This window comes from Mytilus galloprovincialis, chromosome 6 (assembly GCF_965363235.1).
Source record: "Mytilus galloprovincialis chromosome 6, xbMytGall1.hap1.1, whole genome shotgun sequence".
In the NCBI taxonomy this organism is placed as follows: domain Eukaryota; kingdom Metazoa; phylum Mollusca; class Bivalvia; order Mytilida; family Mytilidae; genus Mytilus; species Mytilus galloprovincialis.
In genome coordinates this window covers 86,236,306-86,308,394 of record NC_134843.1, presented here as the reverse complement: position 1 = coordinate 86,308,394, position 72,089 = coordinate 86,236,306, and the positions used below count along the sequence as shown (strand labels likewise).

The window sequence follows — 72,089 nt, the reverse complement described above, 5'->3', positions numbered from 1 at the left end:
TGAATCACAGATTCTTGACTGGGGACAGGCACATATATACATACAGCATTTGGTGTATACCTTTTTTTGAATAGATCATATTCTTAATTAAAATCATACATTTAAACGGACAAAGAAAAGGTAAATATCCAATGGTATCCAAAAATGTAGACCTATATTGAAAGAAAAAAGAAATACAAACAAATTAATAAATAAAGTACTGAATCCTGTAAAAAACAATATTTACAAATTGAGAAATAGTTTATGGAAATTTTAAAATTATTGTAAAAACTATGTTGTAAACTGGTTATTTGTCATCAAACTGTTTGATTATAAATGCTTACAAATTACTTGTCAGAAAAATATCAAAATAGACAAGCTTACAGATTAATTTTGAAGAACCCGTATAAAGAAATAACAATAAATAGAATGGCTTTCAGGCAATACCGGATAGTTAATTACAACTACAGGTGCCCGAAGATAAAAAAAATAATGCTTTTCTAAGCGAAATATATTATCTGAAACAAAAGTACAGATAAAATACTTCATGTTTGTCTATTTTCAAAGACTGACAGTTATGTACGTAAGAGTAATTGTTAAAACTGTTGATATTGGCAGATGTTGTCGTGAAATTAGCATCTGCCAGGAATGTTTTAACTTCTTTCTAGATGACCTTACAAGAACAAATAAGTGTATAAAGGCATTGTGTTTCTATTTCTAATGGTGTTGATACATTTTTCAACCTTGAAAAAAAGCGTTGTTGAAAACAATCTCATATAATTTAGAAAAAAAATAATTTTAAGGACAAAGAAAGCAGTTTCAAAATAAAGGTGAAAGCGTTACATATTTACAAAGCATTGTGTCTAAATACAAGAAGATATTTATAGCTTAATAGTGACATGTGTTGACATTCTCTGCTTAAGTAGACGAAGTAGCATGTATTATTCATAAGTTTTATTAACCACGAAATATTAAAGCATTGCTATCCATATATTAATAAAACAAAAGTGTTTGTTTTGAATTTGTTGTCATACGATTATTGTGTTTTATCTCTTGAATTTTTAACTTGAATTTTACGTGTTTTTATTGATGTTACGAATAAGATTAATGGCGATAATAGTTTGCAATTGTTCAATGTCAAAAATCAGAGCTGGGGAGAAAACTAAAGGTAACAGGTGAAAGAAGAGAGAATTTCTCGAACCCCATAAGAACTGACATGGGAAGTGTCAAAATATATGAAAGGATTAATCGTCATATAAATCCATACTCAATCAAAATATTACAATGACTTTTTTTAAAGTCATAGACGAATAAACGCTTTCTTTTTGAAAGACCAACAGATAACTATCCCTCATTCTATACTTTTAAAAAATAAATACGTGATGCAAAATCCCACCAATGTAAACAGTTACTTGTTTACAATAAACTGGTGACATATCTTGTTAGCAAAAATGTATATTTGTATAGTCAAAATATATTTATATTAAACATACGAACACAAAATAAAACTATGTAACAATAGAAAAGGAACATGCGTTGCAGACATATTTACCAAAGCAATGATTTGGATATACAGATTACCAATTACACTTGACTTATGTCTGCATTGATTGAAAAGGGAACTTGAATCGCTTTGTTGCTTTTTTTACATTTGACGTTACTTTTGCATTGGGAACCATGTTCCTATTTGAAATGACTAGAACCAAGTTCGATTACTTTATATCAAAGTTCGATTTTCTTTGGTATTATTCCTTTGAATAAATCCTCACAATTGATACAAAATAAGTATCTATAACCTAACTAAATCAGAAGTAGACTAATATGTATACTTTTTAGAATAATGCAATGATGGTGAGGAGTCAAAGAGTGGCAAGTTCTTTTTTAAAAGGGTCAAATGAGTGTTATTAGTGAGTTAATTTGTCAATCAGTGTTAACTTTTAATCATATAATGTATTCAATAACCCTAGCATCATTCGATCAGACATTGAGTGATATGGTCAGCTTAAAAGCTTATTAGTGTCAGATAAATATAGGGAAAGGCTCGACAAAATGTACTTTTGCCATATTATTTCTATCAATTGTCCATAGATGGAAATCATTCATAAGAACCAAATACCACGAAAGAAAATTAGCTTTCGATTCAATGCCATTTCTTCAGTCAAAGTTGTTAAAGTTATTATAGACAGAATCATTCAGATAAGAAAACGAGTTCTGCGGTCGAATGAGTAAGATATGGTATATTAAATAAAAACAGATATACACAAATGTACTTTGTCCTAAATATATACTTATAAAGTGATTACATTTTTTTTTCAAATTGTTAGTGAACCACAAAAAAAAAACAAAAAAAAAAAAACACCAGTATAACGTTTTCGTTTGACAATAAAGTTCACAATAATTATTGATACAAACTCTTTGACCTTGAATGACATTTTCATGTAGCTTATTCCACAAATTATAGTTTTTACTGTTGCATTCAGTTTAATTTTAAAAACAAGAAATGAGTAAAAATTGTCTTTAACTTTATTTTCTGATAAATCCATTGTTAAAATCTAGTAGAGTTCAGTCCCTTGTTTTGAAATTAATCAAGAACTGTTATGTATATTTCTACAATTTCACTATGATATATGCTAAATTGCATTAAAATAACTTATCAATTACTAGTTTTCTACTATGTGAATTAACATAACTTGAGTAATCTGCAAACAAATTTATCCAGCCATTCACCTGCCTGTAAAAGTATGATAAAATTACTTCAATTCTTAATAAGACTAAATATTTTTCAGCTTAGAAGTTCATATGATAGTTACATCGTTGTAGCTATTTCAATTGGATTGCCCTCACAAGTGCCAAATGTATTTAAGTTCGCCAGATTATCGGTTTTATTTTGGTAAATTCATAGCAAAATAGATCACTCATTTAAACATATTTAAACGTTAAACAAATATATGTTTCTAAAGTTTGAAAAAATCTTTTTCATTTGAACTTTGGTGGATTTTTGTCTCAATAGCAATCGTATTAAATCATCTGATCTTTTATTAATGTAAACATCCAATCTAATAATATACTAGAAATTAAAAAAAGCAATGTGTGTGTTGTTTGGAAAGATTTGTTTATATTGTCAAACTTTGAATACAAGACAATTATTTTAAAGTGTTTGTTTGAATGACTTAGAGTAAATCGATACTGTTGGTATGTTAGTCTCCGAGAGTATCATCAACTCAATATTCAGAGCTCTGACATAGTTTACAATTACCTCATCATCAATCACAGAACTAAACCCATTACGTCAGGAGCACGTTTCGTCTACAAGTAAATAGAAAAGGCCAAAGCAAATCAGAAGTATACTTATCTATAATTCATAATTCATAAATTAACAAATAAGGTAGAAAGTAAGACACAAGCCTGTTAGTCTAAGTTGACATTACATGAGTTAAGATACTATGTTAGGGTTTTTTCGTGTAGAAAACCTCATAACGTTACATCTTATTTACACATCCTTGGTATTCAATTGTTAAGGTTTCGGAGACACGAAATTTGTTTCATGTGATAGTAGTATTGACCGTTAATCGGTTTAAGTAATAAATATGATCAAATATTTTTGGTTTATTCTTACATTTCGCAATTGATACAGTTGATTCATTATGATTTTGTGTAAAGTTATATCATTTATTAAGCAACAACAATAATGCCTTGTTCATCAACAATCGTGATTGTGCAATGTTTGTATGATTTCTATTCTGTTTTTATTCTGAAGACGCTTATTTTAGACATAAAATATAAACCAGGTCCTGTCGCATTGATAGCTTACCTTTGATGTAGATTTCCAAGTTAAAAAGTATACTTTAACGAGGAACATTTATATTCTTATGACAATAAGTTGACAAGTCAAGATAATTAAAATGGATAACAAATGACACTGTCTGTAGCAGAACAAAGGTCGAAATATAATTGAGTTTTTGCAAGACCTTAAAACCCTCTCAGAATCAAATATTTCCTCATCTCATTGATATCACTGGAAATGAAATGAAATCATCTGGAAAATTAACGGACTATAAATTACGCTTCTTATGAAAGATAAGACATGTGGGTCGAATGGCGTGGTAGAATAATAATAATTAGACGTGATGTCTTCTGTCTGAATATTTTTCTGGTTTAAAGTGCACAAACGTTCATGTTATGACAGACTACGATAAATTACCCAATAGCCATTTGTTCATTACCAGCTGACCATAAAATTATTACACTGACTGTTTTGTTATGCAAATTGTAAGACATGAAATAAGTATCGAATCTATATGACCACGATTACAGTTTATTAGTGGCAAGTAAAAATGCAAAATATTCTATAGTAATTTGTGGTAGTCTTAACGTGAAATTTTAATGAGAGGCATTGTGAAATATCCTATAGTTATTTTCGATTGTGTTAACGTGAGAAGTTGACGAATGACATTCAAAATATCCTATAGTGATTTTCGGTAGCCTTAATGTGAGAAATTGACGAGTAACATTGTTAATATCCTATTGTTATTTTCGGAAGCCTTTAAGTGAAAAGTTGACGAATGACATTGCAAAATATCCTATAGTTTGCGGTAGCCTAAAAAGGACATAAGCTATTAATTCCTGTTCACCGATTTAACTCAAATTTTCACAAACAAAGAACCGAGGAAAATACATCAACTATAAGAGGGAACCAAAGGAACAGCAGAAGTACAGAGGTCATACAAAGGAAAACCCGCCAACACTCATAGAAACGAAATATTTGATAACAAATTACATATCCCTGACGTGGTACAGGACATTATTAGAAAAGTGAAAATAAATTTCACGCTGCATAAGTGAGCTGTGTTATAAACAGGGGTACATGTAGCATGAGTATTCTAGCAGCAATAAATCGTTTCTTTAAGTGAACATAAAAGTGTCCAATCATATTAACCATTGAATCAACTGAGTTATGTACACATAACTCACACAAGGCCTGCATTAAGTATCGACTGTATCTGGTCAAAAACTGATGTGAATATTGATTGCATCAATGGGAACGTAATATAGTTTAGTTTAACTAATGAGTACACTATCACCACACCGAACATATCTCAATGTGAACACGGCCTTAGTTTGAATAAAGGGAATGTAGGGTTTTTTTCTTTTATCAGTTAAACACTGTTATCTCTTTAATTGATGAATACGTGTATATAAACTCAAAAAATCATGGCAATGTATATTCGTCGTAGATCATGTGAAGATATGTGACATTATTTTATTCATACATATGTCAATATGTTATTACAAAAAACAAAACAAAATACACCTTATGAAATGTCGTTACCTGCACGTATATTGGAAATTAGTTTTTAATCGGAACAGTTCTAAAATCCTATATCGTTATATCCAATTTTTGTTTTTAATTTAGACGAAGAAATCGTTGTGATCGTCATTTCAATTTAGGTTAGTTATTTGCAGTTTTCATCACCAATAGGAAACTTTAAGGCGTAATTCTATTTTCAATCTTTGACGCGTCTCTGAAAATCCTACTTTATAAATAATGTCTTCTTATGAAGCAGACATATAGAAATGCCATTCTCTAAATTTCATTTCTGCTGTGGAAAGTATTTAGACGTTCCCATACGAGACCAGTGAAAACCACAATGTAATTTGTTTCAAACTTGACTGCTGGAGAGACATTTTCTTCTCCAACTAATGGGGATTAATTTACTTGACTGGATCAATTATTTTACCGTTTATAAAATTCTCAGGGGAAGGAGTGCTTAATCGCTGGATGAAACATAATGTTAACGTCACAGGAAGCATAATTAAAATAGTCACTTTTAAAGAAAAGTAACTACAAATGAATGTTCATTTTTTATAATGAAAAAAAAAAATCAACAGTATATATAATTTCATGATGACTGCGATAAAATACAAAACAATGTAGACACTGCAGCAAGGCGGAAAGCTATAGCTATTTGGGTCATGACTTGCCTCTATTTATCTCATAATATTTACACTGGTCGAACGCTACTTTAGTACAATACTTATAAATGCAAAATATTCTATAGTAATTTATGGTAGCCTTAACGTGAAATTTTAATGAGAGGCATTGTGAAATATTCTATAGTTCTATAACTGGCATTCTAAATTACAATCCTGGTACCTTTGATAACTATTTACACCACTGGGTCGATGTCACTGCTGATGGACGTTTCGTTCCCGAGGGTATAACCAGCCCAGTAGTCAACATTTCGGTGTTGACATGAATCTCAATAATGTGGTAATTTTTATAAATTTTCCCTTTTTCGAAAAACTAAGGATTTTCTTAACCCAGGCATAGATTACCTTCTATTAGTCGTATTTGGCACAACTTTTTGGAATTTTGGATCTTCATTGCTCTTCAACTTTTTACTTGTTTGGCTTTATAAATATTTTGAAATGAGCGTCACTTATGAGTTTTATGTAGACGAAACAAAAGTCTGACGTACTAAATTATAATCCTGGTACCTTTGATAACTAATTATACAATTTCACAGAATAATCCACGGCATTGTTGCTGTACCATCAAATATAAAGTTATCCCGTATTTAGTCATTCTAACATTCCCACTTACCTTACTGTTGTCGTAGCTCATCTGATCTTTAAGGTGTAGGTGTAGCATCGCAATTGAAAATACTGTCCATACCCTACGGTTTGTACATAATTGGGTAATAATGATATATACTAGCTAGGTCTATATATTTTTTTACAAAATATTTTAAACATATCAATGTGCTTAATATAATATTATAATATAAAAGCTATTTTGTCGCAATTTTGACGTTCAATAGTGTCTATGCCCGGTACGATTTAGATGAAATGAATTTTTAATCTGGAATTTTGTTGCATAATTTCTGGATCTCCGATCAGTATTAAATATTCCCGTTTCCGATGATTCTTAACGGAATGTGTACAAAATATAAAATACAATATAGAAAAATTCAACATTTTCTAATATCAAACTCATCACATTATCAAACTTGGCGGAAGCAATCTCATTCATTAAACAACCTTTAAATCGTCGAAAGTGCAGGCAAAAAAGAAGTTTATACTTATTATTTACAACCCAAAATGTCAAACTTTTTATTTGCAACCCAAAATGTCAATCTAATCACGGCAATTTTACACGTCTATTCAACATTTTTGTAAGTGCAACTGGAATTACATTGGAGAATATCAAGACTATGAATAGTTTTACTTGAGAGCTATTACTTAAAATGTATTCCAATAAGTAGTAGTGATCAAAACAGTTTATTTAAGATCATTGCTTTTCCAGACAACATATAATTTACATTTAACATGTCGTATTATTAGCTAAAAAACTAAAACGTTTTATTAAGAAGTCAAGTGAAACATTTTCGTCGTCAATAAAAACGCACTCGATACACTTTTTAAAAAGTAGGCCAAACCATGACCAATCTTTCTGATTAATTTAGTGTCCTCCAGATTGATTTTCATATGTTTTTTTTTTCTCTATCGAAAAAGTTTATTTTGTGTTATTTTTCTTAATGTTTCTAATGTTATTTAACTATAAACCAACACATCATTTTTGCTCACGTTCTAATATCAAACGAGTGAAACTAGCCTACTTATTGAAGTTATAATAGCAAGGATCAAATAAAATTAGGTTTTGTGTGATAATCAACCTTAAACAATACTATGTAACAATACACTAGTAATTTTGGGGCCCTTTATAGCTTGTTGTTCGGTGTGAGCCAAGGCTCTGTGTTGAAGGCCGTACATTGACCTATGATGGTTTACTTATTTTTAAATTGTTATTTGGATGGAGAGTTGTCTCATTGGCACTCACACCACATCTTCCCATATCTATGACACAAAACTTATATTTCAATAGCATCTGTAGCATTAACTGTTTGTGATGTAAAAGTATGAATGGAAAAAAATTAAAATAAAACTATAGTCGTGCACTAATTTTTAGATTATGAGATTGTTTGACGACCATGAAATTACTTGAATAAACATTATTCGTTAGGATACTGAGCGAAATTCCTTATTTTAAAAACAAAATTCATATTCTGCTTATGACTGTACCGATAGTCAGTATGACTGACAAATAATCATTATTATAGATTCTATGAATAAAATTTCTTCACTTGTTTGTTTTAGCTTTGTATCGTACAATTACATAGTCTGCATGTTTCTTATCGTTAATACATCTTCGATTACTGAACTTAATTTCCAGGTTCTTCAAACATCATCATTGTTATCGTCAAAATTAATTATACATTTAAATACCGTCTTCTGTATCCTCGTTGTTTTCAAGTTTCGAAAATCTCCGAAACAAAAGACACTAACAAAATATTGATTCGATTTACAAGTTTTGAAAATACTTGTCAACAGGCTAAATGTATGAACAATAGATGCTTGTTGTAATAACGAACATACATATTCTCTCTAAAAATGCCTTAAAATCTAGTCAACTATTTAATTTTTTAAACTAAGAATGTATCTGATTAATTGCCATTATAATGGCTTTGAATGTTAATAAAAAAAAATCAACAAAATTTCATTAGAAATTTCTCCCGATAGACTCACAATATACTTAAACATGTCTAGTTTTAAGCCCTCAACCTAAAAGGTTTTTAAAAAGTCAAGTGACATTTTAGTTAATAAAAACAGCAATAAAAACCCGTTTCTCGTAGCTTATATTTGAATATTTCATTCATAATCTCCTCATTTCTCTTGACGCATACGTTTGAGAGCCTATCGCGCGATGAACATCAGGTCAAGTATTAAATAGGAAAATATTATGTTTATTGAAATTATCATTGCAAGGATCAACACGATTCAATTGTGTGTTCTGTCTTTTATTTCAATGTTTTACATTTTGAAGTCAGCCTTCCAAACAATAACACAAAGAATATCTTCCAATTGACTATGTATCGCAGTAATTCTATTCATTGTCGACACCAATCTACTTTAAAGTGAAAATGTACAATTTTGCCCAGAAGTTCATTTGATCGATCGTTGTTTATATAGTTACAAATATACGTAATCTAAAGCTGTTGTCTTTCATTCGTAAGATTTGATTTTGAAATAAATCTTCAATCCAGCTACCTATTCTTAAATACATTTTTGTTTCTCTAAAGGAAATGATTGAAGTAAAATGTATATCCAGGTAACCTATATGAATGAATAGAGCATATTATTAGGTGAACTGCCATTGTTTGTCAGGTCAAATGTTGTTAAGCAGAGACAAGAAATAATGTATTTGACATTAACTCAAGGACACCTAGTATAATATACATTCCCAATCTCAAAATCACTGGTATACAAGCACTATGTTTTGGACGTATCGATAATAAAGGCGAGTAAACACAAAAGCGTCTTCAATGTTTCGTATGCTTTACTAGAGTCTAAGATATACAAAAAGACGTCGGCAAGTGACGACGTTGCGGGCCCATTGTTACGTAAATGGCGGTAAAACGTTAAGCAAATAAAAGAGTATAAAATCCTAAACTGAAACTATAACTAATTCACAACATTCTGGGGGCCGCAAAATGCAATTACTGTTCATGTATTGTTCATAAAAAGGGTATTGAAAAAACACTTTTAACAATTAAAGTTCATATTTCTAATGACACCAGTTGCACAATTGGTCTCGTGGTAATCAGTCCATTTAGTGTCCGAAGTTTGACTGCTCTCACTACTCCATCATTCCCGGTGATCAAATCTTCTATAACTGATAGTATCCACATCATTCTCGGTGAATTGTCCATGATTTGTACGACGGAACCGATTTTCACATGTGCGCTTTGGTCGCCGGCGACGCGATGACATTCTCTTAATCCGGTGAGGTATTCCATTCTCCATCGTTTTGCAAAGTGTTCAATTAAAGTTACTTTATGGTTGTAACGTTTGTTTGCTTCTGTAAAATCAAAATTTGAATAATGGACCTCTGAATCAGAATTGTTCTCTTGCGATAATCTTCTTCCCTGCAGTAGATGTGACGGCGTTAGCGGCTCTGGATCTCGGATGTCGGACGACACATATGTAATCGGACAATCGTTGATTACACGTTCAATTTCTATCAAAGTTGTTCGTAATACGTCAGAATTTACTTGTGATTTCCCGAGCACTTTTGTTAATGTCGTTTTCGTAATTCCAACTAGTCTCTCCCACCATCCACCGTATCACGGTGCTGCTTTCGGAATTAATTTCCAATTAATCTGAATGTTCATTTCCTTCGGAATATATTGTGAAGCGGAAACAAAGGTTGGTGCATTGTCGGAATACACAGTACTGGGTCCTGCGCAGCATCAACACTTGATCAGTTTTCACGATATATTGCAGGGGGCGTAATTTATGAGTGCTACAGTACTGCAGATACACGTCACATCCTTTTTTAATATTTGTAAGACCTCGTTGTCTGTTACTTGATGAAAGTCACAAATAGAATCAGACATAAGTTTCAGTACCAGTTTAAGGGGATGACTTCTATATTTCCGCATTGGCGTTCACAATTTTCAATCCGAAAATCTATGATGAGTTGATTTATTTACATAATATACCGTTGTGTATATCTACCTGTATTTTCACATTTTTCTCTGACTGTTTATGAAGTCATTACACTAAATTCAATGTGTGTTTGATGTAAACTGATTGTTTTTTTTTTTCAGTATAAGATGCATGTTTTGTTTCATTAGTCGTTTTTGTGGCTTTGCACTAGCTGTCAGTAACTGCAAGAACTCTCAGATATTTACAAAATCTTTTTCTGTTGAGTGGATGCATAAGTACATGTCTATGTCCACTCTGTGTTTTGTTAGATATATTTCTAGGTGTATCCATCTCATGATTTAAACCTTTTTGGACTGATTTTGAAAGTCTGCTCTGCCACATGTGGTATGTGCCTGTCAAAAGTCACGAGTCCACAAGTCATTGGTTGTCGTATGATGCTGTGTTGCATAATTGTTTTTCGTTCATTATTATGTACTCATACTATAGTTTTCTCGTTTGAATTGTCTTTATTGTCATTTCGGCTACTCTTGTAGCGGACTGTGCACTATGTGCTTTGCGAATTCTTAAAAGCCGTTTAGAGACCTTTTGCTTTATTTGGTCTCTGGTTGAGAGTTGAGTCTTTGGCAAGCAGATCACATATTGTTTTGAATAATTAACTAACAACTTAACATAATAACACTATGTGAGTAAAACTTTATGGTTGCCGATTTTAATTTGTAATTTATACTACGATGGTAGGATTTCAAGGTTACATAAAAATATATAAATAAAAGTAAATTTTCGTATTTTGAGATTGATTAACGAAATCAGTGGGTACCATATAAATATTTGAGAAAATATTACTCGTACATAGTATCAAACAAATTCCATTTTATGCTAATAACTGTAACGATTGTCACCATGACTGAAAAACAACAATTATTATGACATTCTATGAATAACATTTATTTATTTGTTTTGTAGCTTTGCTACATTAAATTAGATAGTATGCATTCTTCCAATCTTTAGTACAACTTTGATAGTTGAACTTGATTTCCAGGTTCAACACATACTATAATTGTATACATCATTGTTAACGTTATTGTAATACAGACTTCCGCATGCTCTGTGTCTTTAAGTACCAATATTGTTCGAAAGAAAACGACAGTGCAAAATATCGATTTGATTGTCTATGTTTGTGAATGCATGTCTACAGGCACATATATACAAAAGAAAGATTTATTGAAAATATTTAAATCATCTTTAATTTAATTTTGTTATAAAAGGAAGATAGTTTTCTTCTGCAAATTGTGACTTAGATCAGAGTTGCCTCAATGGCATAATACCGCATCTTCTTATATCTATATTTGTGGTATGATTGTCAATGTGACAAATCTTCACACATGTTGTCCCAACAATTAAGTCACCTTTGAAGTCAAAAGCATCCAAATTAAAAGAGTTGTGTTGGCACTGTTCCTATGCCAGATGTGTTTAAGCAAATTTTTCGAACGAGAAAAAAAACGTGCTCACTTGATAGTTCATGAACTCGTTATTTGAATGTGTTATTTAACAGTTTTGTAATGCAGTTTTGTACTTTAATGGTTGGTTGTTTTGTGTTATTTCTCATCGCATTAATTTGTGTTTGTTATATATTCCACCTTTGATAAATGTTTAGTTCTACGATAAACTTTTACTTCTGTTTTCGCACTATTAACAGCAAATTTATTTTGTAAGAAATATTTCCGTACTCCTCAATGTTGCAACAACATTATTATATTTAAAGTAACCTGTGTACTTTATTTTATTTAATGTCATGTTGTCGCAGGTTGATGTTGTATTTTTGACATTTTTTAACCATTGTAATTTGTTTGGGCAATATATAAAATTATTTCAGTGTATGTTAACTGGTTTGTGTTTATATTTATATTGAGTCAATCTATGTTGTAATGGTATACTGCTATTTTAATATTAGAGTGAAGGTTGACGCCTGATAAAATGTGTAAACGGCTGCATTTGTTAACGCATGTCTAAGTCAGGTTAATGGTTTTGAGAGGTTGTCGTTTGTTGATGTGGTTCATAAACACTTCTCGTTTCTCGTTTTTTTATATTCTTGGTGTGTATTTATTTGAATTGTGTTATAAGATGCACGATTTGTTTCATTAGTCGTTATTGGCTTTGAATAAGCTGTCAGTAACTGCAATTACTCTCACAGATCTGTACTGAGTGTCTGTTGTGATGAAGTACACGTCTATGTCCAGTCTGTGCTATGTTAGATATATTTCTAAATGTATCCATCTGATAAGTGAAACCTGTAAATTCAAGAATTATTGCGTCAATTTATTTTTGCGTTTTGACACTTTAGACTATAATGCGATTTTATTTTTTGCGATATTGAGAAAATTCTGTTTGATTCATATAAACGTTTTTCAAAATGCGAACTTAAATTATTGCGATTATTAATCTGTCACATATTTTGCAACAATCACAATATCACAATAATTTCTGAATTTACAGTAGCCTGTTCTTATGTTGTACAGTTACACCACTCTCACAGTTTATGGCAAGTTTAAGCGTATTTAACCCTACCACATCTGCATGCGCTGTGCCAGGACCGGAGCATGAAAATCAATGGTAGTCGTTTGTTGTTGTTGTGTTACCTAATTGTTCATTCATTATTCTGTACATATATTAAGCCGCTAGTTTTCTCGTTCGAATTGTTTTATAATGTCATTTCAGGCCTTTTAATAGCGGAATATGCATTATGTCCTTTGCTCATTAATGAAAGCGGTAAGTGATCTATAGCTTTATTTGGTCTCTGTCATGACTGACAAACAACAAAAAATATGACATTCTATGAGTAACATTTATTTATTTGTTTTGTAGCTTTGCTACATTAAATTAGATAGTATGCATTCATCCAATCTTTAGTACAACTTCGATAACTGAACTTGATTTCCAGGTTCAACACATACTATAATTGTATACATCATTGTTAACGTTATTGTAATACAGACTTCCGCATGCTCTGTGTCTTTAAGTACCAATATTGTTCGAAAGAAAACGACAGTGCAAAATATCGATTTGATTGTTAATGCTTGTGAATGCATGTCTACTGACAAATATATAAACAATTTGATATATGTTTCCTGATGAATATATTTAAATCAACTTTAATTCCCTCTTCTCTCTTAAAATAAAAGAAATATGTGGTACGAGTGACAAAAAGACAACTCTCCATAAGAGACCAACCTGTTTTCTCGTCAATTTAGTCACCTTTTGAAGTTAAAAGTATCCTATTAGTAAAGAGGTGTTTTTGCATTGTACATATACCAGGCATATATAAGTATGTGTTGCGAGTGAGAAAAAAAAAAACAATTGCTCACTTGATTTATACAGGAACTTGTTTCTTTTAATTAGTGATGTAAGAGATTTGTAATGCAGTTTTGTTATTCTATGTTTGGTTGTTTGGCGTCGACTCACTATTTTTTTTTCTATGTACCCTCTTTGATAAGTGTTTAGTATTTCGACAATTTTCCCTTTTGTTTTCGAACTATGAACAACAAATTTGTTTTGTAAAAGCAATATGTCCATAATCCTAATTACAAAATTATTATATTCAAAGTTACCCATGACGTACGTTTATTTAACCAACGTCTTTTAGTCCCAGGTTGATGCGTTCTTTTTGAAATTGTTTTACGTATTATATGTATTTATATTGTCACGGATCAAATTTATTTGTACAGTGTTTGTTAACTTGTTTTTGTTATTTTTCCTTTTTGATTGAGTTAAGCCGATTCAATGCTAATGTATTGTGTGTGGTTTCTTTTTTGTAATGAGAGACTGTTGTTTATTGTAAGGGTAAAATTTTGCGCCAGTTAAACATTTAAACTCGCTGCATTCGGTTGCACATGTCCTGCGTCAGGAATATGGTGTTTAGTGGTTGTCGTTTGTTGATGTGGTTCCTTAGTGTTTCTTGTTTCTTTTTATATAGAGTATACCGTTTGTTTTCCCGTTTAATGGTTTGACACTAGTCGTTTTTGTAGTTCTTAAAAACTTACTGTTTGGAGTGGGTCAATGCTCTGCGTCGAAGACGGTACTTTGACCTTGACTTATAATGATGTACTTTTATTTATTGTGACTTGGATAAAGAGTTGTCTCATTGGCACTCATACGACATCTTCTTATATCTTTTTAGGACCTGGATAAATGTAGAACACTTTGTTTTAAATTTGTTATGAATATTAAAAAAGATTAGATAAGAAATGAAAATAGGACGGCATATTTGTCCTGATGATCAAAACAGAAGTACCTGTTTTGTAGTACCAGCATTTCAGAGACCAGTGTGCTCCAATATGCAATAAAACATTTTGTTTTGATATGAAATGACTGTTATTTTGTTTAAAATTATGACAAGATAATGCTTGACATTCCATAATTTAACATTGAAAAAGATGGGGATATGAGTTATTCGTTTGATTCCTATTTGTCACATGCTCATTACACATTTCAGTTATTTACACTGTTTTTAACAAATTAATATTAAATCTTTAACTGTCTAGTAACCTCTCCAGCCATCTATTCGTACATGGAGAGTTAGCTCATTGGCACTCACACCACATCTTCCTATATCTATGGTACTGATTTTTAGTAGCCAGCTATATACAATAATAAGTCGATAGACGTTGTTCCCACATGTTCATTTCAACATATGTGCTATAGTAATTGAAAGAGAGGCGAACCATACCAGAGGGACAATCAAACTCATAAGTCGAAAATACACTGACAACGCCATGTACCTAAAAGAAAAGACTAAAAGACAACAGTACACACAATACAACATAGACAACTACAGACTGAGCAACACGAACTCAGCCAAACATTGGGTTGAATTGTTAGCAGATCCTGCTCCATAAACATCCGTTGTGTTGCTCATTTTAGTACAAAACCGATAAAATATGTAGCTGCCGACATATGTTCCTTGACGAATTGTTTCTAAATATGAATCAACATTGAAATCATTCAATGGAAATTGGTTATGTCAATACTTCTAATGAAAAAGATGGAATAACCTCGAATGCTTATACATGTATATATTGATATGATCACTTCCCTTTAATACTTCTTTAGGGATTCAACTTCACGAAAAATCACTGTATTAAAATTATGTCATTATGTTTTAATGGATTTAATAGAAAGGGACGTTTTATCCTAATTATATGCTTAAAAACAGTTTGAGACAAAGAAAACGAAACATGAAACGAATTATGCAATTTAAACATATAAAGTATCTATTCCTTTATATAGACAATTTCTGAATGTATTGTGTGGATGAAACTAGAAATGGGATGCATTGATTGAAATAAAAATTCTATTTATTCGATGTGTATTGACACTTTCAAGACAATCAAACAAGTCGTTTAGATTTAAAGAGTAATAAGAGATACAAAGCTGATATTCAAAGCTGCACACTGTAAGCCAAATAACACCTTATAATTTAAGTGCGATGAATTGCTTTTGAATTATCGATAATCACTACCGTAAATGAGTTGTTAATTCAATTACGTTCCATATTTATTTCATCAATAACCAAACAAACTTTATTGCATAGTTTGTATGTGCGATTCTAGGTTGATAGGAATTTAATAAAAGGTTGTTAGTTGTATATTGTTTATTTACCGATTTGACTCAATATTGCATATATGATTTTTAACTTAATAACACATAAAAAATTGTATCAAAATTTCAAACAATATCAACTTTTATCAATTCATGGTAAGTGAAAATGGTAACGTAGCTGTAGAATTGAGAAAGTTTGAAATAGTCATTCAACCGTAAAAGCTATACTAGTCAAGAAAAGAAACAATACAAAGTTAAATTTGTCAATAATTCTATATTTTTCTATTGAAAGTTTCTGTATGAGTTTGTTTCTGTATTCAACGCCAAAAAGCATCTGTTATGTATTTTTTGCCAAAAGCATCCGAAACGAATATGACGAAAATCCTGAATGTTACTTTTTGTCCAGTTATCGAGTTCGCCGTGGACCAATGATGCATTTAAATTGTTTTTTGTCAATAATTGGGCTACTACATTAGGTAAACAATTTGCCATTTACGAAAATGGTGAAAAACATAGAGAACTTGATGCCTCAGGTACATAGAATTAGCATAAACAAGCTGTTAGTATGGCCAGAGCTGGGATGACGTACGCTGACGTCGCAAATCATTTTCAGGGGGCAGGAAACACAAAATCAAAATGCTGACGGTGACAGACTACAAATAGTCCGACATGTTCTATCGGTACCTTTTAGTGTGCAGTTGCGATTACGACAAACAATAATAAAATGCCAAAACGGACGCACACAGTTAAAATAGGTGATGTTAACTTTAACGATTTGAGATATAGGGATGACATTCGATAACACGGTATCAATCACGTTTTCCAAACAGGATAACGCTAGATGTCACGTGTCATGGACTTGTATGGACTATCTTGAGCAAAACCATTTTCGAGTTCTCCCTTGGTCGGCATTATCACAGAATATCTCTCCTGTAGAACATTTATAGGATCAAATTGGTGTTCGATAAAGCAAAATCCACCGAAAACGCTACAAATCTTGCAAATGGGCTCTCAAACAAGAGTTGAATAATATCTTTCAATCCAACATCATGACTTTGGTTGGATCTGTGCCTCTTAAGTGTGAAGCTGTGGTAGCTGCAATAGTCGGCCATATTCGCAATTACATTCCACAAACTAAAAATCCGGATATTGACTTTGATCCGTCCGTATTCGGTCCAGGAACTGTCTGAAACGTTATTCTTTGCTACTTTCTCATGGAGAACGTTAGATTAACATATTTCATCTATTTGTAATAGTTTTCTACTAAACGGTAAAATATTAATTTTGATCAAAGTGGTGTATCATTTCTTTTGTTGACTAGTATAGAAATAAAGGCAGCAGTAGTATATCGCTGTTCAAAACTCATAAAACGATAGAAAAAAAATCCGGTTTATAAACTAAAACTGAGGGAAACTCATTAAATATAAGAGGAGAACAACGACACAACATCAAAATGTAACACACACCGAAAAAAACTAAGCGTTAGACAAAATCCGATGAGAATAACAAATATAACATCAAAACTAAATACAAGGATTTGGGATAGAAAAGTACCGTGACACGCCTCATAATAATGTGAATTCACAGTCAAATATAAGAAGAAACAAACGACACAAAATAAACACAACGTTAAAATGTAACTCACACAGAAAAGAACATTAATTTAACAATGGCCATATTCCTGACATGGAACAGGACATTTTTTTAAAGAAAAAAATGGTGGATTGTACCTAGTTTTGTGGCATGCCAAACCTCCCGTTTTAATGGCAATGTTAAATATAACGTTTAAATGACAACACAAGATTACAGGACTACAATACAAATAAATTGGTGAACATATTGGACAAAGAAACATACGAATAATAGTTAACAAAAAGGCATCAAGTTTAAAATTAAATACGCCAGAAGTGCGTTTCGTCCAAACAAGACTCACCAGTGACGCGCAGAAACAAAAGTTCGAAAGCCAAAACAAGTACAAATTTGAACAGCACTGAGGACCAAAAGTTGAAAAAAGGATTTCTGCTTGGGATAAGAACATCATTATTATTTAGAATAATTTATACTTTTGCAAACAGTAAATTTTATGAAATAACTATATAAAAGATATATACGATAAAACTGAAGTATTAACTAATTACATAAACCAACATAATCCATCACAAAAAATAAACACACCCGAGTTAATCAAGGCCTCAAAGCAAAAAGTGACGTCACATTTGAAATTGTAAAAAGGACAAAAATGACGTCACATTTGAATTTCTAAAACAGCACACAAAAAATGACGTCACATTTGAATTTCTAAAACAGCACACAAAACATGACGTCACATTTGAATGACTAAAGCTTTTTGTCAAAAATAAGAGAGAATTAGAATTGATTTAAGATTACATTTGTACTAAATGCTGATTTTACATTTAATAACGATGAAAATTGCAATACTTATTTAAATATCAAACTGAGGTAGCAAATTAGACAATTAACTATATTTCATGTCCGGTTTATTCTGAATCAAACTGCAAACGTACTTCATCGTACAAATTACGTTGAACCAAATTAAATCTAATACATGAAGGCGGTGATTAATTTTCTTTATCATAACACATGCATATAACAGAAAAGACATACAACAGTTAGATTATGAAGGACTAGATGATAATGTCAACCTGGTAGTGACATTGTTCGACATTGGCGTGGCACCATGCATGTTTAGAGGTCAAGCCGAAGGATTAACATATCAGAAAATGATCTAAATTATTTCGGTGTCATTATCAGAATTAAGAATTTCTTCTCACTTAAAAACAACATATGACAACATAAGAATACTTGGAACACTTTTATTTACTGTTTTCATTCATCGAAATTAAAATGATTGATTTTGATTAACAGAAATGTACATGCCAGACAAATATACTACTAAGTATATATATCACTGACATTTGTTTGTTTGCGCATAGTTTTAGATTTCTTGCAAATTTTGCAGATTTTTACACTTGCTTTTTTCAGGATGAACCATTGCAATACATTATGTAACCTCATAAATTTTCATGTGAAGGTTTTCCCAGTTTCTTATTCCATGTCAAATTGTCATTATCTATTTCCATTATGTGTTCTATTTTTACCCACGTATCAGGCTTTATTTTGCCTACTAACCTATTCAGACTATTTTCAATAGATAATACCGTTTTTACAAGACAATTTCCACAGTGAGTTGTATACAAGATGTATAAGTTGCTTAACATGGTTTGTAATGGTAATTTTTTAATGTGAATTATAGTTATCAAAATATATTCCCTGAAGAATGTTCCTTGAATATAAATAAATATAAAGACACTTTCAGTAAAAGTAGGTTATTTCAATAAGGCCAATTGAAAGTAAGGAATAACCCTGAAAGCTTATAAAGTTTGATATGTTCATTTCCTTAAAAGATAACTAGAGGGAATTAAAGATCACGTAATAACCATTGTATTGAACTGAATGTGTTTGTCCTTTTTTATGGATTAAACAGGAAAAGACCAAAGGCTTTATACTTAGTCTAGTTTATTTCCCCATTGTATGTTTTAAAGCTGTATATAACGAGGGGAAACGTGAAAAATATGACACACTATTACAAAATATTATATAATCATATAAGATAATTTCTGAATATGCATTATCTAAATAGAATAAGAACATGGGATCCATCTAATAAAATACGAATGCTATAAATGCAATGTACGTACTCCAAAAAACCTTAACAGTTTTTCACAATTTTTTTCAAGAGATTTTGCAAAGGAACACATTTTGTCAATTGTAATACAAATTCTGCATTACCAAATAAACTCATCATAGATACAAGGACTAAATTTTATATATACGCCAGACGCGCGAATCCAAAAAAGTTAAATAAAGCCAAATAAAGTACGAAGTTGAAGAGCATTGAGATCCAAAATTCCTAAAAGTGTTGCCAAATACAGCTAAGGTAATCTTTGCCAGAGGCAGGAAAGCCTTAGTTTTTCAAAAAATTCAAAATTTTGTAAACAGTTAATTTATAAATATAACCATATCAATGATAAATCATGTCTTATACTAGTTTTAAATGGAATTACTAAGTGAGATCAATAACAGAGTCTCATGCAATCTTAATTTCAGTTAGAAATCTTCGGTCTTCGAGAGATAAGTTATTATTCATATCTATAATATAAACATCGGTCTTTGAAAGATAACACGTACATACCAACAAATTTTGTATGCATCGGTCTTCTGAGAGATGACAATTTAAGCGCATGACTAAAAAATATGCATCGGTCTTCCATGAGCAGACAAGCGCATGACTAAATTATATGCATCGGACTTATGAGAGTAGACAAACGCATGACTAAATTACATACATCGGTCTTCTGAGAGTAGACAAGCGCATGACTAAGTTATATACGCGGTCTTCTAAGAGTAGACAACTAATGACTACATTTTATGCATCGGTCTTCTGAGAGATGACAAGCGCATGACTAAAACATATGCATTGGGCTTTGAATGACATTTTAAAATTCTATAACTGATACATATACACTGTTCTCTGAAAATAAACTCTTCATATATAACAGGATTGAAATTTTATATTTACGCCAAACGCACATGTCGTCTATTAAGGACTCTTCAGTGACGCTCGAATCCAAAAAAGTTAAAAAAAAAAAGTGAGATAAAGTACGAAAATGAAGAGCATTGAGGACCAAAATTCCTAAAGGTTTTGCCAAATACAGCTTAAGTAATCTATTCCTGAGGTAGAAAAGCATACCGTAAAGCTCACACGAAATACCAGTAGATACTTTATGAATATTATTTAAGGATTTTGAAGGAAATATATGTGTTAAAATTTGAAAAGTTTCAAGTAGATTTCAAGTTGCAGAAAACTAGTCTGTTTCTTTGATATGTGGTTTCCCACAGTATTTAATTAAATGTTCTACAACATCATTTTCTATGTGAGTATGCTTTTCTAATACATCGAAGGGAACAGCAGGGTTCTAGTTGAGTTTTGATATGATTTATTCGTTGTTGTTTGCTAAACGTGCAACGGTAAATATTGCATGCATGTTTATGCCGAGAACAAGTTAACAATAAGCAAAGTTGGTAGGTCCTGCATTAGAGACCATATGGGATTACGGTCGGGGAATTATACTCTACTAAAGTCAAATAAGGGTATATTGGATATAGCTATAAAATATGATTTGCAACAAGCCACCCAAGGGTCCCTCACATAGTTGCTTCAATGGTTTTTAACGTTCACAGAGTGTGGAACTCTCTCTTCACAAGGCATCAGATTTAATGTCCCCATTTTGAACTGACGTTATTGTGTACTCGTACATCTGACAAAGACAAACGAGTGCCCTACTTTAGCAAGGATTTCACTGCCGGTCGGAAGACCTTTAGTGACCATATGTCTATTCTCAAGACACCCAATGTTAGATTTATGGATTATTTTATTCCTTTCAATAATATCATTGCTGATGTACATATCCGACATTAATCAACAAATCTGAAAGTAACTATATTCAACGCCAAATAAAATTGAGAATGGAAATGGGAAATTTGTCAAAGAAACAACAACCCGACCATAGACATGATAGAGAAGACATCAGCAGAAGGTCACCAACAGGTCTTCAATGCAGCGAGAAATTCCCGCACCCGGAGAGGTCCTTCAGCCAAATGTCGGTTATGTTTTGGTTTAGACTAAATGTAAACTTAACTTATTAGTTATCTTGACTGTGAATTTGTTCTTCGAAAGAAACCTTTGTAAGGCATATAAAATCTTAAGAAGCGAAACAACAATGACAATTGAAGACTTTGAACATCTTTTCTATCAGATCTCCAATGAAATGCTTTCATCCAACAAAGAATACTTTCGATGACCCCACAATAATGTTTAAACTATTTGTATTATAGCCAATTATTATTATTCCAATATAATGATGTCAAACACGTGAAACGCAATTTAATTTTTAACTATCATTAATAATATCATATAATATAAAACTCACGTCGCTGCCGGAACTGATACTTCGAGTAGCAAATATATAAATGTGCTTTGAAGAAAATACAAGCTTTCAATAGCTTAAAGAAAAACATTTCAATAATGACAAGAAAAACATTTGTTACGGGTAAACACTTACCAAATGGAAGGTGCTATGAAAATTCAACTTTTTTATTCATAAATTCATTCAACACCAAAAATTCCATTTTATCATTCCAATGTCTTGCTCAACAAACGAAATTTGGTCTTTGTGAAAAAGGGAAAAATTCTAAAATATTCCACACATGTTATGCGATAAAGAGCATTTTGAGAAAAAAAAAACTGCTACATACAGTTTGCTTTGTAACCAATCACAATATTTCTCATAACATACGAATAGCCCAACAGTGTTTAATGTGGCCTTAAAACCCAAAAATTCAATCTTAGTTGGTGAATATTTGATTGTTCTTATCCTTAATATGCATGATATATTTGGCAAATATTGTAAGAAAAAAAACCGGATCAATCAAGAAGGCAGCAACCGAGCAATACAAAAGACTTACATGTAGATGAAACATATATCTCTCACGAAAACGTCATGAATGTAGACACATCAGTTGAAAACATCCATCAAGTCTAATAAATCGATAGAAAACCCGTAGAAAATAAATGGTGCAAGGTAAACAATTTTCCTAAAAAATATATGATCAATAATCTGTTTATTCATCAATGAATGGGAGCACATTATATAAGTTTACCTCAACATATAAATTCATGACTTAAATTATTGTGGCGACCTCGATTTTATTATCAAATACATTTCGAAAGCAATATACAACTATAAAGAATGTCAGTTCATTGTATTTAACCTGCATGTAAAGAATTTATGACTTCTTTTACCGCGGCGCACTCGATTTTACGATCAGATACATTTCTACTATACAGCGACGATACCATTATTTAGCAAATCTTTCCCATTGACTTCAGGTCAAAGCTATTTCTTGAATCACATTTAAACGAGTTTTACCATTACAAATCAAATGCTTTCATATAGCATTCACCAAATGCAAGTAAAGCCCCATATTTTGCAATTATTAAAACATTTGTTCACAAGACATTTTTTTTTTACATTGTTTACAAAAACTGTAGATTTGTCTTAAACTTTAACACCGACTTATCGCATTTCAGCAGTGTGTTAAAAAATCAATGCATTCAACATTCATTTTTAATTTTTAAATACTTATATTATGATAAAACACAGTTTAAATACTGTAAAACCTTATACAAACAGAACAAATTTATAGTTAAAAAAGTCGGAATGCCATGTATAACGAGTGAGCATGGATGCAGTGTGACTTTTTCAGTATAATATGTTTACTTGTTATTATATTCACTGCACAAAATGTCTCTTATTTTTACGTTTATTATTTTAAGGTAAAATCGTTAGATATGAAATCGGATTTGATACATACTTGTTAGTGACGATATTTTCTCTTCCGGATCACAAGGAAAAAACATTTCTTGCCTTTTTCCCGGTAAATATATATTTGAATTGACATTTGACGGTACTGATTTTCACTAATTGCCTCAGTGAATATCAGGTATTTCAAACGTCAATAAAATCACTGTCATATTTAGCATCATCAACAGATTGTCTAATATTCATTCAGAAATAAGTTTTGTAAATGATCTGACGTCAAACTGTTTATACTATCCCTCTTTTAAAAAATAATTTCAAAACTGATAAATTGTTTGAATAATGTTAGATATTATATAGAAAAAGAAGAACGGATATTTTTAATACTATGTAATTGGAATCAATCTCCTCTTTAATGAAAGCCTTCGTTGAAATACATAACATGACGATGTTAAGAATTTCAACCGTCCAATCCGATAGTAATAACACTGTAGGAAAATTACCAGCTTTCATGTACAAACTTTCGTCAATAGCTACCGGATCTTCAAGCTATAATGAGAGGTGTTAGAAAACCATCATATACAGGCGTTTTATAGGTATGAAATTTAACCGTCTTTTAAAAATGCTATAAGTTTTTGTTGATTAACGCATGTGGCTTAAAGAATCGATTTTCCAAGACATTATCAGTTTTATATATCAACTTCTGTTTACACAGTTATTATCAGTGTTCGATGTATGCCAACGACGGGAACGCAATCACAAACGAAACAATGTTCATTCATGACTATGAAACCATATTAATGATTTATAGTGAATACAGAGCTAAGAAATGGATTATCACATACATTCCACCCATTTTACTATTTATTGGAACTTTTGGAAATATTTTTTCTTTCGTGATTCTTCGGAAATCTATGATGAGAGTTTCTACATATTTTTATCTAGCGGTGTTAGCTTTGGCAGATTTAGTAGTCTTATACCTTGGTCTTTTACGGCTTTGGACAGGGGAAATAACCGGAGTAGACATAAGGAATAAAAATAACTGGATTTGTAAAATTACAATTTTCCTAACTTATACAATCAGCGATTTTTCCGTGTGGCTCATTGTCGCTGTAACTGTTGAACGATATATAGCGGTATGTCATCCGCTGAAAGCTTCAATTTTATGCAGCGTCCAGCGAGCGAGAATGGTGACCGTGTCAGTTTTTCTGATTCTTATTGCAACCAATTCACACTTCCTTTGGACCGTTCACGTGTCGGATAAATCATATCTAAATGAATCAGCTCGGTGTGAAGCTGTACCGAAACATGCATTTTTATTGAACCAAGTCTGGCCTTGGGTAGATACTGTTCTTTATTCCTTTGCACCCTATATCTTACTGTTTAATTTGAATTTTTGGATTATAAAACAGGTGCTCTCTGCTAAAAAGTGTCGAACTCAGTTACAACACTGCACATCAGGCAGAAACAATCATTTACAGAAACGTTTACCGAGTGAAGGCTGCATCAAATTAACAATTATGTTATTAGCAGTCTCTTTTTCATTTATTGTAACTACCTTTCCTGTGAATATTTATCTCATTTTAGAATCATTGTGGAAAAAAGAATCTGGACTTCGGCTTCTCGCCAGACAAGCATTGATATCAACGATTGCCGAACTTTTAATGTATGTTAATCACTGTATAAACTTTTATCTGTATTGTGCAACAGGGAAAAAGTTTCGAAATCATATTGAAAAACTCCTTTGTAAGTTCAAAAAGTACCGGCGATCCCATTCCGGATATAGTATGAGTAATCACCATGTGACACGAGTTAGTTTTAGTACAGGTAGGAGTTCTATACGACATTGTGGCAACGAAATAAGACTTCTTACCAAAAAACAAATGACCAGACTTTAGCTCATTTTTTTCAAAATAAATACCATAGCTTTTCATAGATCATTATACATTCAGCATTGCCCAGTATTGCCTTGTTCGTAGAATTTAATTTTTATAAATATACAATGTACAGTGAAAATGTTTGTTGATTTAATCAATTTGTCGCCAAGAATTTAAATATGTTGACACTAAATTAAAGATTAAACAAATACAAAAATAAAATATCATCTACTGGCATGGAATTTATTGTAACATGCATTATTTGAATGTAAATTTTAATGAAAATTTAAGACAACAGTAAATTTAACATATTAATAAAAAAAAAAAAACACGATTGTTTCTGTATGTTGTTATTTAATTTTGATTTAATTAAAAAAAAACAACGAGAAGATGAATACAATCGATTCCAAAATAGAATAATTTGACAAAGTTTAACTCTTAAATTCATGTGTGATGCTGAAATTATTCTTTAAGCATGCATTTGATTGTTAATACATAAATGTGCTCTGATAACAAAAGTACAGGACAAAAAGAATTTCTAACTATTACCTCCCATAGAACATGGACAGTTTATATATATTGAACAAGTTAATGTGCTTTAATTCCCCCGTCCCCTTTCCTCCTTAAAAATGATAAAGAAAGAAAAAGTAAATAAGAAATTAACTCAACCGTAGTCAAACAAGTGTTGACTATTACCATGAACAAATAACATTGTATTCCTCTTTAAAGACACAGAAACAGACCTGTAACATTAGTTTAACAAAGCATTTCATTCTGGAATTAATTTATGATGTTTGGTAGGTGCTTACATAATATAGAATTACGCACCCACATAGGGAATAGAATGGAATAATTTTGATTAAGAATATTTAAATGAAGTCCGTATCCAACCACTCGTATAATTCTAAAACCAAACTGGTAGAACTTATCTGCCTTGTTGTATTCAATTAAATCACAGGCCCAATATCAAAAAGTTGTCAAAGTTTAATGGAATTTGATAGTAAAAGAGTATATGAAAAATACTGAAGTCGAATAGAAACAAAAAGACAAATGTGTTGATTTGAACATTAAAATTGAAATTAAAGACTCACTGCACAAACAAAACAAAACAAGATTATACTTAGTGCTCTGGAAGGTTAAGCAGACTCTGATCCACTGGCACAAACATATGACGTCTTTCAATAAATAAGGCAACAGTAGTATACCGCTGTTCAAAACTCATAAATCCATGGACAAAAAACAAAATCGGGATAACAAACTAAAACCGAGGGAAACGCATTAAATATAAGAGGAGAACAACGACATAACACTAAAATGTAACACACATAGACAAAATCCCACGAGAATAATATATATAACATCAAAACCAAATACATGAATTTGGGATAGACAAGTACCGTGACACGTCTTATCGCAATGTGAATTTACACTCAAAAATTAGAGAAAACAAACGACACAACGTTATAATGTAATACACACAGAAACGAACTATAATATAACAATGACCATATTCCTGACTTGGTACAGGGCATTTTTAAAGGAAAAAATGGTGGGTTGAACCTGGTTTTGTGGCATGCCAAACCTCGCACTTTTATGGCCATGTGAAATATAACATCAAAATAACAACACAGGACTACAATATAAATAAATTGGAGAACACAATTGACAAAGAATCACACGAACAACAGCCAACAAAAGGCAACAAGTTCAAAATTTTAATACGCCAGAAGTGTATTTTGTCCACACAAGACCTATGTGTGACGCACAGATACAAAAGTTTGAAAGCCGAAACGAGTACAAAGTTGAACAGCATCGAGGACCAAAAGATCAAAAAGGTTGTGCCAAAAACGGCAAGAGTTTTCTGTTAAGTTACCAGAAAATCCCTATAATTTAGAGTAATTTATACTTTAGCAAACAGTAAATTTAATAAAATGAATATTCAAAAGATGTACATGATAAAGCTGAAGTATTATCTAATTACAGGAAACAACTGAAATACATTTACATAACCAGGCATTTGAACATTTTTATTACTTTTCTTTTTTATTGATAAAAATTAATTTCAACTCTGAGGAATATTCTTGAAGATTTCTATTTGAAGATGGAGTTCACAATATTCTTTGAATTCTAGTATTTAATAAGCCTGCAACAAATCTGTTGATATGTATGTAATTGAATGTTTTAATTATTTTATCCACAAATTGATAGATTTTGGTCATTATTCTACGTAGAAAGGGGGGAACTAATTGAATAAATTTAAAAATTTACCAAGTGTTAAAAGAGAACCGCTCGCTTTAGCGCTGTCGTGCTGAATGACCGAAACCCCTGTTTCAGTGGGAAAACTGACCACACGATAGGTACGACACCTACATCATGAAAAAGACAAGAGACAATAATTTCACTCTAATTCACTACATTCAACCGTATACAAATTATATTTCTCTTGTAACAACCTTCAATCCGTATTATACTTCACTACTTTATACTAGTCACCCCATGATTATGTTTGCCTTTACAAAAACATTTACTTTGAACGTATAAAGAATATAAAACTCATAATTGAAGTGCAAAGCTACACGACAACGCCGCTGCTGTGTCAAAGAAAAAATAGAAATTTATTCAAATATATGTGACCAGATGGAATAAGGCTAAGGTAAATTGAATGCAGAACGTTCATATATTTTAATACATATAAAATTGAGAATGGAAATGGGGAATATGCCAAAGAGACAACAACCCGACCATAGAGCAGACAACAGCAGAAGGTCACCAACAGGTCTTCAATGCAACGAGAAATTCTTACACCCGAAGGCGTCCTTCAGCTGGCCCCTAACCAAATATATACTGGTTCAGTGATGATGAACACCATACTAAACTCCAAATTGTACACAAAAAACTAAAAGTTAAAATAATACAAGACTAGAAAAGGCCAGAGGCTCCTGACTTGGGACAGGCGGAAACATGCGGCGGGGTTAAACATGTTTGTGATATCTCAACCCTCCCCTATACATCTATAACAATACGCACATTAAAATTCAGTTCAATAGAAGTCCGAGTCTGATAACATAGACAAGAAGGCAACGACAGATCTGAAATATACAGATAATGACAAATAGATACAACTTTACATATAAATGCACATCAATATATCATTTTGTAGCAACTAATGTAAATTATGTTTAATTACACAATTGCAAATAAATAATAATGCAAAATACAGTTAAATGACAACTCTGGCGGAAAACAATTTGTTAATCAATGCTAATGTTAATGAAAACTGTTCACTAAAGTAAGTTGACCATACTATTATATAAAATACTATACGACATTGAAAGTTACGTAGAGATAAATAAGAAAATATAATGCAATTAGCAAAGTAAACGAAATTATATAAAATATTTAAGTCAAACACATTTAACCATAAACTAATTTGAAAAATCCTTAAATGTAACCTTATAATGCTGGCTACGGCTCTTCGTGTTGTTTCTGGTGTTTCGTATATATTCTGCATTGACGATATAGTTAAAAAGTACAATATATATAGTCAAAAGGTGAACTATTAAACTAGATAGAACCAGATAAAACAACTATTAAGTAAAGTAGTTTGTCCAATAGCAAGTGGTGAGTAAATACCAAAGAGCCCAAGTAGAGTATTTTGGATTCATTGAACCATATAATACAAAATAAGTTCAATATAGTAAGATTATTATAGTATAGATTAAAATAGATATAAACTAAGTACAAAGTTGGGAATAATATCAAATAGATAATATGTATATACATGAACTTGTCCACATACTCCCCGGCTAAGTATTAATCGTCTCGATAATGCAAATATCTATATCCATATACTCCCTTTACTATCATGTTTATTCTTGCGGTATTCAGCACGATCTTTTGTCTGCTCCCCAGCTCTTTCGTAAGCATATCGTAAACGATTCTGATGCGCAATAATCCATTCATCTAACGATTGACAGTTTCATCAGTCTGATGTGTTCCCAGTAAAAAATCAATTGGCAATTTAGGACTACGACCAAACAATAAATACTATGGACTTTAACCTGTTGTTGAGTTCTGTGACACATTGTACGAAAAGACAAGTTCCGGTAAATACTTTGGCCAATGTTTCGTCCTATCTGGAGAAAGGGATTTCAGAAGATTGTGTAGTGTTTATTAAAGCGTTCACATTGTGCGTTTCCTTCGGGATGAAAAGGTGTAGTTCGAGATCTACTAATTTGGTACAGTTTACAAAGCTGACAGATAACATCAGATTCAAAGTTCCGACCTTGATCGGAGTGAAGACGCTCGGTACTCCATATACACAAAACCAATCAGACAACAATTCATTCGCAACAGTGTCTGCTTTCTGATCTTTCGTAGGTATTGCACGAGTAAACTTTGTACAAATATCCGTCATAACTAATACGCTTTCTTTTCCGTGTGCTGGTTCAAGAACAGTAAAGTGTTTGCAAGTATTTGTAACGGTCTGTTAGCTATCAAATGGCCCATTGCTGGTCTTATGGCAGGTTGTGACATCTTTGAAACAATTCAACGTTCACATGATTTACAATAATCCTTGATATGACTTAACATTCCCGGCCAATAACACGTGATTCTCAATTCCTTGATGCCCTAATTTATCATGACAGTTCTTCAATACTTTGTCCCGTAACACCGCTTATAAAATTAATTGTTTCAATTGCCCATGATTTGGATCAATGATTACCCTATAAACCTAACCATCTACAACTTCAATACGGTCCACTGCGTAATAATGTTACTAACGGCCTATCAAATTTCCGTTGCTCCGATCTCAATGGTTTACGTTTAGTGTTCCATATTTCAATAAATTTACCGACCACTGTATCCCGTTCTTGTAAATCTTTAATTTCCTGTCTATCTAAGGTAGACAATGTAACGAATGCTTCCTCTGTATAAACGGATTTCCTTGACACAGACTGTATATTTGATGCTAAGTCATTTGGTACAACTGTTCCTGCAGCAAATGTTTGAAGTAGATTTTAAACATCCTCAGTTTAATTTTATCGTGCATACGTGATAACGCGTCGGCATTGTTATTATGTTTGGCTTGTCTATATTTTACCTCAAAATTAAAAACGGTTAATTTTAACAACCATCTTTGTTCATGTGCACTTAGTTTTGATGTTTGTAAATAACACAATGGATTATTGTCTGTAAACACTGTAAATTTTGATCCAAGTAAATTATCTCTAAATTTTTCAGTTATTGCCCAAGTTAATAGTTGTAGGTATTTCAAAATCTTGAACGGCACTAATTTTATCTGGGTCTGTATGAATTCCTTCATCTGAAACGACGTGGCCCAAATAACGGACTTCTCGTTTAAAAAAAATGACATTTTGAAGGCTTCAGTTTCAAACCATGTTCTCTTAATCTTTTGAATACAACTTCTTAACGTTTCAAATGTTCTTCAATATTGGCAGAGTAAACAATAATATCATCTAGAAAGACTAACAAAATGTTAAAAATCTCATTTCGAAAACATTGTTGCATCAAACGTTGAAATGTTGCAAGTGCATTGCATAATCCGAACGATATTCGTAGATATTCGTAAAGTGCAAACGGTGTTGTGAAAGCAGTTTTCTCTATATCATCTTCATGCATCGCCACGACATTGTAACCACTCGTTAAATCCATTGTTGAAAACAATGTAGCTCTACTCAAAGCATCAAACGATTCCTCAACACGAGGTAATGGGTAAGCACCTTTGTAAGACTTCTGATTAATTTTTCTATCATGTTTATTCTTGCGGTATTCAGCACGATCTTTTGTCTGCTCCCCAGCTCTTTCGTAAGCATATCGTAAACGATTCTGATGCGCAATAATCCATTCATCTAACGATTGACAGTTTCATCAGTCTGATGTGTTCCCAGTAAAAAATCAATTGGCAATTTAGGACTACGACCAAACAATAAATAATATGGACTTTAACCTGTTGTTGAGTTCTGTGACACATTGTACGAAAAGACAAGTTCCGGTAAATACTTTGGCCAATGTTTCGTCCTATCTGGAGAAAGGGATTTCAGAAGATTGTGTAGTGTTTATTAAAGCGTTCACATTGTGCGTTTCCTTCGGGATGAAAAGGTGTAGTTCGAGATCTACTAATTTGGTACAGTTTACAAAGCTGACAGATAACATCAGATTCAAAGTTCCGACCTTGATCGGAGTGAAGACGCTCGGTACTCCATATACACAAAACCAATCAGACAACAATTCATTCGCAACAGTGTCTGCTTTCTGATCTTTCGTAGGTATTGCACGAGTAAACTTTGTACAAATATCCGTCATAACTAATACGCTTTCTTTTCCGTGTGCTGGTTCAAGAACAGTAAAGTGTTTGCAAGTATTTGTAACGGTCTGTTAGCTATCCTCGGTACTCCATATACACAAAACCAATCAGACAACAATTCATTCGCAACAGTGTCTGCTTTCTGATCTTTCGTAGGTATTGCACGAGTAAACTTTGTACAAATATCCGTCATAACTAATACGCTTTCTTTTCCGTGTGCTGGTTCAAGAACAGTAAAGTGTTTGCAAGTATTTGTAACGGTCTGTTAGCTATCAAATGGCCCATTGCTGGTCTTATGGCAGGTTGTGACATCTTTGAAACAATTCAACGTTCACATGATTTACAATAATCCTTGATATGACTTAACATTCCCGGCCAATAACACGTGATTCTCAATTCCTTGATGCCCTAATTTATCATGACAGTTCTTCAATACTTTGTCCCGTAACACCGCTTATAAAATTAATTGTTTCAATTGCCCATGATTTGGATCAATGATTACCCTATAAACCTAACCATCTACAACTTCAATACGGTCCACTGCGTAATAATGTTACTAACGGCCTATCAAATTTCCGTTGCTCCGATCTCAATGGTTTACGTTTAGTGTTCCATATTTCAATAAATTTACCGACCACTGTATCCCGTTCTTGTAAATCTTTAATTTCCTGTCTATCTAAGGTAGACAATGTAACGAATGCTTCCTCTGTATAAACGGATTTCCTTGACACAGACTGTATATTTGATGCTAAGTCATTTGGTACAACTGTTCCTGCATCAAATGTTTGAAGTAGATTTTAAACATCCTCAGTTTAATTTTATCGTGCATACGTGATAACGCGTCGGCATTGTTATTATGTTTGGCTTGTCTATATTTTACCTCAAAATTAAAAACGGTTAATTTTAACAACCATCTTTGTTCATGTGCACTTAGTTTTGATGTTTGTAAATAACACAATGGATTATTGTCTGTAAACACTGTAAATTTTGATCCAAGTAAATTATCTCTAAATTTTTCAGTTATTGCCCAAGTTAATAGTTGTAGGTATTTCAAAATCTTGAACGGCACTAATTTTATCTGGGTCTGTATGAATTCCTTCATCTGAAACGACGTGGCCCAAATAACGGACTTCTCGTTTAAAAAAAATGACATTTTGAAGGCTTCAGTTTCAAACCATGTTCTCTTAATCTTTTGAATACAACTTCTTAACGTTTCAAATGTTCTTCAATATTGGCAGAGTAAACAATAATATCATCTAGAAAGACTAACAAAATGTTAAAAATCTCATTTCGAAAACATTGTTGCATCAAACGTTGAAATGTTACAGGTGCATTGCATAATCCGAACGATATTCGTAGATATTCGTAAAGTGCAAACGGTGTTGTGAAAGCAGTTTTCTCTATATCATCTTCATGCATCGCCACGACATTGTAACCACTCGTTAAATCCATTGTTGAAAACAATGTAGCTCTACTCAAAGCATCAAACGATTCCTCAACACGAGGTAATGGGTAAGCACCTTTGTAAGACTTCTGATTAATTTTTCTATCATGTTTATTCTTGCGGTATTCAGCACGATCTTTTGTCTGCTCCCCAGCTCTTTCGTAAGCATATCGTAAACGATTCTGATGCGCAATAATCCATTCATCTAACGATTGACAGTTTCATCAGTCTGATGTGTTCCCAGTAAAAAATCAATTGGCAATTTAGGACTACGACCAAACAATAAATAATATAGACTTTAACCTGTTGTTGAGTTCTGTGACACATTGTACGAAAAGACAAGTTCCGGTAAATACTTTGGCCAATGTTTCGTCCTATCTGGAGAAAGGGATTTCAGAAGATTGTGTAGTGTTTATTAAAGCGTTCACATTGTGCGTTTCCTTCGGGATGAAAAGGTGTAGTTCGAGATCTACTAATTTGGTACAGTTTACAAAGCTGACAGATAACATCAGATTCAAAGTTCCGACCTTGATCGGAGTGAAGACGCTCGGTACTCCATATACACAAAACCAATCAGACAACAATTCATTCGCAACAGTGTCTGCTTTCTGATCTTTCGTAGGTATTGCACGAGTAAACTTTGTACAAATATCCGTCATAACTAATACGCTTTCTTTTCCGTGTGCTGGTTCAAGAACAGTAAAGTGTTTGCAAGTATTTGTAACGGTCTGTTAGCTATCCTCGGTACTCCATATACACAAAACCAATCAGACAACAATTCATTCGCAACAGTGTCTGCTTTCTGATCTTTCGTAGGTATTGCACGAGTAAACTTTGTACAAATATCCGTCATAACTAATACGCTTTCTTTTCCGTGTGCTGGTTCAAGAACAGTAAAGTGTTTGCAAGTATTTGTAACGGTCTGTTAGCTATCAAATGGCCCATTGCTGGTCTTATGGCAGGTTGTGACATCTTTGAAACAATTCAACGTTCACATGATTTACAATAATCCTTGATATGACTTAACATTCCCGGCCAATAACACGTGATTCTCAATTCCTTGATGCCCTAATTTATCATGACAGTTCTTCAATACTTTGTCCCGTAACACCGCTTATAAAATTAATTGTTTCAATTGCCCATGATTTGGATCAATGATTACCCTATAAACCTAACCATCTACAACTTCAATACGGTCCACTGCGTAATAATGTTACTAACGGCCTATCAAATTTCCGTTGCTCCGATCTCAATGGTTTACGTTTAGTGTTCCATATTTCAATAAATTTACCGACCACTGTATCCCGTTCTTGTAAATCTTTAATTTCCTGTCTATCTAAGGTAGACAATGTAACGAATGCTTCCTCTGTATAAACGGATTTCCTTGACACAGACTGTATATTTGATGCTAAGTCATTTGGTACAACTGTTCCTGCATCAAATGTTTGAAGTAGATTTTAAACATCCTCAGTTTAATTTTATCGTGCATACGTGATAACGCGTCGGCATTGTTATTATGTTTGGCTTGTCTATATTTTACCTCAAAATTAAAAACGGTTAATTTTAACAACCATCTTTGTTCATGTGCACTTAGTTTTGATGTTTGTAAATAACACAATGGATTATTGTCTGTAAACACTGTAAATTTTGATCCAAGTAAATTATCTCTAAATTTTTCAGTTATTGCCCAAGTTAATAGTTGTAGGTATTTCAAAATCTTGAACGGCACTAATTTTATCTGGGTCTGTATGAATTCCTTCATCTGAAACGACGTGGCCCAAATAACGGACTTCTCGTTTAAAAAAAATGACATTTTGAAGGCTTCAGTTTCAAACCATGTTCTCTTAATCTTTTGAATACAACTTCTTAACGTTTCAAATGTTCTTCAATATTGGCAGAGTAAACAATAATATCATCTAGAAAGACTAACAAAATGTTAAAAATCTCATTTCGAAAACATTGTTGCATCAAACGTTGAAATGTTACAGGTGCATTGCATAATCCGAACGATATTCGTAGATATTCGTAAAGTGCAAACGGTGTTGTGAAAGCAGTTTTCTCTATATCATCTTCATGCATCGCCACGACATTGTAACCACTCGTTAAATCCATTGTTGAAAACAATGTAGCTCTACTCAAAGCATCAAACGATTCCTCAACACGAGGTAATGGGTAAGCACCTTTGTAAGACTTCTGATTAATTTTTCTATCATGTTTATTCTTGCGGTATTCAGCACGATCTTTTGTCTGCTCCCCAGCTCTTTCGTAAGCATATCGTAAACGATTCTGATGCGCAATAATCCATTCATCTAACGATTGACAGTTTCATCAGTCTGATGTGTTCCCAGTAAAAAATCAATTGGCAATTTAGGACTACGACCAAACAATAAATAATATAGACTTTAACCTGTTGTTGAGTTCTGTGACACATTGTACGAAAAGACAAGTTCCGGTAAATACTTTGGCCAATGTTTCGTCCTATCTGGAGAAAGGGATTTCAGAAGATTGTGTAGTGTTTATTAAAGCGTTCACATTGTGCGTTTCCTTCGGGATGAAAAGGTGTAGTTCGAGATCTACTAATTTGGTACAGTTTACAAAGCTGACAGATAACATCAGATTCAAAGTTCCGACCTTGATCGGAGTGAAGACGCTCGGTACTCCATATACACAAAACCAATCAGACAACAATTCATTCGCAACAGTGTCTGCTTTCTGATCTTTCGTAGGTATTGCACGAGTAAACTTTGTACAAATATCCGTCATAACTAATACGCTTTCTTTTCCGTGTGCTGGTTCAAGAACAGTAAAGTGTTTGCAAGTATTTGTAACGGTCTGTTAGCTATCAAATGGCCCATTGCTGGTCTTATGGTAGGTTGTGACATCTTTGAAACAATTCAACGTTCACATGATTTACAATAATCCTTGATATGACTTAACATTCCCGGCCAATAACACGTGATTCTCAATTCCTTGATGCCCTAATTTATCATGACAGTTCTTCAATACTTTGTCCCGTAACACCGCTTATAAAATTAATTGTTTCAATTGCCCATGATTTGGATCAATGATTACCCTATAAACCTAACCATCTACAACTTCAATACGGTCCACTGCGTAATAATGTTACTAACGGCCTATCAAATTTCCGTTGCTCCGATCTCAATGGTTTACGTTTAGTGTTCCATATTTCAATAAATTTACCGACCACTGTATCCCGTTCTTGTAAATCTTTAATTTCCTGTCTATCTAAGGTAGACAATGTAACGAATGCTTCCTCTGTATAAACGGATTTCCTTGACACAGACTGTATATTTGATGCTAAGTCATTTGGTACAACTGTTCCTGCATCAAATGTTTGAAGTAGATTTTAAACATCCTCAGTTTAATTTTATCGTGCATACGTGATAACGCGTCGGCATTGTTATTATGTTTGGCTTGTCTATATTTTACCTCAAAATTAAAAACGGTTAATTTTAACAACCATCTTTGTTCATGTGCACTTAGTTTTGATGTTTGTAAATAACACAATGGATTATTGTCTGTAAACACTGTAAATTTTGATCCAAGTAAATTATCTCTAAATTTTTCAGTTATTGCCCAAGTTAATAGTTGTAGGTATTTCAAAATCTTGAACGGCACTAATTTTATCTGGGTCTGTATGAATTCCTTCATCTGAAACGACGTGGCCCAAATAACGGACTTCTCGTTTAAAAAAAATGACATTTTGAAGGCTTCAGTTTCAAACCATGTTCTCTTAATCTTTTGAATACAACTTCTTAACGTTTCAAATGTTCTTCAATATTGGCAGAGTAAACAATAATATCATCTAGAAAGACTAACAAAATGTTAAAAATCTCATTTCGAAAACATTGTTGCATCAAACGTTGAAATGTTACAGGTGCATTGCATAATCCGAACGATATTCGTAGATATTCGTAAAGTGCAAACGGTGTTGTGAAAGCAGTTTTCTCTATATCATCTTCATGCATCGCCACGACATTGTAACCACTCGTTAAATCCATTGTTGAAAACAATGTAGCTCTACTCAAAGCATCAAACGATTCCTCAACACGAGGTAATGGGTAAGCACCTTTGTAAGACTTCTGATTAATTTTTCTATCATGTTTATTCTTGCGGTATTCAGCACGATCTTTTGTCTGCTCCCCAGCTCTTTCGTAAGCATATCGTAAACGATTCTGATGCGCAATAATCCATTCATCTAACGATTGACAGTTTCATCAGTCTGATGTGTTCCCAGTAAAAAATCAATTGGCAATTTAGGACTACGACCAAACAATAAATAATATAGACTTTAACCTGTTGTTGAGTTCTGTGACACATTGTACGAAAAGACAAGTTCCGGTAAATACTTTGGCCAATGTTTCGTCCTATCTGGAGAAAGGGATTTCAGAAGATTGTGTAGTGTTTATTAAAGCGTTCACATTGTGCGTTTCCTTCGGGATGAAAAGGTGTAGTTCGAGATCTACTAATTTGGTACAGTTTACAAAGCTGACAGATAACATCAGATTCAAAGTTCCGACCTTGATCGGAGTGAAGACGCTCGGTACTCCATATACACAAAACCAATCAGACAACAATTCATTCGCAACAGTGTCTGCTTTCTGATCTTTCGTAGGTATTGCACGAGTAAACTTTGTACAAATATCCGTCATAACTAATACGCTTTCTTTTCCGTGTGCTGGTTCAAGAACAGTAAAGTGTTTGCAAGTATTTGTAACGGTCTGTTAGCTATCAAATGGCCCATTGCTGGTCTTATGGTAGGTTGTGACATCTTTGAAACAATTCAACGTTCACATGATTTACAATAATCCTTGATATGACTTAACATTCCCGGCCAATAACACGTGATTCTCAATTCCTTGATGCCCTAATTTATCATGACAGTTCTTCAATACTTTGTCCCGTAACACCGCTTATAAAATTAATTGTTTCAATTGCCCATGATTTGGATCAATGATTACCCTATAAACCTAACCATCTACAACTTCAATACGGTCCACTGCGTAATAATGTTACTAACGGCCTATCAAATTTCCGTTGCTCCGATCTCAATGGTTTACGTTTAGTGTTCCATATTTCAATAAATTTACCGACCACTGTATCCCGTTCTTGTAAATCTTTAATTTCCTGTCTATCTAAGGTAGACAATGTAACGAATGCTTCCTCTGTATAAACGGATTTCCTTGACACAGACTGTATATTTGATGCTAAGTCATTTGGTACAACTGTTCCTGCAGCAAATGTTTGAAGTAGATTTTAAACATCCTCAGTTTAATTTTATCGTGCATACGTGATAACGCGTCGGCATTGTTATTATGTTTGGCTTGTCTATATTTTACCTCAAAATTAAAAACGGTTAATTTTAACAACCATCTTTGTTCATGTGCACTTAGTTTTGATGTTTGTAAATAACACAATGGATTATTGTCTGTAAACACTGTAAATTTTGATCCAAGTAAATTATCTCTAAATTTTTCAGTTATTGCCCAAGTTAATAGTTGTAGGTATTTCAAAATCTTGAACGGCACTAATTTTATCTGGGTCTGTATGAATTCCTTCATCTGAAACGACGTGGCCCAAATAACGGACTTCTCGTTTAAAAAAAATGACATTTTGAAGGCTTCAGTTTCAAACCATGTTCTCTTAATCTTTTGAATACAACTTCTTAACGTTTCAAATGTTCTTCAATATTGGCAGAGTAAACAATAATATCATCTAGAAAGACTAACAAAATGTTAAAAATCTCATTTCGAAAACATTGTTGCATCAAACGTTGAAATGTTACAGGTGCATTGCATAATCCGAACGATATTCGTAGATATTCGTAAAGTGCAAACGGTGTTGTGAAAGCAGTTTTCTCTATATCATCTTCATGCATCGCCACGACATTGTAACCACTCGTTAAATCCATTGTTGAAAACAATGTAGCTCTACTCAAAGCATCAAACGATTCCTCAACACGAGGTAATGGGTAAGCACCTTTGTAAGACTTCTGATTAATTTTTCTATCATGTTTATTCTTGCGGTATTCAGCACGATCTTTTGTCTGCTCCCCAGCTCTTTCGTAAGCATATCGTAAACGATTCTGATGCGCAATAATCCATTCATCTAACGATTGACAGTTTCATCAGTCTGATGTGTTCCCAGTAAAAAATCAATTGGCAATTTAGGACTACGACCAAACAATAAATAATATGGACTTTAACCTGTTGTTGAGTTCTGTGACACATTGTACGAAAAGACAAGTTCCGGTAAATACTTTGGCCAATGTTTCGTCCTATCTGGAGAAAGGGATTTCAGAAGATTGTGTAGTGTTTATTAAAGCGTTCACATTGTGCGTTTCCTTCGGGATGAAAAGGTGTAGTTCGAGATCTACTAATTTGGTACAGTTTACAAAGCTGACAGATAACATCAGATTCAAAGTTCCGACCTTGATCGGAGTGAAGACGCTCGGTACTCCATATACACAAAACCAATCAGACAACAATTCATTCGCAACAGTGTCTGCTTTCTGATCTTTCGTAGGTATTGCACGAGTAAACTTTGTACAAATATCCGTCATAACTAATACGCTTTCTTTTCCGTGTGCTGGTTCAAGAACAGTAAAGTGTTTGCAAGTATTTGTAACGGTCTGTTAGCTATCAAATGGCCCATTGCTGGTCTTATGGCAGGTTGTGACATCTTTGAAACAATTCAACGTTCACATGATTTACAATAATCCTTGATATGACTTAACATTCCCGGCCAATAACACGTGATTCTCAATTCCTTGATGCCCTAATTTATCATGACAGTTCTTCAATACTTTGTCCCGTAACACCGCTTATAAAATTAATTGTTTCAATTGCCCATGATTTGGATCAATGATTACCCTATAAACCTAACCATCTACAACTTCAATACGGTCCACTGCGTAATAATGTTACTAACGGCCTATCAAATTTCCGTTGCTCCGATCTCAATGGTTTACGTTTAGTGTTCCATATTTCAATAAATTTACCGACCACTGTATCCCGTTCTTGTAAATCTTTAATTTCCTGTCTATCTAAAGTAGACAATGTAACGAATGCTTCCTCTGTATAAACGGATTTCCTTGACACAGACTGTATATTTGATGCTTAGTCATTTGGTACAACTGTTCCTGCAGCAAATGTTTGAAGTAGATTTTAAACATCCTCAGTTTAATTTTATCGTGCATACGTGATAACGCGTCGGCATTGTTATTATGTTTGGCTTGTCTATATTTTACCTCAAAATTAAAAACGGCTAATTTTAACAACCATCTTTGTTCATGTGCACTTAGTTTTGATGTTTGTAAATAACACAATGGATTATTGTCTGTAAACACTGTAAATTTTGATCCAAGTAAATTATCTCTAAATTTTTCAGTTATTGCCCAAGTTAATAGTTGTAGGTATTTCAAAATCTTGAACGGCACTAATTTTATCTGGGTCTGTATGAATTCCTTCATCTGAAACGACGTGGCCCAAATAACGGACTTCTCGTTTAAAAAAAATGACATTTTGAAGGCTTCAGTTTCAAACCATGTTCTCTTAATCTTTTGAATACAACTTCTTAACGTTTCAAATGTTCTTCAATATTGGCAAAGTAAACAATAATATCATCTAGAAAGACTAACAAAATGTTAAAAATCTCATTTCGAAAACATTGTTGCATCAAACGTGGAAATGTTGCAGGTGCATTGCATAATCCGAACGATATTCGTAGATATTCGTAAAGTCCAAACGGTGTTGTGAAAGCAGTTTTCTCTATATCATCTTCATGCATCGCCACGACATTGTAACCACTCGTTAAATCCATTGTTGAAAACAATGTAGCTCTACTCAAAGCATCAAACGATTCCTCAACACGAGGTAATGGGTAAGCATCTTTGTAAGACTTCTGATTAATTTTTCTAAAGTCCACGCACATGCGCAGAGAATTGTATTTCTTTCTCACTAGAACAATAGGTGAAGCATAAGGACTTGTGCTTTCACGAATAATCTTGTTTTCAACTAGCTTCTGTATATGCTGATTTACCTCTTCATACTGGTTAGGCAGAATTCGTCCATACGGTTGAACAATCGGTACATCATCTACTGTGCGAATTTTATGTTTTACTGTCTTTGTATATCCAACATCAGTATCACATTTCGAAAAAATGTCACTATAGTTATAAAATAATGTTTTTATTTGACCTCTCTGCTTGCTTGTTGTTGACAAGTGGCTAATATCTACAGGCATTTTAAAATCTTCTATCGTTGACAAATTCACATCAATTTCTGCACAATAAGCAATATCATAAATATAAATTTCCTCGGTATGTCCAGTTCGTATAAATTCAACATGTCCTTTATCATGGTTTTCTACATCACCTTTCAATAAAATACTAACTTTAGTTCTTGGAGCAAGCCATATATCATCGTCTACAATATTAGCAACTCTAAAAGTTAATCATCCATTTCGAACAGTAACACACGTATGTACAACAATAAAATTAGAAGGCAAGTGTCAACTAGTGTGTAAAGGTTCAACCACAGCATCCTACAATCTTGGTAAATTCGGCCCAGTTCCATTTAAAATAATCACAGAATTTGCAGGAATACGAATACTGATTGCCATAATCCTCTTGCAAAAGTTTTTTACATAAATTAAAAATAACGTTCATTCCCCAAAGTCAAGGGACATTTTTTTTTCTCATACGGTATAACTGTCAATAGGATCCTTCACAATCAAAACACCTCTGTTTGGCAAACGTTGGCCCATAATGTCAATATCTACTTCGACATATCCTATAAATGGTATACAAGCATTTGCACCTTTCAGATTAAACGTAATATCAGTTTGTAGATCAGTACACCTCCTTAAAAAACGGTTATAAAACAGCTCTGTAACTGTTGTAACAGTTGACCCAGTATTTACTAGACAGTTTACTTTAAATCCTACAACGTAAGCACTAACGGTTAGAAATTTACCTATTAAACGATCAGCTTGAATTGAGTCCACATTATATGGTTATCATCTACAACGGGACTCTTCACAGTAGACGCTACCCGTTTTCCGACATCTTGGAATTAACAACTGGACAGTCTGCAATCTTGTGACCGGGTTTATTACATCCAAAACATAACAAAGAACGTCGTTGCTGCTGAAACCTGTTGTATCTACTGTTAGTTGACTGTTGCTTTGTATTAACGATTTTTGTTAATGTTTCAATTTGTTCACTTTGTTTCTGTAGAATACCCAATAACTGGTTAAATTTGTCGGATTGTTCACTACTACTGTCAGTTTTATCCTTACTAACGTAAACATCAGCTGTAGGTTCTTCCGGTACAGAATCGGTTGTTTCACTTTTCATCTTTGTGTTGTATCTTTTATCTGTATATTCTTCATCCTCAGACCACATAATACCTTCTTCACGTAAATCCAAAAATGGTATATGAGATTGTGCACGAACTATTTGTTTCGGATGTTTTCTTAAGAAACTGTCTTGTACATTTTGTGAAAATTGGTCGCACAATATTTTTCTTAATTAGGCATCCAAGTAGAATCTTTATTGGTAATTTTACTCATTAAATCCATTCCCTGAGTGATTCATTTGGCTTTTGCACACGATCCAAAAAATTATTCTGTAGTTTAGTAATGTTATCCTTTACACCAATGACATCTTGTAAAATTTCTAAAATTTGATCTGGACTTTGTCGAACTAGATGAGAACGGTATTTCACTTCATCTTTAGCAGAACCTTCAAGTTGTAAATATATAAAATCCGCTTGTTCTTGACGGGACATTTCACGTGCATGTAACAATGTATTAACATCTTCAATCCAATCTTCAACTTGAAAATTATACCCAGTAAACTATGGAACTTTTTTATCTTTCTGCACATATACAACATTCTTTTCGTTTGATGGTGGTCTTTTCACTTTATTTTCAACACTAGGTTTTCAAGTTTTTTAAGTAAAGTAGTTTGTCCAATAGCCAGTGGTGAGTAAATATCAAAGAGCCAAAATAGAGTATTTTGGATTCATTAGTCCAGCTGATTCGTGCATCTTTTCTAAAGAATTTTGGGTTTGATGATAAAAGCATGAAACTTTGAACACGGTTAAACATGTATATTGTTGTAAATTTATGCTATGGACCCACTCTGAAAAATTCAAAACGGCAGAAATTTTCAAAATGGCGGACAGATGCTATAAATTTCACTAATTTAAAAAAAAAAAAAGCAAAGACATTAATAAAATCTTTTTAATGTAAATACAATATAAGGCATCCTTTCTGATAAGTTCTATCACTATTTCGAACTTTTCAATAATTTTCAAATGGTGGACATTTTAAAAATGACCGCCAAAACAAGTGAAATGGACAAAACCAAAACTTTGCTTTAAACATCAACTATTTTTTCCCTATCAAATTGTACATCAAACACATTTCTAATCGAAAGTGTTAACATTTCTTCAGTTGTCAAAATATATCACTAATTGATTGGCCATCTTGTCTCTGTCAAATTCTTAACCATATTTACAAAGGGCTATACATAGCAGCATGGCCTTCACACATTTACAACGTCCACATTATCCATTATCAATTTTACATCCACACTTTATCAGCTCATTACAACAGGCTGAAGCTTGTTACAAGTATGTCCAATAGGGTACCCACATCTGTATTTTGTCTTTCTGTCATCTCCATTCACTCGGTGAACCTGCTTGTAGAGACGGTTCTAGACATTTTCCCAAACAAAAGCTTGACATGTAAACAGCTCGTTTTGTGTGTTCTAATAAAGCAGATACTGATGAATGAATATTATCTATTGTTCTTTTCTTTCCTAATGAGTAAATTTTTCTGTGCATTGTTCACCTTTGTACATTCACTTGTTTTATCATGCACCAGTATAACATATTGCTCTATCTGTGGAATGAAATTGGAAATAACATTATGTATTTTGTGTGCATCTCCCAAAAAGAGTTCCATGTACCCCATATTTTTTCTTTTCCCTTGGAAGCAAACGACAATACTTGATCACAACCTGTAAAGGAGTGAAAGACTAACAGTCCCTGTGACCTTAAATGTGGAAGACTTTTGACGATGTCATAAACAGCTTAATATCTGAAATTTTGGCCAACTCCATAAGCAATCCAAAACTGATTCACTTCAATTTCATGGACAACAGAAGTTGCAATGATAAACAGTCTGTAATATAACTCCTTCTTTACAGCATCATTCGTATATACATCCGCTTCTTCGTTTTTGTACGGTGATAATTTACTTATATCTTTTGTTATAGTCAGTATAGAACATCAGTTCCGATCGTAGTTATCACTTGTTTCTGTTCATCATACCTTCTTGCTGAAGCTTCCAATTGTTCAGCGTATTATGTGAACAGCTCCGTTTTTATTGTCACTGACCCTTAGAACTGCCTCCTAGTTTCCTGGTATTCTTGAAACTTGAAAGACACGTCTTTTCACACATTTGCCTCTTCTACATCTTTTTGATGCCTTCAAAAGAGGGACGAATGATACCAGAATGACAGTCAAACTCATAGATTAAAAATAACTGACAAGGCCATGGCTAAAAATAAAAAGACAAACAGACAAATTTATAATAGAACAGAAGACACAACAATACGAGAAGTATTCATCCCAAACAACATCAAGTCGACTTACAAACGCAACTGATCATGTATGTAAGGCATAACAATGTATTACTTTCACGGGGTTTCAATATAATAATAATTGCTGTACCATCTATGACCAAATGGTGCGTCCTCTTGCGTCTGAAAATAAGAACATACCTGTTCTCTACATTTAATATACTTGGTATCAATTATCATCAAAACATGAACCGTTGGTATTTCTGCAGGTTCTTTTGGAAGACCAACAGGAGGGTCGATTTTAAATCAAATTGGTAAAGGTTTCAGGTTTCGCTCTCGGAAGATGTAATATCAATAGGTATGGTTAATCTCTCGACACCCTCATTTCCTATATTGGGTGCTGAAAAAGGAAATGGACGTGTCATGCAACGATCCGTTGAAGCAGTTGTGGAAGTACGGTTATTGTCGATATTATCCACGGCTGCAGTTGTGAACACAACACTCCGAAGTGTTGTTGGAACTACCACATTTCCTTTATCGAATGCCAACCAGATGGAGTTACCAAGTTTTGTAGATAATGCATAATTCTGTCATAGGATACTTATGATATACATAAGCAGTACATGTGATCAATGCAACCTCGTTTTGTCGTTTCAACATGCAGCAGAGGACCTAAATCTATTGAGAGACGTGCTTCTTGTTCGGTTGAATGGAATACTTTAGATGAATCTTTCCGTCTGCAAATAGAGGAATTAAACTGGAAGTAGCTGTGAAATATTCAGTGTCGTTTTTGTTTCAATATTTGGTCCACTAATGATCATTCCGACTTATGTTTTCAAAGATTGGGGAACAGAGTTTTGTTTTGACAGCCTGTCTCTAATATTCCTTTGAATATAAATTCCATTATCATCATGTCCTTTCGGACTACCTGCGCATCTTTAGACAATAGTATTGCCTCATCATCGTATTTTATTTTAGATGTCTGTTTGATTGCAGCACCAACATCATCGTAGAATTGAAGAAGCATGTCTTCCTTCTTTAGGGCCTGCAAGTATGGGATAGCTGCAATAACTGTTTTTCTTTTTTAGTTTTGCCAAAAGTACTGTATCTTGCAAGTTGAGTGCACATTTACGTACATGTTTGTCTATTTCAAACGTAGATGCTTTGTGTAGATCTCCTGAAGACTCATCACAGAAGAAAAAATCTTCGGTCATTGTCATTGTTGCAAAGCTTACCTTTTGTCGTGTTACTATTCTTGTATTCCTAACCTGCTCACCACTCTCATCTATCCTCTTCTGCTCTTCATTCCTTTCAATCTTTAACTCTAAAAAAATATTTCTACTAATTTTGTGCCATTTTACAGTGTGCAGCTGCAAGTTTAAAGCCAAGCCTTTTTAAGCATATGATAACATAAATTTAGTCAAATTTGTTCATTTTGATATTCGATGACGGCCATTTTGAAATTTCAAGGTGGGTCCATAGCTAATATTGGTCAGAATACCCATCTCTACTACCATGCCAAATTTGATGCTTTTATCATCAAACCCACAATTATTTCACCAATCAGCCTGACTTATAGTACAAAATATAGTAAGAATATTATAGTATAGGGTAAAATAGATATAAACTAAGTACGAAGTTGGGAATAATATCAGATAGATAATATGTATATAAATGAACTGGTCCTCAAATATATCTACAGACTCAAATTTAGTGAAACCAACATTCTGTCGGAAAAAGAGTCCTTTACATAACCATCTTTCCCGGTCTCCGATTTCCATCGCCCATGCCATTTTTCAAACAATCGATCCGAAATTCCACAATTACAAGCTGCAGATGCTTTACCTGCTCTCAGACCATGTAGACCAAGTGTACGTTTGGCACAAACGGAGTAAAAACTTCAATAAAAAGCTCCATCATTCTTGTATATGAAAGAGGTTTGTTGTCTTTACGGAATGTAAAACTATCCTTGAATTTCGTCAAATTCCGAAATAAATATAAATCTCAATCTGTTTGAATATTACTCCTTTCCAAATACTTCTCTTTACGGGGCACAATTCATTTCCGGATAATTATTCTATCACTGTCTCTGTAAAAATCAGTTTTACTTTTCTGTATAAATACGGACATGTGACTTGGAAAAAATAAAACATCAGAGGTTTTAAGATTCAACAATTCGGACACACTTAAAAAATACAGAATACGATCACAAGCAAGCACAAATAGAACGCTGGTTATACAGAGTATCTTCCCAAAATTAATCAAACATAGGCGAAAGTTTTCTTAACCGGATCAGATAGACGTCTTTTAGCTCCTTCCAGAATATTTTTACCAAATCGGAATCAGAAGAAGAAATTTCACTTGTAATTTTATGTGCACATCTTATACTACATAAAGCTTGATTGATAGGACTGGGCTAATGGTTTTGTCTCACTAAACATGCTAGATATTAAGCCACATGAATTGGTTTGGCCAGTTAAATAAATTCACTAGACAATCCACTCGATCAAGTCCATTTTTTCCATCTGAAGAGAAAAATAATAATAATTTTTAACTGTGTTGCTCGTTTTATTCTCCGTTAACAAATCAGGAAGTAAGAAAACTTTTTCAAGCAATGAAGCATTCCAACATGTCGTTTTTGAAAGCCTGCAAAAACATACGTAAAAATAAAACACACATTAGTACGTTATACATACACACAATTTAACTTACTACTTATTTACTAATGTTTTAAATACTTCATCTTTCACTAAAATAGAAACCACTACCACAGTCATTCAGACTGACTACAAAATATGACTTTTTATACACCACCTCTGTATAGCTGAAATAAACCACCACAAACTGAAAATCTTGAACATGTTAGTAGCTGATAGGTTAAAAAAAAATTCAAAGCCAGCACCCTAAAAGGTAAATCGATATTCCCCCAAACTGATTTATTTCCTTTATCGGGGGTATAGTATTCCTTGTTAGCGGGTAGGTCAATACATCCCTTCACCAGTGGGAGATAAAATCGGTAAATAGCTTGCCGATTTCAATAAAGGCAAAACAATTGTTCCATGTGCCACACATTGTTTCATGTAACGAAGTACAAGTGTCGGTGAGTGACACCTGCAATGATAACACTAAGGCAATCTACCAAAAAAAGTATGTTTGAAAATTCATCGTTAATTACAAGGACCATACGCTAATATATGGACCATATGAGAATATACTCATATGATCATGAACATATGCGTATTATCCAAATACTTATATTTTGCGGAACATTTGCATACATTGGTGTAATAATTTTCATACTATTATCATGACAAGACACTCGTTTCATATGACGTTAACCTCGTTTTTTTGCTAATCAGTTGATATCAATATCCCTCAGAGAAAATTGTTTTATCCTTAGTCAACGGTATTTTAAAACAAAACAAAAACCAGAAACAAGTACATCAATACTAGATAAAACTTAAACAAAGAATTGAGGAAATATCTGCAAACAAACAAGGAAATAATCCGTTAACATGGTTAATATGAATGAGATGGCTTCTAACACTCTTATATCGCTTTCTGTATTGATAATGAGATTAAAGATATCATGTTAAGAAGAATACATAAAAGCACTCACTTATTTGACTGAGACTTACGTTTGATTTTGTCGGCTTTTATGGACTTCTACGGTTTTGTATTATCCTTAACGTTCGGTTCTTTTTGTGGTATTTTTCCCCCATGTAAATTTTTGATTTTTTAACCTGTATGCTAACATTGCCCATGAGAAATTTTAAAATTATTTGTTTATACATTATTGAACGACAAATGTATGTGACGTATAAAATTTCTGACGTCAGACACGTGAATCAATGAATATGTTTGTAGATACATGTTTTAATGTTCTGTTAAATTGTTCCTTTTGAAGTTGTTACATGATAATGACTACTGTAATCATATTTTGACTATTTTATTTATTATGTCTGTTTAGTTCACTCATCATTGTAAATATAACGAAATTTGACGAGACTGTCATCAAAGTGAGAGGTTGAGCTCTATAAAACCAGGTTTAATCCACCATTTTCTACATTTGAAAATACCTGTACCAAGTCAGGAATATGACAGTTCTTGTCCATTCGTTTTTGATGTGTTTGCGAGGTGATTATGGACTTTCCGATTAGATTTTCCTCTGAGTTTAATATTTGTGATTTTACTTTTTTCGTAAATTTGTAAGAATTCAGTTTTAAAAAAAGAATTGAATTGTACATTTTACTTACATGACTACACGAATTCATATATGTTCCCTCTAATACAAGGTGTAATGATGAAAAACCCCTCGTCACTCTTAAATATGTTAAGCCAATTAACAAAAGGATTGGAAGATGATATGTATTTTCTTTTTCTATTTTTATTTAACCAATTCTTAATTGAAACATTTGTGATACTAGGAAACAGCAATCGATTTTATTTTCTGCAAATCAAATCAATTTTCCAAAATAAAAGTATAAGATAAAACTTTTGGACAAAACATGTTTTCTCTAGTGCTATTGAAGAAAGGTATAAACATAGACGTAACAAAAATCGCACGCATTTCTAACGAATTGAACATAATATTTTACACTTCAGAATCCAATAAACGTTTTTAATTATCGGTCAAGCAGTCACAACTTTTGTAATAAACGTTTGTTAATGATAACCGTAAAACATTAACATCAAATTATGCAAAGCTACGTAGTAAGTAAAGGTGAATATATGTATTTCGTATATACAAGGAAAGATGATACATGTAGTTTAAGGATTAATAACTGTCTGCCATATTTGTTTTTCCTTCATTGAACAGAAGACATCATATGTGATACCTAGCTTGATATGACTCATCAATTGCAAGCTACAGACATATAAAATACAATAGATGTGGATGCAAATCTATTTTTTTCTTTGGTCATTGAAAGTCTTTTTATTGTCTTTTTTAGTACTGTTAAGGAAGCCATCAAGTTTACAAAGGGTGAATTTTACTGAAATTTGATGACACAGAATCATTTATGCAAACTTACACTCTGGCTCTTTAAATGAATAAAAAATAAATTAAAGTTAATGCACCAACTTAAAATATCCCAACAAACTCCTTATAATCAATAATCAGATAAAATATATGCATGATTGGTGATATAGTCTTATATATTTTTGCCATGTCAGATGAGTACGACAAACACTGTTAAACGGGCTGAATGAGTATAAATTCTTTCTTAGAAGCCCAAACTCTGATACATTGTTTTGTACTGGAATGAAAATCAACAAACATTATCAGTAATTAGGAGCTCACATATAGATGTATAATGCATATCCCTTCAAGTTAGATTACAAACATGAACTGTTGGTAAAGACTGTTTTTTCATAAAAAAAAAAAAAAATGTGTCAAATTATGATAATTAGAATTCTACAATATAATTGATCAGACTGGATGGAAATTGTGCTTATATTTCAAGCGTTCAAATCAAGTTTTCCTTTAATATGATGAATTATAACCTTCTCTTTTTGACTTATTATCCTTCAAAAAAAAACTCACAGTATACATGTCTTTGTTGCACTAGCATAAAATTGAACACCAAATGGAGATATTCTCATTAGCTGTTTTTAGAATAGAAAATCATTTTGACTTATCACTTTGATTCTATAAAACTAATTTCAAATACAAAGCTAGTTTTATTGTAGCAATTTTCCTAATCGAACTATCGTCATGAGCGTTAGATGATAACACAGAATAATGCAAACGAACTCATTACAGATACCTGTATTAAAATTTTGTATTTGTGCCAGTAGCATATTTCGTCTACAAAAGACTCACCAGTGACGCTCAAAGAAAAAAGTTAAAAAGAGCAAATGAAAAATGACCCATCAATGACGCTCGTTAAATACCTAAACAGACCGAAACAAATTGCTTTACACGGGCGGGGTATATATTATCTGCTTTGAATATTTACTTTATTTCCATTCAAAAGTCCATAATCGACGTAATAAAAAGAGTAATTGACCGAACATTTCAAATATCGAAGAATATTCAACTTGTTATGCAACGCCATTTATTACATCTAAAGTGCTACGTGCATTCTTGAACTAATACCTTTTTCTGGCACTGCGAACCGTTAAAACATCTTTCTGGATTCATTGAAATTCAAAAGATCGCTCAAAATAATCATGATGTAGTTGAAATTAGAGTCAATCAAACATTTATTCAGTGTCAGTTAAATGTTAAGGGGGTACAGAACACCTAAGAAAAGATAACTCTTACTTATGGTCTGATTCATCGCTACGTTTTAAAATCATGTGCAATATGTAAGCATTTAAAAGATCATGATTAAAATGTTAACATTATTTCTAAGAGCAGATGTACACCTATTGTTATTCATTTAATCTTTTAATCCATTTAAAGTTACACATTTTCAATGAATGAATCTCCAATGAGACTTAATAGGGAAATTTAAGTGAAATAAATTTACCAAAAGAAAACCAGGACGTTAAAAAAGGAGGGAAACAGAAAAGTCAAAGGACCATAATTGTTTTCGTTTTGTACTTGCCAATGCCTAGGTTTTACATAAAATGAAATAAAGTACAAAAAGTGAAAAGTTTAAGGATAATACCATTTGAATTTTTTGAGTGAGGGGAGGGATTGAATAAAAAATGTTGTCCTGATTTTTTTTAGTTGTAATCATTGGGGAGGGGGAGGGGACCGGGATAATTTTTTTTAAGCTCAGGATTTTTTCGAATTTCGGGATGTCAAGATTTAGATTTAATTAAACTTGGATTTCGGGATCAGGACCCTCCCACCCTCCTACCCTCCCTTATCTGACGTCATTTTCCTACATTTTTATTTTTCATTCTTTAAGGACCTACTCTTTTCATTAGTTTATCCTGAAATTGTTTATAACTAAGAACCAGTTCTATCTAATTTTCATAACCTTGAGATCTGCAGAATTATTAAAAACGTTCTGTGTTAAACGAACTTGATTTCACAGTATAATGATTTTGCAGAGTCAGATATATTTTATCTCTCATGAACCGTGATTCTTTGAACGAATAGTTTTGTTCTTAAATTTTGAATTGTATATTTATGAATCTATGGACCAATGAAATGAAAATCTTGATCATGTAAACATGTAAAGCAACTACAAACTTTAAAGCTTCTACCTATGTATCATATGTATTTTTGGCTTGTCATGCTTCCAATTTCAACAGCTCGTATCTCAAATCAAAAATCAGTTACATCCTTTTTTGGGGAAGGGGTATTGTTTTACCCCTGTCCATATGTCATTCCGTCCGTCCCATTATTGGTATTATGCATAACTCCTCCTACTGTTTAATTCCTACGAATTTTTTACTTTGCTGTCTGTTGAGTAGTTAAGTATGTACACTGCACTTCAATAGAACCTATTCCCTTTTTAAACAATTTTATGTGACCACATGTCCATTATGAATTCCGTGTGCTTGGAATGGGTCGACATGTCATAAAATGTGTCTATATTTTTGTATGGTCGATTGAAGCTTGTGAAATATGATTTTTAAAATAAATATGAATTCATAATGACATAAAAGTCATGGCCCGTACAAGTGTTTCTTATAAAAAAAAACACAATTATCGTCCACGAGGTCAAAGGTCAAGGTCACATAAAGGTAAAAAATTTAAGAAGGCACATCACCTCATGATGATACATCCACATGCTAGAGATATAAGGCCTAGGTCAAAAGGCAAAGAAGTTATGGCGTAGATGCTTGTGGTTTTCACGAAAAAAAACAACATAAAGTTGACCTTGAGGTCACATTTGAAAGTCACAAAAAGGTTATTATGATGCAAGACACTTAACCCTGCGATGATACATCCACATGCCAAATATCTAAGGCCTAGTTCAAAAGACGAAAAAAAAATATGGCCATTATGTACTTTTTGAATAGATGTTGCTCTTATTTAATGAACCAATTTGAGGGTAGGTCGTATTTTCTACTTAAATACCAAAAAATCTAAAGGTTAAATTTAAAAAAAAGCTTTTGCAAGAACAAGCGACTAGTATAACAATCCAAATGTTGAAGTTTTTTGAAAAAATTAAACGACATATTTAAAAAAAAAAAAAAAAAAAAATTCTTCAAAAACTAGAAGCACAGCATTCACTTTTCGGGGCTGATTCTGATACCCCTTTAAAGTTCGGGCAAAATTTTAAATCCAGAATAAAAAAACTTACGAGAAAAGGGTATCAGTTATTTAATATTCACCTCAGCTATCATAATTAGCTATGTTATTGTCAATTTAGGAATATTTTTTTGAATTTTTAACATATTTAACCCTATACTCATATTTCAGAAACTTCCAATTTTGGCCTATACTAGTATGTAAAAGATGCCATATTTGACTTGCCAAATCTTTTAAAACCTACTGTTCAAATCTTTAAAAAATTTTACAAGATGTTTAGGTTGGCATTGTTTATCAATAAAATAAAATTAAGAAAAATTAAACAAAGGATTTTTTTGGGGTATAGTGTAGAGTACCCCCTTAAGTAATGATATGTTGGTGCAAATCGTCAAACCAATGTGGTCGTTCATAGAGGGAAGGACTTATTTGAATGCATACAGTGTATGATGTTTTTGTTGGTTTTGCATTAGATGGTGTACACCATTCAGTGATGGGCTTAACCGTATCAGTTGGAGCCTATAAGAAATGAAAAAAAAACAACCTCAGGGACTTCAGAAAAGAAAGAAAAGTCCTTGTTTAATTCTAAGAACAAAAATCAGGCAAAAAGCTGAAAGGACATCAAAATGATCGTCAAACCCAGACAAAGTCAATGAATACATTTCAAAATAAACCGACAATTTATGAAAATTAAATGTATAAACTGACGAAAGGTAATGAAAATTAATTACGAAACTTTGTACAGACAATAAATTTCTAATGTTTTGTCGTATTTAATTTTAAAAGACATTTAATCTTATGACTTTATAATCACCTGCAAGCAATTTTCCGATTAAATGTTTCACAAGATGAACATTTTGTCTAGTCCCATAGCTAGAAACAAACACGGTTAAATGTACCAACCATTCTTCTTCTTTCTTTTAATTGATTATGAAATGATGTACAATTTGGAATGTATACATATTAGAATTTTGATCATGTACTCATTAATAAATTTCTTCTTCATGTTTGGTAATGCAATATTTTTTGGTCTGTTTCGGTTATATTAGCCTTTCCTAATGATATTATAGTTTAATTTACAAAATTGTGGCCTTAACATCACTATTTATATGTTATTGTGAACAACTGAACCGTTTTTCAACTTATTGTTACAAAATTTAACTTTTGTCAAATAACATGTTGCAAGAGTGGAACGAAGTACTGGTATTATTAAAGTTACATTAAATAAATAAACATACACTTTGTTGCCGATTTACACTAATCGTATAAATTTATTCATTTCAGAAATTAAACAGTGAATATACATTTGTTTAAAACTCGCCGTTTATGTTTGTTTTATTAAAACCGGGAAATGGAGAGTTGTAGATTTGTTTGATGCAATATACATGTAAATGTTATCACATATCAAATCAACTCACATCAAATCAAATCAAAATCACAAATGCGATCATTCTGGTATACAAATTAACAATTAGTATTTTTCGTTACTTTGTAAATGAACATAATTAATAGTAATACAGATACATTGGTCCATGAAGCAAAGTTTTATTCATAAACAAACTGTTATCTAGGGAGATACAAATCAATTTAAACATCTAACTACGATATTTATTGCAGTGGTTTGCAAAAGTAATTATATATGTAAATATTGACAATTTTGATTTACTGAAATATATCATATATCTATTACTGATTATGTCAAGCTAATTTCATCATGTAGTTTAGTGTTGAATTTCATGATGAGCTTATTTACAACCACTGGGTCGATGCCACTGCTGGTGGAGATTTATTCCCCTTTTTTGTGCTGACATGAATTATCATTGATATTGTTATATTTATAAATAAACTGTTTACAAAATTTTGAATTTTTTGAAATACTAAGGCTTTTCTACCTCAGGCATAGATTACCCTAGCTGTATATATTTGGCAACACTTTTAGAAATTTTGGTTCTCAATTCTCTTCAACTTCGTACTTTATTTGGCTTTTTTTTTTTTTTTTAACTTTTTTGGATTCGAGCGTCACTGATGAGTCTTTTGTAGACGAAACGCGCGTCTGGCGTATATATAAAATATAGTCCTGGTATCTATGATTAGTTTATTTATTAGATGACCTTACTTGGTATGTTGTTCCAAAGTCAAAACCATGAGATTCATCAGTGATATCTAGGAATGCAATTAGTGAAAATACCTAAACTATGTTCCAACTGAAAGGAAAAGTGTGTTTACACTTAGATAATAGTTTTAATAAAGAATTATGTTCGCTTACGTATATAATGGATACATCATTTGCTTCATCAAACACTATAATGTTAGCCTCTTTTACCTAATATTTAGCAATCTTATTTCAGGAAACCTTGATAATCGTATATTTAAGAAGGGCAACGACCTGATGATCAACATTTATAACACAAAGTGCAGGATACATAATGTACACAATGTCTTCGAAGACACAACTTAATATACTGCACGCACTAACAAACTAAATCCTGAATCCAAATTAAACTTGGATATAACAATGTGTTCGCATTACTTACTTTTGAATATCATCGTATTCATTGTTAAGTACCTGCGATGGTTTCTGGCAGAATTATTTTTAAATCAAATGTAATATTATACAACTAACATCAACTTAGGTAGACTACACAGATCCTTACTAAAAGATCCATTATTGTAAACGTTTGCTATTACCACGACGAACGAAACTTATCGTTAAAACAATGTAAAACAAGCGTTCTAATATAAAAAGAAAACTGTTGCACGAGTTGAACTAACTACTGATATTATACTAGTTACTGTAAATAAATAGAAATATATTGAAATGTTGAGGCCGTTAAACAACGTATATTTGAATCAGCCAAGTAGTGAAGCTATCGATATTCAGATGTTGTATGTACATTAAAACCTGAAAATTGGGGAGAATTATTACTGAGCTATTGAGAATTTATTTGAAAAGAAAAAAATGGGTGTTAGAGGGCAAAATATTGTATCAATATTGTAGGGGAAAAAACGTATCTCTAACAAAAATTCCTCACTCAGACTTAAGGATCTTCACTACTCTGTCTCGAAACAACAAGCGTTTTGAAAGAATGTTGTATATTGATAGCATAGACACTACTGAACTAAATAAGAAGAACAAAATGAAGGGTCAAAATGCAAGTTTTCGAGATATAAGCCATCCAATATTTGGAGGGACATAATTCTTTCAAGACTTTTCATACATTTAACATTGACACATATTTCTTTCAGAAACTACGATGAATAATAACATTTAATAAGATTATTATTTCAAATATGACTTTGAAACAAAATGTAATACACCTATCAAGAGAAAAGTAGGGCTAGCGGACACAATTTGTGAATGGCACTAGATTGATAAAAGCAGAGGATACCGAACATGTGGCAAAATTTCATAAACAAGATGAGCGATTTTCCTTAAGTAAACCTAAATCTTAAAGTCATTCGAGATATTTTTTATTTCGTGTTATATGATCACAATGATTTGCCTTACTGTGACTATATAAAATTGAGAATGGAAATGGGGAATGTGCCAAAGAGACAACAACCCGGCCATAGAAAAAGCAACACATATGGTAATAAAGTGATGATACAGGTTTGTTTGTCCTAGTAGTTTCATAATGCAAGTCCTAATAAAAGCAATAATTTTTAGAGAAACTATCAACTGCTGTTGTTCCAACTGTACGTATTGCTTATTATTCTATTAATTTAATTTGATATATGTTATATGTTGATTACTGGTATTTTGAATTATTCTTTAATATCATTTTTGTCGTTTCTTGTTTCGAATTCAATCATTTGATTAAGTTTTATTGTGATGTATGCCCCGAAAATCAACACCATGTAACGTTTAAACGATATCTTTGAATTGTATAAAACATCTAAATAAATATCTTAACTTTATTCTACCTAAAAGCAATAGTACGTCTGAACTAAGATGATAATTTTGATATTAGATATCGACCGTTTATGTATATAATGGATATATATTTTGCCTCATCAAACGCTATAATTACATCCATTTTTTTTCTAAAATATAGCAATCTAATTTCAAAGAATCATGATACGTCGTATAATTTAGATTGTACACTGCCGTAATGATTTAACGTTGATAACATAACTCTCAACTTATTCTATAAATATATGCAAAGGGCCAAGTAGAAATCAACGAAAACTGAAATATATTGATTTATATATGATCTGATTAATGACTTACTGGTCCGAGATTAATCCGTACACAATTATCCCTACACCGAATTAAATGTTTTAACAAAATTGAATGATATCTGGATGATTTGTTCCAACTCCGATTCGTACAAAACAAATCATGTCAAGTAACTTGGTTTATTCGTTCCAAATTTGAATAGAAGAATATTTAAGCACGTAAACAATTACAATAATCTTATAAAGTTTATTAATCTTTTTGTTTGAATTTCATAAATCAGGTACATTAGATACATCCTACGTACAAGATACATTTGTACTAGAGGTACAATTCTAGATTAAAAACTAAACGGATATTATTAATCAAAGACAAAAATAGCACTACAGAGGTTCAAGTCACATGTGTTCACATTTCAAATCGTTAGTTTTTACTTAAATATTTTAAGACCATATCAGTCTTGAAAAATGATTGGGGTGTCACGTCTGGGGCGAGATTTGCTTATCCTTCGGCAGTGCCTGAGATCACTCCTAGTTTTTGGTGGCGTTCGTGTTGCTTAGTCTTAAGTTAAGTTTTCTATTTTGTGTCGTGTGTACTAATATGTGTCTGTTTGTCTATTTCTTTGTTAGCAATGGCGTTGTCAGTTTATTTTCAATCTGTGAGTTTGACTGACCGTCTGGTATCTTTCGCATCTTCAATAAAGACCTGAAGCATTAATTTTAATTAATGTGAAAAAACTGTTAAGCTACATGAAGATTTATCGCTACAGTTTTGACCAGGAACTTCAACATGAACATGACAGGATGTATTCCGAAAATGGAAGGAACAGTAAAGATTGAAAATATACACAGACAAGTTAAAAGAACACTATAAAAGGTGCATGCAATTGAGATGATCAGAAAACATTCATTTTCCTGATTTCATTGAAAGCATTTTCGGAAAAAATCTTTTTTCATTCGTTACTATATAAATTAACAACTCTCCACAAGAGACCAAATTGACACAAAAAAAATGAACAAATGTAGGTAATAGTACAGCATATAAGTTAGCTGCATATATATTCAAGTGTCACTGATTTGTCTTTTGAAGACGAAGCATCCATCTGTCGCAAATATAAAATTTCAACCCTGGTATTTATGATGAGTTTATTTACAAGACAGTTTATTTGTATAATGTTGTCAATGCTTTGGCTTCAGCATGACATTTGACATTGGAAGAAACACCGTTTATCCTTGTCTCATAATCAACATCATGACTAAGAACAAAAACATATCTTAGTATGCGAATTATACTAAAATATTTTAATCAACTTCAATTTGGCCTTTGAATTAGTAGAAGTATTCTTAACATGATCATGATGATTATATTTAGGAATAAAAGGACATGAAATTCGGAAAGGAAACTGAGAATATTACAGAGCGATAACAACTCGACTTAAGAGCAGAGAACAGCCGAAGGCTGCCGATTTGTTTTCACCACAGTGAGAAAAACCTTCAGCTATCCAATTAACAAAAAGTGTACTTGTTCAGCGAAAATGGCATTACTCCGAAGCATATCAAGAAAATAAAAATTAAAAAAACATCAACAAAAAACTGACAAAACTGACAAAGGCCATATACTCCTGATTTGGGACACATGTTTGGCAAGCGTCAATAAGATGATAACCCAAAGACCAAAATCACAAAAGGAAACATAGAGGGCAACCTTCAGTCTTCCGGAATAAATATTGTTCTGTACTATTAGTCATCGAACTAAAATAGACATCAGATTATATATATATATATATATATATATAAAATGGTATTGCATTTCAGACCACAATTGAACACTTCTCATGAGATTCATGACTTTTGAAAGACACATTAATATAGCATGGTGAACACAATAGTGTCTGTACTATCGGCATATGACCATTGTAGTTGAGATTAGCACAAAGCGCAAAATATAGTTTTACAAAGATGTTCAACTATGTAACTGTTTTAAATTTCTTGTATGTCAACTGTTTTGATTCGACTGCAACTGATGAGTATTGTGTACTAGTATAATAATTTATGAGAATGCTCGCAGTAACTCAATGAAAGCTGATATAAACTAACCTGTTTATATGAAAACGTGCCGTCTGACACTCTTTGCCAGTTCCTGCACTTCCAAAAAGGGGGCATACATTTACATCTTGAACAGTACAGGCAAACATGATCTTATTCATTGCCCCAAAACTCATGTAGCTATGAAATCGTGCCGTCCGACAAATGATGTGGGTTTTCGAAATTCGAAGGAGGTTTCATACACCTACATCATAAACAGTACGCGAAGACATGATATTGTTCATTGCCCTATAACGAACAAACTAAAAGATAAGAAAAACACTGTAGGTAGTTCTCTAAATTATGAATTTACGTATTAATATATAACCCAGGAAATGTAAAAATCAACAAAAACATAATTATAATCCTAATCGAAACATGTATTGCAAAAAACAAGATATAAAGATTCAAATGACACTTTCTTGACTTGCTAGCCTTAAACACATTAAACGTAGAAAGATGGATGCAACATATCCTTTCTTATCAGATGAATTGGTGCAAAAACTGACGGACAGATATACAAAAAATAATTAAAAAAATAAAGCGTCCACAACATTAAACAATATTATATATTTAATAACCAAGTTTAGGTTTATATGATGAACCACAAAAGTGAATGACGTTAGTAGTATACTAAACTTATACCATTGAAACGACTGAGCATTGAATGCCGAAATTTGCTGAGATAAATTAAGGTTGTCTACAATATATCTGCAAAATAGTTCATCTAGTATCGTTCATACATTTGGCTTGCAGTCAATCTAATAGTAATCTTTAACTTACAAAGGTAACTAAAATATACTGGGTATTCTAAAGAATTTCTTGAAAACAAATTGAATTGTGTCTGCAAAATATATCAGAATAGACTGAATGACATTTGTATCTATTATTCAGTCTAAAGAGATCAGTTTGAATGCAACATTTTAGATAATATATATTTACTGGTGCAGATATGTTATTGAAATAAGACGTTAAATATCAGACATCTTACCATCAGTTAACGGTGGATCTTTGAAGAGCGTCTTTACCGATTATGATTGTTTTGTCCACGCATCTTTGTAAAAAATAACGGAATTTGATGTGGTTGACACACAAATGAGAGGTTAAGCGCTATAAAACAAGGTTCTATCCACCATTTTCTACATTTTGAAATGCCTGTACCAAGTCAGGAATATGACAGTTATTGTGCATTCTTTTGTTGTGTTTTATATTTTGATTTTTCCATTTGATTGAGGACTTTTTAATTTTCATCGGAGTTCAGTATTTTTTACTTTTTTGATATTGTATATATGTATGATGTCAGTACAACTTCAAACCATTTTTATTTATCCTTTCTCACATTAAAAACTCTAGACTACTTTTTAAACTACCATATTCTATGAATAATGTCTTTTATTTCAGTTTGGAGTTGCGGATACTTATGCCTACTTATGTCATAGTATTGCTAAAACTTTGTATCTCTTTTGAATAATAACATAAAAGATTATGATTAAAGAGGTATACAATGTCATTAGAAACATGAGAAACGTAAGAATAAATGACAGATTCAATGGAACAATGCTGATTCTTGTATAGTAGGAGTTTCACAGAACAGTGCGAACAGATTAACGAACGAAAAGGCGTATGAAAGATAAAATCGATCTCTATAAGATACAGTTTCAGTAGCTGTGAACAATTTGAAAGAAATATATCAAAATCAAAATCAATAATTGCTTTTTTCCACAATTATACATCCTTTTTTTACAATTTTGAGGGAACTTCACGACAATATGGAGAAAAAACCTGGTTTTTGATACCTATACATTGTACTGTAATCTATCAAAACCAACTGATAGGCACGTGATACTACACCAAATTGTAGTGAAGTGTTCCTTTATAGTTGTAAATAAGGAAGTTACAAAATATAAGACAAACTAATCTCATTTGTAAAGGAAAAGGAATGAAAAACATAATGACATTGAATGCTTCTTTGAGATTCGAGAGACCTGTTATATTTACGAGTATTATATACATGTACACGATGAAATTTTATGGGAACCAATATGTATTTTTTTAGACGATCTTGAACCATTCATGATCAGATTCGTAGATGTTAGGATGATAGTTGATTTGTTTAATAAAAATTAATTAGTAGACCGGTCTGGTACTTTCTTAATAAACTTATCATAGATACCAGAATTGCAATTTCATATTTGCGCCATATTTGCGCCATATTTGCGCCAGACTAGCGTTTCGTCTACAAAAGACTAATCAGTAGCGCTCGAATACAAAAAAAAAACAATGTTAAAAAGGGCCAAATAAAGTACAAAGTTGAAGAACATTGAGGACCAAACATTACTTATAGTTTTGCCAAATAAAGCTAAGTAATCTATTCCTTAGGCTGAAAAGCCTTAGTATTTAAAAAAAAATATAGTTTTGTAAACAGTTAATTTATAATCATGAGCATACCATGATAGCTCAAGTCAACACAGAAGTGCTGACTACATGGCTAGTGATACCTTCTGGAAATAGAAAAAGTAGGATTTCTATTTTTTGCAATGTTTAGTTTCTACGTTTTTAAATTTCCAGGACTAAGTAGTGTGCGCCGTATAATAGCAACATTCTATTATATCTGAACAATGATAATTGTACGAGAATAATAAAAAAAAAAAATACTTAGGAAAAATTCAAAACGGAAAGTCCCAAAAACAAATGGTCAAATCTAAGTCTTATACACATCAAACGAATGGATACAAACTGAAATATATCTGACTTGGTACATGCATTTTCTGATGTAAAACTTGGCAAATGAAACTGTTTTTATACATGAAGCTAGCTTAACCTCTCACTTGTATAACAGTCGCATAAAATCCCATTATATTGATAACAATGTGTGAACAAAACCAACTGACATGACAGGTAAGACAAATATGCCTTATATTTTTGTCACAGTCAATCTGTGTTGTACAAGAATCTATAAAATATTTTGGGATGCTATGAAGAACAAAGACGCTAAATTCATTCAAGTGTGGAGATCACAATATAGCAACTAATTACATAATTAATCATGTAATAATTATGTCATAATGAAATTATCACAATTTGAAAGATTAATCTTTCTTCTTTCTTTTGGTACCTTATTTATAAAATATAAAGAAGAATTCAATGAATTACATCAATTTAAAGTTGTCTGATTGGGAGTGAACAAATCTTTGTATTGTGCTACCTTAACGAGACGTTGTTCAAAACCGCTGAAGTCTATGTTGAAACATCAATTTGAAACTCATAAAGACGACTGTCGACAGAATAGGTAAAAATTCAGCTGCCTTAGAAAAATAATAAGTATTGAAAAAGACCAATCTTAGTATTGCAATGTGCAGTATTAACAGCTGTTGCAAATCAATGTTTTCGATCTTTGCGAGTGTTTCCGCATTGTCTTATGACAACAGGTATGCACTGCCTGAATTGCCCGACTATCTTTATTTTAAACAACATTATAAACATATATAAATATTTCTGTATTCAAATTATATCCTCGTCCTGAATATGCATAGCATGACTTGCATATGCAGTTCAAAAACAGATAGTGTCTATCGTAATCGATCTTAATAGCAACTTAATTTCAGAGAGGTTACCATAAAGATCCTATTACATATACTTTCCATTGCAAATCGTCTAATTCTATACATAATAGCCATTACATTTCGAAGTTGTTCTCAAGTACAATCTGTTTAAATATTCTACCAGCAAGATTCGATACAAAACAACAGTCTTCTATTATAGCGCGGGTGACTTTGGTGGTAGAAACAATCAATAAGTTATTTTTTTTTAATCTGCTCAAAAGTCTCAAGTAATATGGAAAGAAATCAGTCTGAATAAAACATTTCCAAAAATGTACAGCTACTAGATATTTTCATCACACCTTTGCTTAGAGAATTGATAGGAAGCATTGGATTCGAACATTTGTACATGATAATCAACGGGCGACTTAATTCTGCGTCATATAGGAGCAAATTAAGTCAACATAGGTGAAAAATTAGTGCTTAGCTCACTATCCATCTAAAAATCGATCCACCAAACCTATTACAAAATCTAGCATTTTGATGACACGACCCCCTGTATACCTTAATTTTTTTTATTTTTTTTTTTGAAATTCTGAAGTCATATCATTAATGGCATGCATACGGATCCAAATGTTGTTTATTTGTTGTCGTACTAGATATATAATAAACCAGCGATAATCATAAGCTCATTGTTATAACATAATACGAAGCTGCTTACTGAAAAAGAAACATTCAAACTATATTGTCAAAATGTAGCTAACGCCGCTTTCAGGATTAATTCTTCTTACAAATTTCAGTACTAATTTGTTGTAAATTCATACAACAAGAGTTAAAAGAAAACGACATCTATCTTATTTGCAAATGAGATCTCAAAATAGTTTGTAATGAGCTATTTTGTTTCCATAGTTCATAGTTGAGTCAGTGTTCATATTATCTATACATTAGTAATATATAAGGCGTTAGTATCAATAAAAAGTATAGCTTTATCATCTTTTCTTTTGTATTCAGTTTTATTATTATATTTTGGGGTAATGGAGATGAAAGTATACACTTCAGGTTTTCGTCTTCCGTGTATTTAATATGAGTCACTCTCAATTTGGTTCATTATAATTCGAAGTTTATAAAACCTTTGGCATAATTTTTGTTATCATCTGAAATGTCCTTTGTGAATTTCAAGGATATCACAATTCTGGATTGAATCTTACAAAGCACTCGCGTGAGTGCAGAAGTGAATCTTTACCATATGTATCTATGTTACCCACTTATTACATCAGAAAGTACTTAGCAACGATCTCCTTTTTTATAATGTGCTTAAAAAGCTGAGCAAAGAAGCAAGGCGCTAAATTTTGTATTTTCCGTGTGACTGTGTGATAGTGACATTCATATCGCACTGAAAGAGTCATCGTTTACATAGAACATATCCTTTCTGTTCTAAATACAAAACTAATCAGTATCAATATTGATTTTAGATTATAATCACATAAAGGATAAAATAGCAATAAAGAATCTCATCGGATGTACAGGTAATTGAGGTTTATAAATATAGTTTTCTTATATGCTCCATTGCTTTTACAGCGATATTGATATACAATCCCATTAATCTCCGTAGATTTGAAAAATAACAAAAATAAAATTGTTTCTATTGAAAATATATTTAGGAATATTACACAGCTACAATGTAAAAGCTTTATTAAATTTTCAAAGTACAATTGAACGATTCCATACATCTTATCTTAAAATATTTCCTAGGGAAAACCAACCGTTTGTTTGCATTGAAACTTTTCACTTCAAAAAGAATTGTCTCCGGAGTTCAATAGCTGGTTTAACGAGTGCAGGACGGCGTGATTTCTATGACAACAGAATAAGATAAGCTGGCTTTTATTCACTGCGAGCATTGTATGATACGTGAATTCACTATTGTTCCCTGAGACATATGTTTTTCTGTTGATGTCTATCATACCAGTAATATAGAATAGGACTGTCAAAAGAGTTATATGTTTCGTATCTGATTTTATTGAACGCTTTTCGTTGTATGATATATTGTGCTAATAAGTTTAGTTGTGTTAGGTGTTTAAAATCCTCATATGTTCAGGTATGTGCCTAAAAAAGAAGCCTCATTCTATCTTAACTTTTTTTCCTCTCGTTAATCTTTGTTTAGGGAGATTTAGTGTTTGGGTTATAAAATATTACTTTGTTAAGAACCAAATTGATTACAAACATCACCAAAAATTGTTTTGATTTTACTTTACGACGTATTTTTGGAATTAATTAGATTGAAGATTTTTGTACAAACAGTCGGTAATGTCAAGGATAATTGTTTTGCACTCAACTGGTTTATGGTTTTTTAATTCATGTACTGCAGAATTCATGCGCAACCATTTAAAGCGGAAATCTTGTCAGGCCTTTAATTTCAAGTTCAGATATTTTATTGTTACTCGGACACTCAATGATCCACCTGTCAGCCAGTGATTGTGCCTCATATTGACTAGCAATCATGTTTTAGGAAACCAAAAGACAAAGGTCTGCATCACTTCTATGTCCCTTTCTGGATACACATAAATGACTTCATACTAGTATCTACGACAAAAGTGACCATTTCAGTTTTCGTTATGTCACATATTACATTTTCTATTTCTCTGTTGTTATATAACATGTGGCTCATCGTCGTATATTTCAATTAATACGTTACGCAGCTTATAAGTACATGATAATGTAATACGGACTTCATTAACTAAGGTGTTCTTCTAACACAAAAACTCCTTCAACAATTGTTTGCAAGGACTGAAATCGATAGAAAGACGCGTCACAAATACCAAAACCACTACATGCATGTATCTGACAAACACGACGCTTTGTCTGAAATCACGGAAAATAAGTGTTGTGGTCTTAGATCTGACAGGACCGGTATGATCGTCATATCATCACCATAACAGATTGTCATATTTCCTACCGCGATATTTGAAGTGAGATTTGATTCACTTGACAGGTACATGTACTGTATTCATAGCATGATACGCTTCCCCTTTATCTGAGTTTGGAGTTCACGCAACTTCACCCTTTTAACTTGATCATGCTATGTATATTAAGATTAGAATGACTATTATTGGACACATTATTACTTCTGTTAGGTCTTGATGTCGATACACATTTTTCAGGTACTATTTGGGATTTAAGCTTTTGAGAAATTTTCTGTCTATTGTTTTCCTTTTATTATGCAGTTTGGTTGCTGTGTCGTTGACGTTTACTGCACATTTTATTTATACTTAAAGGTATGCACACGGAACGTACATTACTCATCAATTTCAATATTCAACTGAGACCCAACTAAAAGACAATTTGCACAACATACTTCATATATAATTGGTTTCTGTTCATTTCGCAGGAAACGTATTTGTGTGTAATATTAATAGTTTCAAATTGACCAGTCAATAAATCCAAGTACCAGACTTGAGAGGGTTTCCTGTCGGTATATATTTAGGGCTTCTTCTTTATATATTGAAGTGATTAATGCGTAATGTTGTAAATACAATTGCTTCATAAAAACAGTGTCTAGGTTTAGCTTTTGATAAAATATCAAGTTGAAATAACATTACTCTTGTTACAGATAATATATATATCTAACTAATCTAGTACACTGTTCTGTTTTTACTTTTCATTTTATTTCATTTTTTCGAGAAAATATAATACACATGTGTTTCGCCTAATCAAAAGGTGTATCATTTACGCTAGGCTTAAAATATTTCCATCACCAGATATAAAAGTTGTTTTACGATTATTTCCTGATTGTTGTTATGTCATTGACGCGTTATATGATCAAAGCTTTCATTCAATTCTTAAAATGAAAAGGTCATTCAAATGTTTTAAATCATGAAGGAATACTTGGCACTATATATTCCCTTTAATTTACTGTACTTAAACATGAGATCTGGATTAACATAATGTACTGTAAGATATATAAGATGAAGAAAAATAATTTACAAAAAATAACAAACTCTAGGTTAAATTCAAAACAAGTTTGAACTCCATATATATAAAACCTTAAAAAGCCAAATACTCGACCATAAAAACCAAATGCTAGAATGGAAAACAACTGTCATTTTCCTGATATTATAGCTATCTAACCTCTGACTTGTATGCTACTTGATTTTAGTTACGTAATTTGATAAAACAAAAAAACGTGCGCTACCGAAACTGTGTTGTATTACGGACATTTCAGACTATTCAGATGTTTAAGTATTTAACATGAGCCAAATTTTATGGACATTGATCATAGATATACAACGCAACCAACTAAATACAACCAAAAAGACATAGACAAAAATCCAACTTAGACGCACAAAAAAAACTTTTCTTTTTATAATACAATATTCATGAAGTAATACAGAAATATATGTATATATAAAAAGAAGATGTGGTATGATTGCCAATGAGACAACTATCCACAAAAGACCAAAATGACACAGACATGAACAACTATAGGTCACCGTACGGCCTTCAACAATGAGCAAAGTCCATACCGCATAGTGAGCTATAAAAGGCCCCGATTAGACAATGTAAAACAATTCAAACGAGAAAACTAACGGCCTTATATATGTAAAAAAATGAACGAAAAACAAATATGTTACACATAAACAAACGACAACCACTAAATTTAAGGATCCTGACTTGGGACAGGCACATACATAAATAATGTGGCGGGGTTAAACATGTTAGCGGGATCCCAACCCTCCCCCTAACCTTGGACAGTGGTAAAACAGTACAACATAAGAACGAACTAAAACAATCAGTTGAAAAAGGTTTAACTAATCAGATGGACAAAAATACAAGTGGACATGGATATATAAGGTCTTGAACTTTTGATCAGAACATCTCAACCATTCTTTTCCTAACCAGGGCTCGACAATCGATTTCCAAAGTCATATGAGCAGCTGTAAGATTTTAATTATCGTTGGTGTTGAGAAATGTATGCTCCATTCGGTGAAGTTGGTATCTGCTACGGTGAGATAATGTAATATCTTCAAAATAATTTAGATGCAGATTGTTAGTAATCATTGACAGTTGCAAATACGAGTTACGTAATACTCATTTAGTCAAAATATGTTAGACTTGTTACAATTTACCGACAATTGCTAAATATACTGCAATGAATACAGCGAACAAGCTTATCGGTGTTAAATATTTCTATAATGCATAATAGACGTATTGATAAAAAATTATAATTTTAATTGTTGTTAAATTAGATGTTTCTCGTATTTTTATTCATCAATTCAATAATTCATCAGAAGGAAATGTTTCTTGATTTTGTTTGTATTAAAAAGTTTTGATATATTCTTTTTTTTTTTACAAGATTATGTCTTTATGTATTTCGTTTGACGCTTATGTATGGAATCTACTCGGGGATGCGGGGTAAAGATTAATGGTTTATGATGTTTCGCATAATCAGATAAAACACTTTGAGCTATCTTTCATTCAATGTGAACATTCTTTGGCACTGTAATGTTTAAGTGTGCTTGTGACTTAAATGTACGTGGTATGAACTTCGTATGTGTAAACTCATTGTACTGTCCTGTGTATCCTTTGTTATTAAGCGTATTTCTTTATTTCTTCGAAATATACATGATTTTTCTAGTCTGGAAGTTCATCAGTGATTGTCTTTACATTTTTCTAATTTAAACAACAATTTTTTTTCAGATAACCGTGGCCTGATTTGGAACAACCTTTTGGAATTTTGGGTCATCAATGCTCTTCACCTTTGTTTGGTTTCTTTACTATTTTTACCTGAGCGTCAATGATGAGTCGTATGCAGACGAAACACGCGTATGGCGTATTGAATTATTAGCCTGGTCTCTTAAACAACTATCAGCATTGCTAATGTTCTATTGTATTTTCTATTTGTGTATTTGTCTATCCAGCATATTCTTCCATTTATTTGTACTGTACTCCTGTCATATAATGTTGTCATTTTAGTGTTATATTTAACATTGGCATAAAAGCGGGAGGTTTGGCTAGCCACAAACCAGATTCAACCCATCGTTTTTCTTGAACCAAGTCAATAAAATGACGATTGTTATCTTATAGTTCGTTTCTGTTTGTTGCATTATCGTTTGGTTTTTTGTTACACTTTAATGTTTCTGTTGTTTCGTTGTTTTCCTCTTATATTTGATGTGTTTCACTCATTTTTCTTTCTCAATCGATTTATGATTTTCGAACATCAGTATACTACTGTTGCCTTTATTTATGTTAATAGCAGATGTCTTCTGTGTCATGTGGTTTGTACTGCTGTGACGTATATCCAACATTTCGTTGGATCTCTTGCATCAGCATTTGTGCCTAAGACTATGTTTAATGTTGCTCTAATTATTATTTTGAGTTTTTGCAAATATTAAACAACTTTAAAAGTCATTATTTTTTGTTTAATATTTAATTATTCAAACACATACAATAAAACGTTCTCAATTTTATGCGTTTGAAGCACTTTTCGTGATTTACCTTCACCAGGAATCCTGGGAGACGAGCATTTGAAAGCCAGTGATGTACCAGAATCGAAAGAGAATGAGTTCTATTTGACCAAAAAAGACTTAAACATTACCGGGTCAAGTTTGCCTGAGGATGTAAAATATCAGTTTCTTTATAATATCAACATTTTTAAACAAACAATTTTAGATAGTTTTGTTATAAATCCTAAATATACATAAATAAAAACTATGTGCACCACCACAAAATCAACATATCTTTTATTCTTTCAGAATTTATAACAAACCATGACCTCTAGAGTTTGGTGGTTAGTTTTTTGTCCTTAGGTTGTTGTCTCATTACGAATTACTTTTTATGCATGACCCTGCAATATAATTGGGAAAATTTACCACAATTGTCGTTCTACACTTACGAGACTATTTTGATCTTGCAATATAAAGACATAGATTTATCAAAATTTTGGAAAGTACGGTGTTTTTCATTTTTGCAAATTCCCATTCAAAGGCGGTCAAAACACACTTTTACCAGTAAATACGTAGGAGGCAACAATTTTCAAACAAGTCAACCAGTAACAAAAACTATTTGAGGCATTTATATGTTTCTTATATTTCATTACCTAACGCTTAATAGAAATGCTCAATTTCAAATCAGAAAGTGTTGCAGAAATCATTACCTGACTATACCAAAAAAAAAAAAAAAAAAAAAAAAAAAAAAAACACATTACAGAACCTATTCTGTCCACAATTTGCAAACACAAGAGGGTATTTAAAACCTTTACCCTCATGGATGTTAATAAACATCTCCCGATTGAATATTTATTAATACATTTATACTTTAATTTCTTTGCTCCCTCTCCGTTACCGATTATGCAATCTTGACTGAGTGTTTATTCGGATGGCGAGTGCTGCGAGCATTCGAGGAAACGCTTTCCCTGTCGACGCTGTGGATTGCATGAAATTCCATCAATGTTTGTCATCTTGATTTGTTAATCTCTTATCGTCGCTTTACTTAATTTGAACTTCGGTTAACAATTGTTGGTGTCAATGAATATTGGTATTTCCATGAGCGTTTTAACCGAAGTGTTAGAAGCATCAAACAAAATAAAGGATGATTTGTTGCAGCCAAACTTATTTTTACTAACAGCATATGAAAATTTTACAATACATAATGATCATGATGATAAGTTGAATTGAACACAATTTGAAACGAGTTATTGCGATTACAACACTCTTTTGCAGAGCTATAAATGTGCATGTATGTGTATAAGGTTATAAATCATCTATTAAGCAAAAAATAACAAAATACCGAACTGCGAGGAGTATTCAAAATGGAAAGTCCCTAATTATATGTCAAAATCAAAATCTTAAACGAACAGATAATAACTCTCATAACACTGACTTGGGTTTGGCATGTTCTTATAAAATGATAGAACAATGTTGTTTATGTCATAGCAGGTTTTGATAAATAATCATTCACTAAGGGAGAATATAAAATCTTGACAACAGTTTCCTCAATGACAGTGTAGTATTGATGCACTTATGGTGCTCATTGTGAATAATAGATTGTTAGATAGAAAAATAAATAAAGCACGAACAAATGTCATGACTATTTCATTGAAGCAAATGACCAGATATCGATAGCTATAATTAGGTAATTAAGTTTGTTTATCGGAAATTCATTATTTTCTTATATTTCCTACAATTTGTGCCTCTGTCAATTGTACAAATAGACATTTTTGTTTATGTCAGCAGGTATATATTTGTATACATGACGTTAGTTCTATTATTCTCCTTTGCTTTTATTTCAATATTGGATCCTATCCCCAATGCGAGTAACTATTAATTAAAATTGCCTGTGGTTCGTTTACATCTTTTGCTTCAAGTGGTGGTCACTAACAAGATAACCTGTTGTTGAAATATTCATCCAAAGGTCCCTGACATTTAATGTACTGCGTTTATCCACAGACGTTTTCATTTATCAACTTTCAGATAGAATAATAAAGATTTCCTTAAGTAAACTAACTCTGTTTCTAATGAACCGACAATGTCGTATATATCACGCTGCTGTTAACGGATAGACTAGAAATTCTTTGTATGTCGGTGCATAAAATTTCAGTCAATGAAGAAATTTCAAAACAATTTTATTTTACCTTTACATACTAAGAGATAACAAGGAGCAAACATAGAAAACAATTGAAAATATTTGTCGTTATAAATCATAACATTGCACAAGAAAGCTTCTGAATTGTTTTATGTTTTATTAATGTTACAAGTGTTGAAATATCTTTTATAAAACATTCACGATATTATATGTTGATAAAGAGTTGATGTATGTTAAAGAAAAACACAAACACCAATAACTGATGAATACACGAACTGTAAAGCACATGATTAAGTTACTATGCTGACATTGACTTGACAAATCTTAAATCTAACTTAGAATGTTATTTTCCCTTTCCTATCATTTTTGCATATATTGCCACACACACAAATTTTAACGAATAATACCATATGAAAATCTAATTGCTATGTCTAAAAAGACAGGATTAGCGTTCAAGCTCATTTTTTGATACATTCTGTCGCAGGTTATACGTTGCTTCAAAGATAAAGACGAGTTATTCTTTTAAAAAGAAAACTATTTATAAATGAAGACTATTGTTCTTGTTGACAGGATGTTTACAGAGAAATGTTCAGTAAAAGAAGTCAGTATGAGTTTAGTAAGAAAACATAATCTACAAAAATATGTGTAATCTTGTGTCAGACAATTAATAAGACATAATGTTTGGAGGTAAGAAAGTCAATATCATAATTACAAGCATAACACAGACATGGTAGAAATTAACTAAAATAGCTAGATAAATAGTTCTCTGTGTTGACAAAACCTCAATGGGAATTTTATGATTATCAATGTT

At 32.3% G+C, this 72,089-nt stretch overlaps 1 protein-coding gene across 1 annotated transcript; it reads left to right on the top strand.

The window, feature by feature from the left end:
* The first annotated feature begins 24,253 nt into the window (after positions 1–24,253).
* Positions 24,254–30,373, top strand: LOC143081051 (putative G-protein coupled receptor 139). The gene is made up of 2 exons (XM_076257287.1): positions 24,254–25,310; positions 30,318–30,373. The coding sequence occupies exons 1-2, from the start codon at positions 24,254–24,256 to the stop codon at positions 30,371–30,373; spliced, it is 1,113 nt and encodes a 370-aa protein (XP_076113402.1).
* The last annotated feature ends 41,716 nt before the right edge of the window (positions 30,374–72,089 follow it).

Excerpts from the sequence above, each read along its gene's own strand:
- LOC143081051 (XM_076257287.1), top strand. The coding sequence starts at position 24,254 with ATGTTCATTCATGACTATGAAACCATATTAATGATTTATAGTGAATAC. Across the intron at positions 25,311-30,317 it reads ACGAGTTAGTTTTAGTACAG|ACTGTATATTTGATGCTAAG; the intron begins GTAGGAGTTCTA and ends TCCTTGACACAG.